This window comes from Vitis vinifera, chromosome 8, assembly GCF_030704535.1.
Source record: "Vitis vinifera cultivar Pinot Noir 40024 chromosome 8, ASM3070453v1".
In the NCBI taxonomy this organism is placed as follows: Eukaryota; Viridiplantae; Streptophyta; class Magnoliopsida; order Vitales; family Vitaceae; genus Vitis; species Vitis vinifera.
The window spans coordinates 4483394-4555482 of NC_081812.1; the positions used below are offsets into that span (position 1 = coordinate 4483394).

Consider the following 72089-nt stretch of genomic DNA (forward strand, 5'->3'; position numbering starts at 1 on the left):
AAAGCCCAAGGATGAAAATCCATGGTGGTGAAATAATTGAAATAAATGCTTATAGATGAAAATCTATGATGGTGGAAAACTGATCAAAGCCCATAGATGGTTAATCTATGGTGGTGAATCTGAAATAAATGCTCATAGATGAAAATTTATGATGGTGAAAAACTGATCAAAGCCCATAGATGTCTGATCTATGGTGGTGAAAAACCGAAACAAATGGGGATGCCCTAAATAAGGTGATAGTAAGGGGATGCCCTAAACAATGACAGTAGGGGGATGCCCTAAACAAACTGAAAATAGGGGGATGCCCTAAACGAAGATGACCGTAGGAGGATGCCCTAAACGAAATGATAGTAGGGGGATGCCCTAAACGAAATGACAATAGGGGGATGCCCTAAACAAACTGAAAATAGGGGGATGCCCTAAACGAAGATGACCGTAGGGGGATGCCCTAAACGAAATGACAGTAGGGGGATGCCCTAAACGAAATGACAATAGGGGGATGCCCTAAACAAACTGAAAATAGGGGGATGCCCTAAACAAAATGACAATAGAGGGATGCCCTTAAACAAACTGAAAATAGGGGGATGCCCTAAACAAACTGAAAATAGGGGGAATGCCCTAAACGAAATGAGAGTAGGGGAATGCCCTAAACGAACTGAAAATAAGGGGATGCCCTAAACGAAATGACAGTAGGGGGGAGCCCTAAACGAAATGAAAATAGGGGGATGCCCTACAAAATGACAATAGGGGGATGCCCTAAACAAACTGAAAATAGGAAGATGCCCTAAACGAAATGACAGTAGGGGGATGCCCTAAACGAAATGACAATAGGGGGATGCCTTAAACAAACTGAAAATAGGGGGATGCCCTAAACGAAATGACAGTAGGGGAATGCCCTAAACGAAATAAAAATAGGGGGATGCCCTAGGTTATCACCCGTAAAGATCGACAAATGGGTCTGACAGCCATGAAATCAGCACGAGACACGGTAAACCCAAAAAGAGGGGGTATGCCCTAGTAGAAAAGCACTAAGGGGGTATGCCCCAATATGGCAACTCACAAAGACCAAGAAGTAGATCGAATAATGAGAAAAGATCTGCAAAACATCAATGAACTCAAGGATGGGGGTATGCCCTAGTATGACAACTCACAAAGATCAATAAATAGATCAAGCAAATAGAAAGTCCTCAAAAGGGTCTGATGAACTCAATGATGGGAGTAAGCCCCGGTGTAAGATAGTAACCAACATAAGACATAGAATGTCACCAAACAAGATACTCTGGGATATGCTCAATGATGATGCAATGAAAAACACATACAGAGCCTCAATGAACACATGCTAAAACAAGACCAAACATCACTAAAATTATGCTGACAAAACAAAACCAAAATAATGGATCAAACAAATGTTGACCAAGACTCTAAGTCTGAAATGTAAGCAAATCAAGACACAACGTGTCAACTATCAATATGAGTACATTATCATAAAAGCATCAACAATCTGATAGGTCCTACCATCATGAGAGATGTTGAACCTAATGTTCAAAGGCATGTGAAAACTCAACCAGAAAGCTCAAGACTAGCCTACATCTTCCTCTGATCAAGAGAAAATGATAAGGTCACATAAGACGATGAAATATGTGGGCTCAAAATATGTAAGGCTCTGATAAGATGGGTGCAGGTATAACGGTGTCCAATATAGGATGGATGGGTGTATAACAAAGATAAGTGAATGTCCAAATCAAACTAGGTACGCTGAGAAGACTGAGCCCATGGTGTCAATGACTCCATGATCCATCAAAAGCAGCAATCATAAACAGAAGGTGGAGTCTCGATGTCAAAATCAAGAAGGTGGGTATACCCCAATGTGAATACGTCATCTCGAAATGGATAAGCCCTCAGTACAAGATAAACTCTGGGAAGTATGCGTTTGGCATAAACTGTCATCTCACAAAATCATCATCATGAGTGGGCTATGCCCCAATGTAAGCATCTCCAAATCAAACATCCATAAGAAGAGTACAACCAATCATACATCATCTGATCAAAATGAATCTCTGCTCCTCAAAGTCATCGTGGTAATGTGAAGAGAGTATCTGACCTCCTCTAAAGAAAGAGCATGTCCCAATGTGAACTGGTATCTCTAAGATCAACCACCAATGAAAGGGTTATGCCCCATTATAGGGCAAACCCTGAAATGACTAAACTCCGTTGTATGCTCTCATAAGTGTCTGTGTCCTAATCCAATCATCTGAAAAATATGTCAACAATGATGAGAAGGCTACACTCCTGTAATCATACCAAAGAAATCATCCGGTTATATCTCGTACTCCAATGTGAAATGAACCTAGTCGCCTCCAAGGAACATCTATGCCTAAAAACCATCATCGACCAAAAGGGGTATGTCCCTGTGTAAAGTACACCAGATGAAATGCGCCAATCATGTCTCATGCTCCAATGTGAAAAAGAACATATGATATTCTCCGAGGAATGGACATGGCTCAAAAATTCGTCATCGACTGAGAAGAGTATGCCTCGACATAATGGTCATCTGATAATAAAACTATTTGAGATGGATATGCCCCAGTGTAGGGTCATACCATAACTCCTGGTCCATCACAAACAGAATGCTCCCGAATCAATCCCAAATATTGCTCACATAAGAGCTATCAAACACAATGTGTGATGTCATGGCCTCAGGGTGGTCTTAAGACTCAGGACGTAACGAAGGCTAGGGTGATAGGGTGATAGAAATGAAAGGAAACTAGGCCTAAATACCCAATGATAAAAACCCATGCCGTCATGTATAAAATGCAACATATATAGTGAATCTCATGAGCCATGGACCTGAGGATGCCTAACGTGAATATGATGTCGATAAGGAGACAAATGAAGCAAAACGAACTGATAATGATATGTGTAATGATGACGCGAAGTGAGTATTGAACCCGAGATGGGTTGCTGTAAGGAGAGAATAAGATGTGAAGTGAATGAGGTGAAACACAAGCGACGATAGAAATGACAGCGAAACAATGAATATATGAAGAAAGGTGGTGATCGACTAAGATCAAACATGAAGTGAAGTCACATCAATAATGAATGTGATGATGGAAAGGACAATGACTCAGAGTCCTTAGGAGAAGGTCAATCATCCCTCTCACAAAATAGATATGACAAAGTAATACAAATAATCATGGGATCTTAGAGAGCTCACATACGAACTTCCAATAACGAACATACTCGATAAAAATGACCCCCAGACATCAATATACAAACTCAATGATCGAGAACACTATGCACATACACACATGTGCTAATAATAATAATTTTTTTTTTTTTACATATATACAAATACGCGTGCCCTGAACCATGAACAAATGAACCCCAAAGATGATATCAATAACAAATGGTCACACTTCCAAGTGTTAAGGTAACAAACAAACTCTCTCTGACGAGATGACCTCCTCAAACTAAGGATCTCTAAACCAGTGTCCGCAAGATAGATGGTGGAAATGATGTGACTATCCTCCATGTGATGAACTGAGGAGGATCACCACTCAAGGTGAAGAGAAAATGAAACAAACAAATAGTAGATAGGATAAGGAAGAGGAGATGAATAACACAACCAACGAGATGAGATGAAAATGCAGAGGTGTAGTGATAGGAAAAGATAATGAGAAAAACGTGCCCCTAGGTCCAAGGCTCATGAAACTCCCAAACAATGCATGCATACATTAAAGGGCCCCTATCTCGGTGTGAAAATGTGAGCAAGACGATAAGAAAGAAAGGCTATAATGCACATGCGAGGCTCAATGGGCTAGCAACGGACTATGATATCAATAAAGGTAATAAGGTATGAGCTGACCGAAATGAAGGTCACCCATCCTGCGACCACGGTCTCAAACATCATGCTATCAAGCCCTCAAATGATCAATACTAGAGATCGATGTCCATATGATATAACCATGTCAACCCTTTAGAATCATGCATCAAACCGTACTCCGAATGCTCCATAATAATCTCAACGATGATCCTCTCAAAGCAAAATGAATGGTGACCTCATCAGGCGCGACTACCCATCACAAGCCAACTCTCATCATACAAGATCAATCTCTATACTCACGGCAAAATAAGCGACAGTCTCATCAAGCGATTGACCAATCCTCGCATCGTAAGCCACCGAAGATCATAAGCTAACCCTCGTCATGCGAGATCAACCCTGGGCTCAAACTCCTCACACTCTACCTGGTCGGATCAGGAAGGGGATGTGAAAAGCTAGAAAAGCCGATGACGAAAAGGTCATATAATGGTCTCAAAGGCGATGTTATGCAACAATGGATGGATGTAGGTCAAGACAAAAGTCAAGGTGTGGGAAGTGAGCAAGGTACTGCTCTGATCATAAGAAGATGTGTCACAGTCTCAAACTCCCTAGGTCAAATCTCTGATCCTAGGCTAATAGGATCAATATCCCCCATGACCAGTCAAGCCTCAAGTAAACAATGTGCAAGTGAAAAGATGCCTCAAGTAAAAAAATACAACACATCATATCACAAAACACAAAGATATGTCCATAAAGGAAAATGCATCCAATGGGATAATCTAATGAGTACATCATGCAAAAGAAGGATAATAAAGACAATACTCAAGAATCGAGTTATAGTCTCTAAAAGTCAAAACAAAACAAGACTAAACAAACAAAAAAAAAAACAACGACTGGTCCTATCATCACATCTCTGGCCACAGAGGGAACAAAATCTGAGCACCACTGTACCAAGGCAAGCCAATCATGATTCAATCGCCCATGTCAATAAGATCAGGGACTTCTGGTGAAGGAGCGTCTGCATGCATGGCCTGAGCTGAGGTAGGAATAGGAAACATATCGGACTGAGGATGTCCAAACATTCCAGAATCAACAATGTCCTGTATGACATGTCGTAGAGCAGTGCAACGATCAGTGTGATGTCCTGCTGACTGATGGTACGTACAATATAAATCAAGTCGAAACTGTGAAGGCATAGGATCCGGAAGTGCCCTAGGAGCTAGAGGAGCCAAAAATCCCATGGCTTGGAACATCTCAAAAACTCTGCTCAGGGGTGTGCTCAAATCTGAAAAGTGCCTCCGACATCGTCGACGAGGGTGAAGTCGCTCCTGAGGAACTGTAATAACTGGAGGGCCCCGAAGCCGGGATGGAGGTCGTGTCGACGTAGCCAATGAAATGGATGAGGAATGCTGTTGGAGCACTGAATGTGGGTGAGGTCGTGGATGTGAGGTACCCAAAGTAACAGATGTCGATGAAGTCAAATGTAGCAATGAAGGCATCGCTACTCCTGGAGCTCCTCTCGATGACGATGGATACTCTGACAAAATAAGCTCAATCCTCTCAACCCTCTATGTCAAATCCATCATCATCTCATAAAGAGTAGTAAGAGTAATGGGTACGATCTCGTCCGACATGGTGAACCTCAACTGAAGAAGTCTAATCTCAATGTGCTATGAAAATATCATAACCATCATGCCATCAATCTCTGCTCGGGGACCAGTCACGACACTAAAACTGTCCGAGACTCTAAAACAAACACATGCAAGCAACACACGATGCTACTCAACATAACAACACATAAAGTGCATGGTACGAAACAATGATAATAATAAAAAGAAAACAGAACACATACCCAAGAAAGCAACAATATCACTAAGTGAAATGAGAGTACATCATGCAAAATACTAAGACAATAAGGTCTACTCTCGAAACATAGGGTACGAACTCGACTCACTAACTATAAAACAAGACTCAAATATAAAATAAAAGAGAACAAAAACTCAAACGACCAACAAACAATGTAGTCCCAAAATATACCAACAAGGTCTGTAATATCAAAGTGTCTGGTGAATATCAGTGCCCTGGGTGTCCCAAGCGTGATGGTATAAGCCCGAAGGAGGAGGAACTGCATGTGTGGACTAGGCTGGAAAGGAATCAGCAGTCATATCTGGACCAAGATCAGTATTTGTGGTCGATACAGAAAAGCTAACCATACCACTGTCAATAAGATCATGTATGGTATGACGTAGAAAAACACAATAGTCAGTACGGTGGCTTGTCATCTGGTGAAATGCACAGAACTCGTGAGCACGAAAATGTGGAGGTAAGGTACTCAGGGGTGGCCTAGGGGCCAACGGTGCTAAGAAGCCAGTAGCTATGAGTCGCTCAAAAGCTCTGTCCAAAGGCATCCCCAAATCGGAATAAGTTCTCTGACGTCGCCAATGGGGATGAGATTGCTCATGTCGTGGGATACTAGTCTGTGGACGCTGAAACTGAAATGAAGGTCGCACCGTGACAGTATGAGGATGCACAGAAGGGTACTGCTGAATTGAATGAGGATGATGATGCTGTAAAGGTAGGAAATCACTCCTGGGTATCTGCAATGATCTCGCATAGGGATGATAACCAGGTCGTCAATGCTGAAAATCCGTAGAACATACGTCTCCATAGCTCTTAGATGATCCAACAACTCATTTCCCCTCAATGAGTAATATCTTACCATAATCCTCTAGATATGCCATCATCTACATCGAGCAAAGCCTGAACCAATGATCTAAAATCCTGGAATGGGACTCCTGTCAGATGTCGAGCAAACCTAGGATGCAAACTCCTCAAAAACATGCTCATATGATATCTCTCGGTAGGTCGCTCAATCATCTCTACGGTCTTCTCCCTCCAACAGGAGATAAAAGAAGAAATAGGCTCATCGGATCCCTGTCTAAGAAACTCGAGCTCTCTACGTGTAACGCTCGTATCACCACTGAAGGAATACTGTCTCAGAAACTCCTGTGCTAAGTCCTCCCAAGTTCTCCAACAAGATGTCTCTAATGAAGCGTACCATCTCTACTTCATGCCGCTTAATGACAATGGGAACAAAGTGAGCAACTGTGCCTCATCTAGACCAAGAGCCTTCATAACTGTGCTATAAAGTCTGAGATGAATACGAGGACATCCAACACCCGTATATCTCTCTATATCAGGCATCCTGAAACCGACTGGAAAAATGGCCACTGACACATCGTCAGGGTCATCCCATGAAATCATCTCATCAGGATCTCTCATCTGTCTAATCCTCTGCTCGAATCTGTCCATACGAGAATGAGGATCCTCAATAATGGTAACTGGTGTGACAATGGGTGGAATGACAGCAGCCTAATCAAGTGAAGTCTGTGTAGCTGGCATCTAAACAACTAGAACAGGTGGTGTCACTATATCAGATGGCGTGTCCTCGAGCACTACATGCCTACTCTGCTGGGTATCCATTCTCTAACTCAAACTGGTCAATGCCTCCTAAATCGAAACCACAGAAGCGATAAGCTAACCAATCGAAACTGACTATGAATCTGTCTATAGCAGCTCAGAGATACGAATCAACCTCTATCCCACTCAACCTAGGGCAATGAACCAAGACTGGGACTACAAACAGACCCCTACAAAAGAACCCAATCAAAACGACTCAAACAAGACTCATGCAACGACACGGGATGCAACAAACAATGACCAACGCATGATACAATACAACCCAATACATGACAGGGTGCAATACACAATCATATGGTGACAATCAGAAATCTGGATGTACGATAGAAACTCTAGAGTCATAGGAGTGTCCAACACGAGATGACCACAAATATGACTAAATAATTTCTATCGATGATCCAAAAAATGATCGAGGTGCGAAGAAAATGAATGGGGTGTGAAGAACAACACTATCACGAGATTGATACTCAATCTATAACAAAACATCCTTGATTCGACCTTCAACTCAAAGCTTTATAATGGAAAAAGAATGATAAGGTGATCCAGGCGAATCTCTCGAAAAATGTGTGAATATGAAAATATGCATTTCACCTTTCTATAATGAAAATATGAGCATCAAGTCGAAAATCGAATCCAGGATCAAACGAAGAATGAAGTATCAGGCTCGTGATAGGTGTACAGTGTAAAAACAAGATGATCATGATCAATGAACATATCCCGAAGCATCAAGTAAATGTCAACAAAGTGAAAGGATGCGTCGAGCCAAGAAATGAGGATGAAAACCTTAGGGAGAAAACATGCTAAACTCAATCGAGTGAAAAGCATAAACTAAGGCGACAAGACGAAAGGTGATCCAACCGATACTCAAACTCATACCGATCTCCGAGCACTCTCAACTAGAGACTAAAAAGAGGGAGTGTCAAATCCGAACTATAACCACAGAGGCTCTGAAGGCTCTCAAATGCACCCACGTGTAGGGAAGGAGTCCTAATCAAAGGATCTACGGCTCAACCTACGAGGTGAAGGTGGCTCTAAATGGATATGGGTGGACTTTAAAAGATCCCTAGCAGAAGCGATCATACCCTCCGACGATATGCAACCCTCTACACACCTCCGAAGAGACGGGGCGCTTCCATGCAAGGTGGTCATCACATCCACACATGCACTACCTCGACATCCCAGGGGGTTTCTTATGGTGAAACCTCTCAAACTCTCAACACTCAATAGTCAACTAAAGTGCATAGTGAATGGTGTGGGTGCATCCCAAAACCCTAAGAATCTAGAGCAGAAGAGGAAACACACTGGTCGCATGACTATCCATGAAACCTAGCTCGGGGCTATGCAGGTCTTCAATGATTGGACTCCAATCAGCATCGATATATCGATCTCCTCCAGAATGCTCTCGTACATCGATATAGCCCGTCGCTAAACCTTACGCCTAACATCTGGCTCGGTCAGAAAGTAAGCACACAGAAGGCCTCACACTTGCAAAAGTGAGAACCGAAATGAAGGAAATGATTGAGACCAAGAGATTTGGAGGTAAGGGGATAAAAGTGCGACCCACATGGACAAGCGACATGCAATCAAGCAAAAAAAAAGGCAAGTCATGCAACATACAATCAGACAGAGCACAGGATATATCACTCATGTCCACACACAAACCATGATAGTCAAAATGAATAGTGATGCAGACATCATGCTCAAAGACAATCAAGAGAATATATAATCCAAAGAATCGACATGTCAAGTCAAATAATATATAACAATGAATCCATATATGCAAGGCGATCAAAACAATCATGGTAAATATCAGAATGACTATGCTAAGCAAGGCAAGATGATCAATCAATATAATCAGCATGTCAGTGTACTCAACAATCATGGAAATGAAGCACAGAAAAAAAAAAAAAAATCCTCAATCAAGATAATCAATCTCATAATCAGCATGTCAAATATCTCATACAAATATATCAATGAAGCATGAAGAAACTGGCTATATTAGAATCCTCAATCAAAATAATCAACCAACATGATCAACATGTCAATGTCCCAAGTGAAAACTTGGGAACTCTCAATGTGCAATCAAGAGATGAGTACCCACTGATTGACTCACCATACGTCACATTTGCTTCACTTTAAGTTCAAGCTTGACCCTCTAAATGTCCCCAGCGGAGTCGCCATTTTGTGGACCCCGCATTTCGACTCAATGTGTTTCCCACGCGAATGGCGAGCTCGATTTTTGTTTCGAAAAATGATCTTTATTGACTAAGAAAAATGACTTGGAGTCACCACTTATTTTTGTTTTATTTTTAAAGGGTAAACAAAATAAGAAAGAAAAACCCTAAGTGTGACTCCTTGTTTTAGTTAAGATGGTTTGTGAAAAACCGGATCGGGTTCGGGGGTCAGGTTATTTATCGGAAATGTACGATAAAGACCGTAGCACCCCTCTAAGCCCCTAAAGTCAGGTCTCTACTAATAAAATGAAGCAATCATGGCAATGGACAAGTAAAACAGTGGATACCCAAAGTGATCATGCACATGTGAGAATCTAAACATGCATACAAAAAATGACCCCAACGCATGTAGATGCGTACCTGGGCAGCGATCCATAAAGCGCTATCAAGAAGTAAGGTTAGTGTGCAGTTAAGGGATAATCGCATGTATATCAGAGAGCAGGATAAATAAGATCAATCATGCATGGTAGTTAAATTAATCAATCAATCAATTATAAAGTCACTTATGTGGGGCCCCCACCAAAGCCCGTTCATTTTTGCATGAATTAATTCCATAAACTCCATTATTTGGAATTACGGGATTGAATCTATGCTTATTTTAAAACATTTTTAAAAAGCAGAAGAGTTGTGAATATTGCTTTCTAGAAAGAAAGATGACTGCAAAATTTTATTGGAAATGAGACTCTTGGATGATCTTAAAAATTCTAAGGATGAAGATAGGATGCTTTGAAATGGTTTAAAAAAAAAGAAGTTATAAAACGAGGATCCAGACATGTCTGACCGGGGAAGTTGAATCGTCCCCTCTCCCATCAGGCGTTAGGCTCTGGACGTGAGATATCCGGAGAAGGTTGAACGTTGGACGGACAGAATTCCGGATGAGAGACATTCTGAGAATGTGGAACGTTGGCCAGATAGAATTCCGGATGTGAGACATCCGGAAAGGGTGAAATGGCGACGGACAGGATTTCGGATGTGAGGTATTCGGAGAAGGGTGGAACGTCGGTCGGACAGGATTCCGAATGTGAGGCATCCGGATAAGGTGGAATGGCGACGGACAGAATTCCGGATATGGGACATCCAGGGAAGGTGAGACTTCGGCCAGACAGGATTCCGGATGTGAGGCATCCGAATAAGGTGGAATGGCGGCTAGACAGAAATTCCGGATGCGGGACATCCGGATAAGGTGGAATGGCGACGGACAGGATTTCGAATATGAGGCATCCGGAGGAGGTGGAATGTCGGCCGGACAGGAGTTCTGGATGTGGGACATCCGGATAAGGTGGGACGTTGGCCAAATAGGATTCCAGATGTGAGACATCCGGAGAAGGAGGGGACGTTGGCTAGATAGGATTCCGGATGTGAGACATCCGGAGAAAGTGGGATGCGCTTGCAAGAGAATAGAGATAAGGGTTATGTAGAGTGAAGACATGTGCATGGACATAAACACAATGGGCAGGCCACCAGCAGACGTGTCTCCACGTCTAGCCGATGAATATGCCTAGTAGCATGCAACCTTGGGTGTTTGCTAACTGCGAAAGCTTGGAGAAAACCGAAAAGGCCCGTTCTCATCATCATTGAAAACCCAGATTCTAGCCTCAAGGTTAAGAGCCTTGAAGCTTCACGGAAAGCAGCTGGGACTTTGGAGCCTTTAGTATGCACTCAGGGAGGAAAAGAAAACAAAGGGATAACAGATTGCAACAAGAAAAAGAACATGAAGACTTTAACCAGCATATCAGACTCATTTCATCATTTCATCCATGGGTCCAACATCCAGTGAGTTAAGATGGAAAAATACTCGTCAGAATAGGGCATAAAACACGGCAAACTCTTCCAATACTTAATCAGTAATCACCAAAACAGAACAACCCAACGAGCAGAAATAAAAAATAAAAAAAAACACTGAGAATCAAACCTGGACAGTCTGAAAAAAAATGGAAAAGATGCAAAAAAAAACAAGTGGTCATACCTGGAAATCTCCCTTCTCAACTCTGTGTCCTGGACTCCCCAGCAACTCTACGCTCCTCTGTTCTTAGCTTCCTCCTCCAGTTCAACCCATACTCTTTTCCTCAAAACCCTCAGAAAAACTCGTCACTTTCTCTCCCATTTTTCTTAGAAAAACTCCTCTTTTTTCTCTAAACCACTCTTCTGCACCCCTGTTCACTGGTCAGCAAGCATGGCTTGCCCAACCACCCTCTCCCTCTGTTCCTCTACAATGTTGTCCCCTCAAACGATCTCTGCAATAGCCACCTTTTTTGTCACACTCCTTCTGCAGCCACTTTTCCTTCTCTCTCATCTGTGCCCCTTGACGGCTTGCGGGACCCCCTTTCTAGAGAGTTCCTCCACGTGTCAGAGTCCTACTACAACTTCAAAAAGCGAGGTTGATTTCTTATGACCACTAAGGATGTGACACGTGGCCCGTTGGGATAATGACACCTGGCTAAAAATGTGATCTGCAAAAACAAATAGAGAAAAAGTGACCCATGCCAAAATGGGGGTCTACAATGATATATAAATTATTGTTATATATTGAATAACATAATATAATTTTTTTTTATTTATAAAGTTTAAATATTTTAATAATGAAGATTGTTAAATATAAGAGAAATTTTATTTTTTTTAAATAGAAAATATTGGAATAAGATGTAATTTTTATTTAAAACAATGAAAATAATATATATTTTATATTATTATTTTATTTATTTCATAAATTAAATATAAATATACTATAATATAACACATCTTATTAATATACTATCTCAAAATATTATGTCCTTAAATTATGTATATTTTACGATATCATATGTCATTAGAAATCATATCATATCATATTCTGTTGTATCTTGTCAACCAAATGTAATCAAAATGAATAAACTTGTTAGCAATGATCCTTGATTTGAAGTGTAGTGAAAATTTTTGAAAAACTATAATTATATGAAAAAGGGAAACAAGAAAGTTATTTTGGACCGTTTTTATCCATAAATATTTAATATTAATTGAATCGATATATGACTTTTAAATTATTTTCAAAATTATTAAACTCTTGAATGAATTCAATGCATCGAATCAATCTTAATTAAAAGTTTATTTACTTAATAATATTGATCAGTTTTGAGTTTTGAGACTTTTTTTTATTGAATAATTTCATTTAGTTTTTAAATTTCACACTATTTTTGAAAATTGGTAAATCCTATATAGCAAGTGTTGCTTGATTTAGAATATATTTTCTTAATAATTTTTTTTTTGAGAAATTAGAAGAAAATTTTAAAAAATAAATACTTGTAATTCAAAGAGATATCATATTTAAAGATTTTTTTTGTATTAATTGATAGAGAGAATGAAAGAAGAAAGAAATCATGTTATATTTTATTTGTTTCTTATGTTTCTTTTTAAAATTAACATTTTTATCTTTTTATATTTTGATTTTATTTTTAAAAATAAGTCTAAACAACTTCTATTTGTTTTCTTAATTTTTTTAATTTTTAAAAACTATTTCCATAAAATAATATTATAAATTTTTAGAACAATTTTCTATTTTTAAAAACAGAAAATGGTTGTAAATCATATTGCGTGATAGACTCTTATATTTTTTTAAATATAAAAGTATATTAATAATTTTGCATATAATTTTTTTTTTTTTTTTGGTTACATTTGATATCTAGAAATTAAAAATTGGTGAAATTCTTACCAAGTTGGTTGAAAGCTTTTACGTCAAAGTGGGTGACAACTTATAAGCAAATATGAAAGAGTAAAGGACTGATAAGTAAATATGAAAGAGTAAAGGACCCAACTTAAGGAAAATAAAATTAAAAATTAAAAAATTTAAACGTAGAGAGGGCCCTACCGGGTTCGAACCGGTGACCTCTTGATCTGCAGTCAAATGCTCTACCACTGAGCTAAGGACCCATGTTGATTGGTTGAGCAGCCAAAACTATAAAATATATAATATTTTAAGTACTTTCATAAATCTTTTAGAAATATTTTTTACTTAATTTTATAGGTGATTTCCACAGGTGGACTCCTCATCAATAGCAGTACGTGTCATCTCTTGAGGCATAGTCTCCTCACCCAGTAATTCCCCAATAGTAGCCCTTACATCGGTATCAAAATGCTCTTCATCATGAACCTCAACCTCGACTCTCATAGATAGAGTTGACTCTGGAACTACTGACATAGCGTTGGAGTCATCACTGTCAACGGTAATGATGTCCAGAGGTTGATGAGTAGTAGTACGAAAGAATTGTAGAATAGGTAGGTCATCATCTGAAAGAGGTAACTGATCAGAGAAGGGAAGAACATCTCGAGCATCCTCCGAGGGTAGAATAATAGAGCTAGCAATCTGTATGTAGGCTACTCCCATGCCCTCCTGAGTATGAACCCCATCATCTATAACAAGTTAACAACATCAATGCTCCACTTAGCAGGATCCTCAGGAGCAAAAATAATAGGAGTGGTCTGCATCGGAACTACAAGTGTGTCAATGGAATCCAAATTCACCTCAGCCTCTTTAGGTGTATCAATATCAACGTCAACTTTTATCATAGAAAAATTCACAAGAGTTGAGTTGATTACCTGAGTTAATATGGTCGAATGCAACAACACGAGTATTAGGGATACACTCAGTGGGATCTGACACCATAAGAATGGAATTTATCAGAGCTAAAACGGTCGGAGTAGACCCTGCTGCGAATGTTTTTGAAGTACTCCTTATCATTGGCAATTCAGAATATTTGAATTTGAGTGAAATTGAGTTTTGACCATTGACAAGAAGTTTTTAAAAGTTTTCGCATAATCAAATTTGTTCTTAAGAAGATATACCCAACATAATCTAATGTGATCATCATGCTAGGAACCCCGAATTACTTCGTTTCTTGGCCTTGAATCTCATAGGGTGCATGTCATCTATCCCTATACTCTCTAGATCTAAATGCAATAGAAAATAACGACTATAGAAACAATATTAAAATCTAGATCTAGAGATGTAGTTACATACCTGCAATCTAGATATTCTCAAATCAAATCCAATCTAAAGAAGATGTCATGGGTGTCGTAAGAGTCTTTCACTCAATCTCTCCCTTCATAGATCCTAACACAAAAGAAGGGTGGGTTTCACTTTCTTTCTTGAGGGTGGCTAGAGTTTCTCTTAATCTCTTTTTGGAAGATGGTGGTGAAAATGCCAAAAGCCTGAACCCTCGTTGACTTAATATTGGTTCTTAGTGAGGGAAACCAAATTGCTATCCTAAGATTAGTCCTTAATATAAGCTTGAAAAAAACAACTCCCATACTTAGGATGATTGCTTTTCACGTGTGGTAGTTTTCCATCGATCCTTTTGAATTTTGGATCACTAGAAAAAGTGGAAGGCTTACTATTTTTTGTAGCTGGATTAGTGTTAAGTGTAGAGGTATTAGATTCTATTTGAGTTAATGAAATCTCCTTGCCTATATATCATCGCATTTCTACACTTTCCTTCTCTTCAAACTTCTAAGAATACTTTATGAGTTGATGACATAATTTCACGACTAAGAATTTCATGACGAACCTTATCTAATTCATTAGGAATGTAAAGACTTTATCTTTCTCAGTAATCTTTTGAAACATTACATTGTCTTGTGCATAATGCCATTCGTAGTCATAGAACAAATCAAGTTCTTGTCAAAGAGTTTTTTAGTGTATTGTAGTACTAAATTACACTCATATTAACTTGCTTGGTATTTCAGATCTATGTGGCTCTCTTGTAGACTTGAGCCAAGTTACCAAGGTCAAAGTAGGTCTCCATAGCAACCTCTCAATCTCTCTAACAATGGGCACAAACATGTATGTCTTACTAATATTGGCTTCCATGGAGTTGATCAACCTTGACATAATCATGGCATTCTTTGCTTTCCACATCTCAATGAGAACCACTCATTCTTGTGGTCACAATGTTGCTCCAATGAGGTACTCGATTTCTCTGCACTCACAAATGAGGAGTTTGATAGATTGAAACCATTGAAGATAATATTCTCTAATAGAGTTTGAGAGGTAATTGGCTAAGAAGAGTGATCATGACAATTGATCACGAAATTCTAATGAGAGATTGGTTTTCCTTAAGCCTCCTTCAAGTTGTTACCATTGGAAGCACTTGTCATGTTGTTTTGACCATTATTCCTAGTGATTAGAAGTCAACTCTAACACCATGAAGAAATTGATGGGTTTTTACCTAGTCATATATATTCATTCATAGGGAAAAGAGGAGAAAAAAAATCCTTCAAATATACAAGTCTACAAAATCTGTAAAAATAAGGAAAGTATAAAGAAATAGAAACTACCGAACAAATCCTATCCAAATAATTGATTGTGGCTTTAATTACAAAAATTAACTTCTAACTAATTTCTAAAAAGGTTAATCCTATCTCCATTAGGGATTTGCATTCTTCAACAAAGTTCAAATGCATATTTTGAGCTACTAAAGACTATATAATCATTACATGAAGGGGGTAATAATATAAAGGTTAGCATATTATACTCTTTTTTCCTTCGTCAACATTTTATCTCATTAGGTTTTACCAACAAGATTTTAATGTGGTTGTCCTAACAATCAAACTCATTGAAAAAATATTACACTCTTTTCCCTTCATTAAAGTTTTTCTTAGTAAAGTTTTAATGAAGTAGATTAAAAGAATGACTATCATCCAAGAGTAAATGTTACGATTGTATACAATTATTTGTGAATATCATCGTTTTTTCCTATTAAACCTTCAGATATTTATGTAACCTTAACCGTTAAAAACATTTATTATAATCATTATAATTGTAACCCTATAAATGGATAAAAATTGCTCAAAATTCTTTAACTTCAATCACTTCTGAATTTCTTCCCTCAACTCTTCTATGTTTATCACTATAACAACAAACAACCATTTCCATAAAATCCATTCTAACATGGCTTTCACTTGGTACGTAAACAATCAAAATGTATGTATTTTTTTACTTATCGGTACATCTTTATTGAAAATATGTATATATGTATGTATGAAAAGAAATGAATCAACGTTTAATACTACAAGTAGACAGCAAGACCCTTTAATGTCACAAAATCCGATGGGGATGAAGCCCTGTGTAGGCAACAGAGCATATGTTTTTCTACCACCCCAAACTTCTCTCTGAAGCCATCAACCAGAAATGAAGTTGAAGCAACAGAACCCACGCTTTTTCTGCCGGTTCAACTTCTGCCCTTCATCTACACTAACATTTGCCTCAGAATTATCACTAGTTTTCAACATGGGTCTTTCCATTACCTCATTTCTGGAAAGATGCAAAGCAACCTGTTGAGTCTCACAAGGACTCAAGAGATTTTGTTCTGGTGATGCTGGTGCGATCCTGTTATGATTTACTTCCCTTGACTGAGAATTGGATCCTGTATACCTGTAAAGCACATGTAAACACAGATCATAATGGATTCAAGCGGTTCATGTTGGTGACTCTTCTCATTGAAAAGAATCTTAGCTAAAATTACACAGATTTAGCTTTGGTTTGCACTTACTAACCAAGGAATAACTATAACAAAAACTCTCAAAATTGCAAGGAAGCATGTTTCCCAGAAAAGAAAATTCTGACTAGTCTATGTAACGGAATTATTTTTCAACTCTGATTTGACTTCCAAGACTAGCACATTTTCTGTTCAGATTTTTCTAATTAGAATAGCCTTTTGTAACTAACAAAGGAGGCTGGGAACATGCAAAATCATTTGAAAACAGGAAGCTAGGGGCCTTTGATGTGGGTGGTGTATGGGTCACCCAACTTACATGTGAGCATATGGGCTTTGAACTAGAAAAAATTCATTATGAAACTACACATACAGAGATTTAATCTCAACTAGTACTGAAATTCCAACCTCTTCATATAAACACATTGATCTGTGAATAGAAATTATTTCAGAGCCTAAATTGATCACACTAGCATAGTACATTATAGTCATCAGAAAAAAAATACACTTGGCAACTAATTTCTAGCATGATCTTGGTAGATGATAGAAGTACGAAATTTCTACAATTTAATTTTGAAAGGAAAGGAATTTCACTGTGTGGTACCTGCCCATTAGTTTCATTTTTATGATGATGATCATCAAAATCATAATGAGTTAGTCATTTAGGTCCCGTTAAATTCATTATTTGCAGGCACTGGTTATTTAGATCCTTTGGTTATCCTGACTCTTAATATATATATATATATATAACCGTGGATGTCTGGGCCAGCTTACACTCACCTCGACCAATCCCACAGGGCCCTGAAGTTAACAACCGGATAAACCTCCAGTTGCTCTGAGGGGACTCGAACTGGTGACCATTGGGAGCAAACCCAAGACTGGACCAACTGAGCTACCCCTCAGAGTTATCCTAACTCTTAATAATAGTAGAGATTACCTGGAGTTCTGAGTGCCAGGACTGTTCCTAGGTTCAACCGAGGTCCTCTCCACAGTTCCGTTTTCAGATGGCTTAACACAGACCTCACCATTTGAATGAACTCTACCATCAGCTGACGATATTGTCCTCTTTAAGGCATCCTTCTCCAAATTTGAACCTTCATTAGCAAAGATAGACAAGAAATTGGATTGGGTATCATGCCCAAATCCCCGAATCACAGAAATGATCTCCTCCAATGTTCCTAGAGCTTCTTCCACCTTAGGACTGACACAAACACCCTTATCATTTACAGGACATTTCTCTGCCATTTGATCTTTTGGAGCAAGATCTATTCCATTGCAATCCTTCATTACACCTGGACTAATTGGAGGTGGATCTACTCCCTTGTTATCCCCCTTCAAGTGCCCCCCTTCTTCAGTCTCTTCTTCCTGAATCTCACAAAAAGTTTTCCCTTCTGCAACTGGGAAAGACTCTGATGGAGACTCAGCTGCAGGATCATCTCTGAGAATCCTCTGATTGATATCCTTCACATCTGCTTGAACAGTTTCAACCAGATACTCCTCTGCATGAGTGCATGCATCATCAATCTTGAGTTCTTCCAGTCCCAGAGCTTCTGTTGGTTTTGCATTTGAACACAGAGCTTCACGTATTCGAGTATATAGTGGTCCCCCCAAAGCCTCATGGAAATCTTCATTGCCTTCAGTTGCAGAAGAAACTATCTGCAATATTCCAAGGATTTGAAAATGTAAATGAAGATAATAAAGGTAACATTTAAATGAAATCCAAGGATATTATTTCTTCACCAGCGGCCAGCAGATGTATGGCATCAAATCAAGGCCATCCATTTTGGTGGCTGCCAGTTAAAATGTGCCCAAATCCCACTAATTAATTGTCTAGATGCATTTGATTGAAGAACTAATGAGTTGGATAATCTTTAGAGACCCACCAGTTTTATTGAAAAAGTTGAAATATGCTGATTCCATCATTAGCATACCAGGCAGGCAGGCAACAAAAAGAACCAAATTACAAACTAATTGCTAAAGAAACAAACTATCAAGAACAGAAGATTAACCTTTTGATAGAGCCTGAAACCACTGCCCACGAGCTGCCTTGAAATAAAGTTAATTAGTGATGGAGGAACAAAGTCCAGCTTTATATCCATATTTGCTATTGTCCTGCACATGTTGTCAGTGTTGGAAGGTGTATAATCAGGGGGGACAACACAGATTGAATAGTATGCAAACAAGATATAAAGCTTGATCCAGGGATCCCTCCTAATGGGGAGGCAGCTAATGTCTCTGGGCCACAAAACCAGTGTAGTTACCCAGGGTAAAAAATTTAATGTGATACTATCATCCAGGCCTTTATTGTTGCAGGGTTACTACTTGTAACCTGGAACATGGCTTTTAATGGTGAAATGGGACAAGCTAATGATGGAAAAGTGTCATAGACGACTTTTCTTCCTTCAAATTTTCGTGTCTGTACAGTGCTTAGAAGCCCTCTAAGCCAGCCAAAATGATGATACACGAGATTAGGGACAGAGGAAACCAACAAAGCACACCAGATTACAGGGCTAAAACTCCCCAACTTGTATATTACTCTCTTTATAAAAATACAAAGCAACTTTCAGCTAAGACTTCCACAATTCTGCTTGGTGAGTTCAATGCCTTCAGAAGGGTCTCCAGCCCTCTTTATATAGGCTAGTGGAACCACCTATCAAGGAACAATCCTACACAAACGGGTTTACAATTTCAAAAGTCTTCCATCCAACTGCTTCAGCCCTTTGAAATTGTCTTCTCCCATTCTAGTTGTTGCCATGCGTCCAAGCTCAACACATCCCACTATACACATCCGATATTGGGTTACTCCACTTGCTTGTGTGGTAGAGAGATCTGATCAGCCCGAGCCAAGTGCCCATCTCGACTTTGTCATGACTCTGCCAAGTGCTTGGCCCACGTGTTGCTAGGTGTGCAAACTTAGCCCAGATGCTCTCAAGTATGCATGACTCAAGTCATTAGGCCAGGTGTCCCTCCTTAAGACTCAGTCCACACCTCAGCCATCCAAGCACCAACCCTGCACTATATAAGACTGCTCTTTGCATCTTATATAGGGTTGTAGCAAGTGTCTCTAGGCAGATTGTGTGTACCAAGCCCTCTCTTACTCGCGCACTTAGCAGCATTCCTTTGAGCCAAGCTTGCCCTTGGCTCCCATTGCTCTCTGTTGACCCTTAGGCGTGCCAAGCATTCTCATGTGCATCACCATCTCTAGATCATGTTCTAGCTGAGGCAACCAACCAATGCTTATTTCGTGCCCACACTTGCGCCCACGGGTTGCATCACACACCATGGCTTAAATGCTCATGTGTGTGTGCTTGCTTGACAAGGGTCACTACCACCCCTTGCCCACGTTTGAGGCCCTTGCACATGCCCTTGGTTGGGCATGGCTTCCTACTTGCCCATGCATGCCAGCAATGTGAGCCATCTGCTGCCCATGAGTACCAACAGTGCCCATGAGTGCCAACAGTGTGAGCCATCTGCTGCTCATGTCACTTGCTGCCCATGCATGCCAGCAGCATGTGCTCATCTCCTAGCTAGCCAGAAGCCATATGCAAGTCCCATCTGCCTTGGTCATTCACCTTGCCGAAATCATAGGCAACTCACGGAGTCAAAGTGCCCTCCATAAGGCCTTGGTATTGCATGCACAAGGCAGAGTGCTAACAAAAAGCCAGCACCCAAAAAGATGAATGCATGCACAATAAATTTATTCAAAAAATCTCCCACAGGATCTAGCTACCCAACCACCAAAATGAATAGCAATTCAGCCAGTTCTAATCTTTGTATCCAACTTCCAACAATAAACACACAAATTAAAAGTAAATCAAAATGACTTTAAACATATCACTTGTTATAAAAATTCATTACATGTGTCAAGTTGACCAGATCATTCTTACTGACATAAATTCATTTCAGCTCTAAACATGCATCTTGTCTATGGGATGCATCCCATATCCACTCCGTAGAAATGGGTTGATATCAGTTTGAATCTGCAGCAGTATAAACCCAACTCAAATTTGAATTAATTATACCAGTATCATACCTAGGATGGATATTTCAAGTGCATCCTATGTATGACATGCTAAACTGAAAAGTTCAGTGAAACCGTGAAAATTGAGATTTCTTCATAGTTCAGTTTCTTGAAGAGTGATGAAGTTTGACTAGGTTTTATTGAAAATTTCCAGACATGGGAAGAAACTATGAGACATCCTTTTGATCTGGAATAAGTTGATATCAATATTGAACCCAAGATTCAAAGGCCTAGTGAGGAAGTATGACAGCCATGTCATGTTGATGGTGAAGCATCCAAGCTTGAGGTGAGCTATGGAGGAGAGTGAAGGTTGTCTGCAAGGTGTGAAATATGCTAATATAGACACACTAATATAGATATGTTTTCCTGGGACTCTCTAATAGCCTCCTCTCCTATCAAATGAATAAAACAGTTTCGTCATATGCCAACCTGTTCCCACCTTGAAACTATTAAACCAAAATCATTAAACAAATATCAAGTAAGATGCCAAACTCATCATTGAGGTATCTATAGGGCTTCTTGAGTCCTGGTCCTAATTGAAATAGAAACATGAGCATCAAAATGCTATGCCTAGAGGGTACTTTGGGATGATCTAAGAAACAAACACTTAGTGTCCATTTGGATACACTTCATGTTTTCTATTTTTAAAAACAGAAAATAGAGTAACTTCTATATAAATGCAAAAACTCTTAGAGGGTTACATTAAAAAGATAATGGTTTTTAAAGAATGTTTAAAAATATTAAGGTAGTAAAAAAATTTTATCATCTCAATTTAAAAAAAAAATTAAAGTAATTTTTGAGGAATCTCAATAGGGCATATTGACTTGGAGGGTAGAACTTGAAGGAGCAAGCATGCAAGAACATGAGAGAGAGGGACTGAGAGAGAATGTAAGTATCAAGGTGTTACGCTTAGAGATACCTTTAAGTACGAGTTTCTCTTGACTAGAGATTGATTAAAAGATGATTAAGGCATTGCTCAACCATATCAACAAGGTAACTAAGGTGGAAGGTGAAACTTAAGCAAGCCAATATGAGCTGCATGCACAAGAAATAGAGTATTTTGACATTATGTAAATATAGAAACCACTTACTTTAGTGGTTTGAAATGGAGAGTGAAACCTCAAAGGGGAGGTGTTTAAGCACTAATATGGTATATGCCTGAAAGGTACTTTTGAGGATGATCTAAAAAACACACTTTTGCAATTCTATACATTGATCAAGGAGAAATAAGCTTTTTACTCTCTTGATAGGTGTAGGAGGTAGAGGGTGACACCAGAGTAGCGTGCGTGAGAGAGAGAGAGAGAGACAGAGAGAATGGCTAAGTGAGTTTTGACCATTGAGGAAGCATCAAGATATTATAGCTAGAAGGTATCCTTGAGGATGCTATTAAAAAACTCATCTATTATTGTCTTAATGAGGAAATTGAGGCAGAAGGTGACACCTCTGCAAGAGAGAGAGAGAGAGAGAGGTACCAATGAAGCTAGAAAGAAAGAGGGGCCTTCATGAGCTCATCATTATCCCCATAATTCAGCATCTTTATTTTAGAGGAGAGACATGCAGGGGTGGAGGTAGTTCAATATCTTCATTTCTGGAGGAGAAATATAATTGGGTTTTCCTCTCATCTCTACCAGAAATTATTCATGTCTCATGGGCAAGGAGAAGCTTGGGCCTTAAAGGGGAGCTTCTACCCAAAGGGTGGAATTCTAGGTTAAGGTATCACCTTTTTTTTGGGATGGAAAGAGACAAAAAAGCCATGGAGATTTTTCCCTTTGTCTTTGAGGTATCCTTTTTTTAAAAAAAAAGGTAATCATAGAATTGACAAGTGCCTTTTGGTGCATATTGTATATGTCATGTGTACATTGATGTGCCCTTTCTAATGTGCTGTTAATATATTGTCTTTTATTGCCTAATTAAAAAAAACAAAAGAAAAAAAAGGTATTGACAAGTGCCAATCAAAAAATAAAGGGGGTTGCACTCCTACTACACTAGGAGTACACAGGGTGCCAAAAGGCTATAAGGAAACAAATAAATCATAGAACACCATGTAATCAAAGAAATAAAACAAAAAGAAAGCATCAACACCCAAACATCTTGTTGAGATATTAGATAGATATATAACCTTGTGCTGGTGGCTCCAAAGTGCTTGTGGGCCATAAAGCTTTTATGACACAGAATTTGATGATAAGTTCATGTATGGTAGGGTTAATTGCATTGTTGTACACCTAACAATTGCATATTTTCCAGGATTAAGTATTAAAATAAGACACCAATGCAGACAAACATGATTTGTACTTCTTTTCATATGAAATTTATGATAAAGGGTTCTTTCTGCACATGGTATTTACTCCTGTACTCCATAACATCATCATTCCTGGAGTAAAATTTTATAAGTTCCTTCCATAGTACTGGAAATTAGTAGCAGCATTACAATATTATGGGTTTATAATCAATATCATAATGGGATTATGGTATCAACAAATCCTAAACCAGAAAATGATGTCAAATATGTAATCCAGTCTGACATATTTTAACCCAGGACCATAAGAAATTTTTTTTAACCAAACTCCAATACTAGTGAGAGAGGGGTATGGGGTTGGGTTGTAAAAAGCGATAAGGAAGGATTGGGATTTTGGGAGAACTAGGCATTTCTTTTTGGTGGCTAATGGGTAGAAGGTGCTTTTTTGGAAGGATAAATGGTGTGGGGATGATTTGTTGTGCGTCTGTCTTTTCCTTTCTTATTTGCTTTAGCCATTTCCAAGAATGAGTGGGTGGAGGATGTTTGGAATTATTCAGCTGAAGGGAGGGGGGATTTGGAATCCTTGTTTCTCTAGACCTCCTAATGATTGAGAGGTAGATTGCCTGTAGAGATTTTTGGCATGTTTGCAAGGACAGAGAGTGTGTAGGGTTGTGGAAGATACTTTGTTTTGGTCAATGACAAAGAGTGGCAAACCCGCCAGGGTAGCCTAGTTGGTGAAGGCAAACATTGGGAAGTGTGGTCCCACTAAGTGGCACATGGTCCTGGGTTCGAATCTGAATTTACCCGGTGCTGGTTGTTGCAGGGCAGTCAACACCTCAAGGTTTGGGTCCCCATGGAGAGTTCTAAGGGTTTGGCCATGGAAGGTTCCTCGGTTATCCAAAAAAAAAAAAAAAAGACAAAGAGTGGCAAGTTTATTGTTAAATCCCCCTACAACATTTTGGAACTAGACAATTACGGGTCTTTTCTAATGAGTGGAATTTGGCTTTCTTGGATCCAACCTAGAGTTAGCGTTTTTGCGTGGGAGGCAGTGTGGGGTAAAGTTCTAACTTTGGATCAAGTTTAGAGACAAGGACGCTCTTTAGAAAATAGGTGTCACTTTTGCCTTGTGCATGAATAATCCATAGATCACCGGCTTCTCCATTGTGAAAAAACAAGGGTTTTATGGAAGTTGTTTTTATGCTTTTTGGCATGTCTTGGGTGCTATCTTCGTTGATTAGAAAGACTCTGTTGGGATGGCATGGTTCTTTTGTAGGCAAAAAGCACAAGAAGGTTTGGAGAGCAAGCCCTTTATGCTTGTTCTAGATGGTTTGGATGGCAAGGAACAAAGTTGCATTTGGTAACAAGGTGTTTTCTTTCCAAAAGTTGAAAAGGGATTTTGTTTGCTTTCTTTGGTCTGAGTCTAAGCTGTTTATAGATGATTGTCCCGTTTAGTAAATTTTTTTGAAATGGTTCGGCACTTGTTGAGGCTCCATTTCCTTTTATCCTGTTTGAGCCTTGGTGGCGAAAAAAGGTTTGTTCCTTGTATACCTTGGGTCGCTCTTTTGGTAGCTCTTTTTAATTCAATTTGATTCTTTATTTATCAAAAAAAACTAAAATAGCGTATAAAAGACTTAAATATTCCTAGTTGAGTCCTCATAAATCTAGTTCATATCTAATCAAAGAAATGAATGATTTAATCCTATTAATAAAATACAGCTAATGGTGCTCAGGTCATACATTAAAATCTATTTGACCTAAATGTATGCCAATGGTGAACCAGTCAATCTTTAACTACTCACTTTGAATTTTCATGTCTATAAGAAAGTGACTTATATCTTGCAAAAGTAAGAAACAGGAACTCATTGAAAAATTAGCACCGAGTCAAATAACAGGGCATTTTTGCAAAATCCAGCAACTGAATTAAATAATAGGATGTGGCCCACCTCCCTCCCCAAAACCATTACTGCAGCTTCTCTTCAATTTATGACTTCAAGAAATTCAGTCTCATATGCACCCCTTCAAAAGCTATTCAAACTGCTTCTAACTTTGGTTTTCATCTACTCCTTAAATATATTATGCTAGACCATCATAGGATTTCAGATGATTCACATTCATATATCCTACCCTCAAACTCTGATGGTTCTATGTTATTGAATATTTACTACTCAGTTTGAGAGGGATTCAACAATGAAACAAATTATATATATCCAGTCATTTAATATGGAGGTTTATTATTCAGTTCTTAAGCTTCTCCTTTCTATTGTAATTGTTCTTATTGCTTATACCCAAATGGAATAACATTTGGGTCTTATGAGGCACTGGAACAATCACCTTAATTCTTTTTGTCCCTTGGAATTCTCATTATCCAAATCCAATGAGCCTGAAATTCGTCTGACATTTTCAATAATTATAACAATTTAACTATGACAACTCACCTAAAGTAGCTTCTATCTGGGGTCACTTGTTGTACTGCAAAACCTCCAACCACATCAATCCTTACCGTATCCTTTAGTTCAGGTGTCCTGTCATCTGTCAATCCATAAGTGCTTTCATCAAAATTCTCTGAGTCGGAGATCTGAAACCAATTTTATAATCAGTTATTCATATTTAATGTTTTACTACAGAAGTAACTGAACTGACAGAAGAATAGATAGAAAATAAGTTACAATCAAGAGAAGAATCACATCCAAGTGACTACCGAGTTCAGAAGCACAATGAGCAGACCATCTTGAAAGTACTCAACCTCAAAGTAGTGTACAACAGCCTCTCTAGCTGATAGTGGCCATGAAAGCTTCATCCTTTCTTCCAAAGAGACAGAAAAATCAGCATCCATGAATGAGCATAACTAATAGGCTAAAATGACTGAAGATTTAACAAATTCAGGAGAAACCTGACTAAAGCTATCTGTTCACCAACTCGTATCTTTTGCAAACATTTAGAAGCAACAACTTTGAAAGTTGGAATGGTAAACTGGGGCCACCTGGGAAAGAACAATAAAAAAATAGAAAAAAAAAATTACTTTTGAGCACAAAAAAAAGAAGGAAAAACAAAATCTTATCCATCCCTATATTGACAGTAAAATCATGGCAGTTTATTATTGATCCTAACAACAAAAATTCAGGTCCCTTTTTATTTGAATCTCTCATTTGATAAATAGGCAGGATTGCATATGCTGCTATGCATGAGGATTTTTTTCTCAAAGCTTATACCATCCATCTTGATGGAATCACTAATCATTAGTGCAACTGAACAAACCATGTCAGCCAGCATTTTTCTTAATAAAAAAGACAGGTGTAATAGTAAAGCTATAAATACCCAGGTGGAAGGAAAAGACATCCATCTCACATGACACTTCCATCTTGTCCTCAATGAGAATAGAGGCTACCTCCAAAATCTAGCAAAAGCATTCATTTCTAAGCTTAGATGTATGTACATTGTAGCGGTTGGGCATGAGGGATTGGTAATGAAACCTAGAGAAAGTAAAGTTCCCACAGTTGAACAAACTCAAAATCTTAACAGCAGGAAATCCTTCATAAATTCAAAGAAACCTTGAACTACAACATGAAACTTTTTGAAGGATTTTGTGGGTGCCAGTAATAACAGTGAAAAGTCCAAATGAACAGTTCCAACCTAGTGATTAATATATAGGCAATTGATGACCATAGATGCATGAATTAAATTTTTTCTTGCACAGAAAATAATATTCTCAACAATTGAATGTCACATTTTTAATATTTTATAATCGGTTCATGTAGGAGAAAGTTGTATGCAGTATGTCATCAACAGCATATCTTGGTACTTATAATATATGTAACCTGAAAGCACGAACGCTTCTGGAAACAATTCTCACCATTTCTTGTAAAGGGATGCCTCCCATGACACACATAAACCTGCAATAAATATGGAACCCATCTTAAAGCTTTCCACATATAAGCATCAACTTTATTTAACAGCCTTAATTAATCTTTTGCTACATATTGTACAATGAAGCTCAAATTTTCAGTATTTTGGTGCAACTTACAAACATCTACAGCCCCATCTATATAGCCTTCAACAAGTAATGAATGAAAAGGAGTGCCTTGGGGTCCTTCTCTATACATAACACGGTACTCTTTGTTATCTTGTTTTAACTGCCAAAGGTAATAGTATAGCTTCAATTATATTAGTGACCATAAAAACAGAAAAAAAAAAAAAAGGAAGAAAGAGAGAGATACATATGTATTGGGTATATTCTTCCAAAATTTCATCAAAATTGTTTCAGCCATCAGAAGACCAGAAGTGGTGGAAATTTCAAGACAAAATCCACAACATAGTGTCAAAATCAGCATTTTTTTTCCTTTTTAATTTAAAACTATGAAAGAAAAAGACTATAAACATAGACGTTGGTATACCAAGACATCGCTTTTATCTTTTCCTCGGGTAAAGAATAAACAGCCACAATAAATAAAAGTGGTGCACCAGAAAAACAAAATGGGAAAAAAAAGACTGAGAAGATGCTTCTAGTTAGATAGCTGATAGCATACTTTCCATCCAGCATTTGGTGGCTCACTGGTTTTTGACCCCTCTTTATCAATTTTGGAAGTGCTCCTCAACATTTCAAGAAAATTTGATACTTGCTTTGTTCTTTTTTCTAACACATTATCAAAATCTCCTGCGCAACACACAATATCTAGAATTAATGCATGTTTGGCACATGGAAACAATAATTGGTAACTTATATCAACATCAGGAACAAATAAAAGCAGAAACCATAGCAATTTAAAGAAATTAACAGGAAAGATTGAGGAATAGCTGACCTTTAAAGTCATGCTCTGATGAATGCAGAAGCTGATTCTTGACAATGGCTTTAAGTGCCTCCTCATTTACCAGATCATGAGAAGCTAGAGTCTTGTCCATCCTCTCTCTGTACTGAGAGATATTTTGTTTTCCCTCCATCTATGCATTCCCAAGAAAATCACAGATACCCTCTCAAAAATTAATGCCAGAAATACACTCTGACTTTAATATAAACACCGGCTTTAGTATAAACCCCTGACATTGAGAACAACCAAATATGATTAAATAAACAACCGTTTTTAGTAATTGTCACATCACAAGGGGGATAAACAGGAAACAACCTTAAAGTTCAGTTTGTTTGGAAGACGAGAAAAAAAAAAAGAATCATAATAATTAATGAACTTTGTTTCATTTTCCAGCATCTCCACCATGAAGTGGATCATTTACCCAAATGTCCTACCATATAAAAAGAGCATTTTTAAGTTTCCTGGAAACTTGATTAGCAAACCCCATGAAAGAAACTTGATTTATAAATTTTCCGCCCATGTTATTTCATCTTCTGCAGCATATGAGACATAAAAGCTGCTAATCTTATCAACTCAACATCAATTACTCTCATCGAAAGGGTCTCAACAATTATTCCTTGCTTCTCGAGCTCGCTTAGCATATAAAAAACCAATCAAATTTCAAAATTCACCAACCCGCATATAAAGGATCGACAAAACTATGGAACTCCACCACTACATAGCTCCATGAACACTAAAATTCACATCTCTAATCACATAAACCGTAAAATCAATTGACAGCCAATTGATAAAATCAACCCAAAAATAAAGAATGAAGGAAAAAAATCCGTCCGTTCCCATATGAATCCAAAGAAAAAGCATTTATTAAAACAAATAACATCCCAGAAAACATGAAATGTATCAAAACTCAACTCACAAGAACATTTCTGCAAATCATCCAGCAGCTTATCCTTCAATCTGAACACAACCCACCATTCAAATACCAAAATCACCACCACGTAGGTTCAGATCTCAATCAAAGAACAGACACGCCCACATGGCCGCGCACACCACCAAAAAATGGGTCTCCTTGGGCATAACGCACTTCAGACAAAACGCAGCACAACCAACAAACCACACCTTTCTTGCAAAATACTAAATAAAAAACCCAACAAACTTTAACCCAGTAATGACCCCACAAAGAGAGTTGCAAAGACCAAATAGACTTGATACAGTGAAAACGATCGTCGGTGGAGGTGAGTTAAGGCGATGACAGCCACGGAGGCTTGGTGGTGAGGTTGCGTCGACTACAAGCAAGTGAAAAGTCCAAGAAGACCAGAAATCTGTATGATCAACTCCGCGGCCCAACTAGATTGAAACACCAATTCTCCACCACTCCTCTTCGAATTGATTATGGAGGGAAAAGTTCAGCATCACACCCGATGTTTTCCAAATTACCTTTCTGAAATAAATTCAGGGAAAAGTGTTTCAAAGGAATATTTTTCAAAAAATATATATATATATTGGAATGGAAATAAATTTTATTTCAGAATGGTGTGTTGTTTTTTAAATTTAATTTCATATATATATATTAAAATATTAATATTTAAATTATTTTTTATATTAATAAAAAGTTTTAAGTCAAACAAAATTTTACAAATTTATATTTTAAAAATAATATTAAATAAGAAAATGCAATATTTCATATGTCTAATTCTGAAAAACAAGTATTATTGTTTTTATATTTATATTAAACTAGATTTTTTTTTTTTTAATTACATAGGAGATCAAAATACCTTGTGAGGAAAAAAAAAATTTAAATGACATCAGCAGGATTGACTTAGAAAATGTTTTGGAACTTGTGTGAGAAATGCGAGTCTAAAAAGGTTCATTGATATAAAGTTCCTGATTTAAAAAATATTAAAGTCATTATTTTATTTAATATTTTCTTAACAAAAGAAATTATTTGAAAATATATTTTGATTAGTACAGGCGTAGGTCAAATTCAATGGCTTTTGTCCTTTTGTTGAACTTATTGTCGAGTCAAAATTTTATTTTAGTGAAGGGGGGTGGCTTCAGCCTTTGACCGCTCTTAAGGTACTACACGATCAGAGGAGCCAACTGGGGCAGGGGGCAGGGGGCAGGGGGCAGGGGGCAGTGGGGCAGTGAGGCAGCTGCCCAATGCAAATGACCTCTTACAAGCAGGGACTCCAACCCTAGTTTTGACCCAAAATGGAACATTTAAAAAAAAAACAATTCGTAAAGCACATGTGTTTTCAAAATAATGTGCAATTTAATGCACTTGTACATAAGTTGTTATATGATAAAATTATAATTTTATTTTTTAAAAACAATCAAAATTATAGACATCAACCACGGTTCTAACTTTAATTTTAAAATCGTAATTGATGACTACAACTTCAACTATTTTTAAAAGTAGTCAAAGTCGTAGTCAACAACTACGATTTTAACTTTAATTTTAAAACCGTAGTTGATGACTACGACTTTAACTTTAATTATATATATATAAAACTATGTTGTTTGATTTAAAATATTTAATTTTAATTTTTTTTAAATAAAAATATTATATTATTTTGATTTTATATTTATGAAAAATATGCGAGTGGTTTAATAAAAATATTTAACTTTAACTGATTTCATTATTTAAAAAATAGTAATATATGAAATTAAATAATTGATGTTTTTAATTTGATATAAAAATATTTTTATTTAATTTTATTAACATAATTGGCACTATAATCAATATAAATATAATTAGTTATAAATATACTATTTTATACCCTCATAATGAAGAATATAATATTATTTTATAACTTTGTGCAAAAATTAAAGCCAATTATGCATTTGTACAATATAGAATGACTTCAAGTGGGTAAATGATTGAAAAATTACTTAAATACAACAATTTATTTATTTTTTCATTTTTTTCCTTTCAAAATGGGATCAAAATGGAATGGAAAGACTTAAAATTTTAAACTTAAAATGCCAACCTAATAGAATTTGTTTTTCCACTTCTTAAAATATAGAATTTTAGATAGAAAATACTTTTGTTTTTCTAATCAATTCACTATTTAGTTTTATTGTTTTGGTAAATAGATGAAAATGTTTTTGGAATATTTTTGTAAATTCATTAAGAATAAGAAAAATGTTCCTTATTGGGTACTAACGGGAGTTTTTGGCAAAAATGATTTCTTTAAAACAAAAATTCATAAATTAATTTTATTTTCAAAATAATTTTCAAAGTAATGTGTGTCTTATTCATGTGGGTATTCACATCACAAAACCGTAATTGATAATCACGGTTTTTGAATTTTTTTTTTTTAAATAGTCAAAATAGTAGTCGATGATCATAAATTTAAATTTAAATTTAAACTTAAAACCAAGTTTTTAAGTTTAAATTTCAAATCATGCAAATTGTCAAGTTAGTAAGTAGTATTAGTTTAAGAATTATTTTGATTGGAGGTTTAGATTGTAAATTTTTTTTTAATGCATTATTTTTTCTATATCAATATAGTGTTGTTGTTGTATGTAACTAATTAGTTATAAATATAATTAGTTTAAATTTAAACCTAAAACCAATTTTTTAAATTGTCAGATTGGTATATGTAAGTGGTATATAATATCATATATATAAAAGTTCAACTTAAGTTTAAAATTTATCATATTTTCATTTAAAGATATAATAATTTGTTCATAATAAAAAAGTTAACAATATAATGCAAATGAAAATAAACACAAAAACTAAAAAACAATCCTTAATGAGTGCCACATGATGGGGTCTTCCTCTTTCGTTGTGGACGCCTACGATACAAAGACATCTTTGTTGAATCTATCTGTGCAAGCAGCCATGTCTCAATATGTATAGGTTGAGATGAAGTTGATGGAGGCAAGACTCAACATCTATGTGGACCACGGCGTTGCCTAGGTAGGCATACATTTAACTGTGTAACATGTATAAGGGTATGATGCATGGTAGTCTCTATAGGAAGAAGTGTAGGTGATGGTAAGGTGGTAGATGGTGGGGCAATCTCAAGTATAGTGATATCTGATATGGTAGTATCTAGGAAAAGTGATATAGGAGATGAAAAAATGACATTTGATGTAGTGGTAGGTGGTGCAATAACATTTGATATAATGGGCTCGAGGAGAAGAGATATAAGTGATGATGGTGAGGTGACAAGTGGTCTTTGAGAGAAGGTAGAGGTGATGGTAGATTACTAGATAGTAGGGTAGTCTTTGGTGTAATGGCATCAGGTATAGTGGCCTCTATAGGAAGAAATACAGGTGATAGTAGAGCGGTATCTGATATGACATGCTCTAAAAGAGAAGGTCTAGGTGAAGGTGATGGTAAAGGTGAAGGGGGAAGTGTGGAAGCCTCAAGTGCAAATGGGGTAGATGATGTGGATGGTGCTAACATGGTCTTAGGTGGATGCATAGATTGTTGAGGCTATCAACCAACTCGCCCACCATCTCGCCTACTACCTCTTCCTCGGCCTCGAATAGGTTGCATCCTAACTATAGTGGCTGACACAAGTGGTCTCATGGATTGGTCTGATGATGTAAGCGACCGACGGACTGAATGTATGCAATGCTCCTATCCAATAACATGCAAAATATCAATAGTAATCCGATGAATGTCACCTAATGCACTTGAAGTAAGCCCAACATATCAACTAGCAATCTTAACCATACCAATGATCTATAAAAAAAAAAGTAAAACAGAGGAAGATTATTTTTTATTAATTATAATTTAATAAACCATTTCTAAATTAAAAAATCTTACCAACAACTACGTAGCTACTACTGTACTATGATACTTCATTTGATCTCTATGGAAAGGGGGTGTGATCAAGCGTTGTGTAATACGTCGGTACCACTCCATATATGGATCATGAAACTGCATGACACCTGCCATAGGTGGTGCGTCACAATACGCTCCGCATGATTAGCCCATAAGGTAATATACTATGCATGGAATGTCCCCCAATCATACTTATGTCGTCCTCGCCTATCCATAGAATGAAGGTCTTGCTCTATGGAACAAGATGAAGGTATCCCTTGTTAGAGTCTAAACTATCACAACACTCACTCCAATCGATGCCACTCAACAATGTCAAAGTAGATAAGAGATGACATCGTCTGCCAAATCTCTTAGTCTGCTAAAGATATTGCTGGAAGATGGGCAACTAAGTCTCCCATGTAAGGCTCTCATAAAACTTGTTAAAATCAACATTTAACATTAATAATGTTAATGTTTATATGGTTAACAATAGCACATTATATCTTATATGTACCTGGTCATAGGTCTATGCATTTAATTGGTCTCGATAAAATGTCAACACACATTATGGGTTTTGAGCCTATGATAAAGGTACTCTCCACCTACATCCTAACGGATCAACTGGTAAACTCTCGTCTAACAATGCTTCATCCTATAATCCCTGGTCTTTATCCAATAATTCATGGTGTACCCTAATAGGACCCTCAACTGGTAAATCATCGGTTGTATCATGATTTAAATGTTGAGCTGCTGGAGGGGCTAGTGGTCGACCAAAATCAAGTTGACCCACGTGGAGTCTTTCCTAAGACCACAACTAGAAAAAATGTAACATTAAAATTTTACTTGAATTATAAACTTGAAGCAACTAGAAATTTTAATCTAATGTGAATAATTAATTATACTTGTAATAGTGTGACACATCCAATAATATCGATGGCACCATCCAAACTTGCTCAACACAACTCCCTATATAAGTGTGCTAATATTACACTGCCTCACCTATACATAGATGTCTGAGTTAACTCTTTAAGTAGTGGGAGAAAACACATATGGATGTGGGTACCCTTCTTGTCTGTAAATAATGATGAACCTATGAGTGCTAATATGAAAGCTTGTGCATACCACTCTAATGTGGCATCATCTGACGAAACACAACGTACTCTTGGTGTGCACTAATAGAGTACAAATTTGCAGCATGTTGTAAATATGCTTTTGAATTAAAAACTTGGCCAACCATGAACTCTCCACATGAGTTTCCAATATTAGTGTTCCCCCATGGGGTCCAGTCACTTGAAACGACATTACCAATGTTTTCTACATTTTCAAATTGCAAAGATGGTGCTGAGTGATGCTGAATAGGGAAAAACTCCATTAGGTCCTTAGGATTCGGGTTATTGAAATTTCACAACCTTCCCCATCCACAGAAACATATCTACCTTCTTCACTTTCCATTGCTTCATGAAGAGCTAAGAAAGATGAAACAACATTAACATTATTGTTTTCCTCATCCATGAATTCGAATACCCCATGGCCATCATGTTGAACATCTTCTGCTATTTCACTTTGATCATCACCTTCTTGGGATTCACATTCTTCTTCATCTTCATCTGCTTTACACTCATAAGTCATTGCAACTGGGGCACTACTAGGTCCACAACCATACTCAAATTCCTCAACATTATCATTTTCTCATGGTAATAAATGTGTGAAGTTACCCAATAATTGTCCTCTCACTCGTGGTTGTACTAGCACTTGTTCAATATAGAATTCAATTTCGTCCATTCCAAATGTGTTAACCAATTTTAATATTTGGGATAAACTATTATCATCCCATATTGGACAAGGGTGAAATCTATTTTCCTTTTTTAAAGGATACCTATAGTTAAAGACTAATTGAAATTTTTTTTTTTTTTTTTTTTGTCAATTCTAGTTCTCAAGTATATCATAGATAACAAGTGTTCATATGTTGAACTAACAGACACATCCAAAGGCACAATTACAACTTGATCCCCAACATACTTTACATCTGTTTCTGTCCTCTAACATTTTTCCTTTACAAAAGCAAATCACATGAACAATAGATTCAGATATGATTTACCTACAAAAAATACAATATCAACCAAATGGTTTAATAATCAATGAAAATAATAGCAAGTCTTTGTGTTTTGAACTTAACATACTTGTTTATTAAAATAATTACAAAAACACACATACAAGAATGTTCAAGAGAAATTGCATATACTATTTTAACATGTGGATACACAATTATATAATAAAACACCTTCTTACACATTAGGGGGAAAAATATAAATCACTCCATAATAATACATTTTTTATTTAAATAGTTATCTATGATACAAATATATTCATAGATAAATGTTTGATAAAATTTTTATTTAAAACTTAGATAGTGGGTTATAAATCAATAAATGTTTAGTTAAACCTAAAAGGCTAAACAATTACAAGAATCTCAAAATAAAATAAAAAATGATCCACCAATAATTTTTTTTTTTTGGATAAAATATCATATATTAAAAATAAAATTAAATGTTATCAACCATTAAATAAGATATAATTTAAATAATTATGTTGTTATTCAAAAATCACTTGATATTTTATTAAACCTAAAAGTCAAAAAAAAAAAAAATCTCAAAATCAAATAAAAGATAACTCACCACAAAAAATATATTAATAAAATATCAAATACTCAATTATAGAAAAAAAAATCATATATATATATATATAAACATTATTTGCATATTAAAAATGAAAAAAATAAACATTTTATAAATCTATTTAATATTAATTTTAATTATAGAAAAAAATCATTTATAAATTAATTTTATTTTTAATTTATAAATCTATTGAATATTAATTTTGATTTTAATAAAATTGATGCCAATAGGATGACCCTTCTCAAATCAGCCACCAATTATCAAAGGTAGACTTGTAACCTTATTGGTATACTTGAGGTGAAATTGTGCTTTCCTTTTACCTAGTTGAAACAACTCAGTAATTTCTTTTGTTCTTGTTGTGGATTCAACCAGTTGGTACAAGGTAATTCTAGGATCATGTGTGTGGCCTTGCAACAAATCCAGACACAAACTCAAGTGACCCTTGTAACTACTCGACTATCTTGTCTTCTCATAGTTTTGCTCATTATTTTATTTTAGCTTCAATTTTTTTGTTTATTTGACCATGCATCCGTGATTTTTTCTAGAATTTATAGGACATCAAAGGCAAAGTTAACTTGGGTGTTACTAAAAAATCTTTGTCTATGGATCCATCAATTTATGGGTTAGCAATTTTGCAATCAAAATTATGACTAGGTGGTGCATGTAACATTGCCTCACCCTACATAAGAACCAAGAAATATTTTTATATGGACATATTTTTTGTGTAACTATGAACAGAATAATGACTAATGTTATTTCCTCTTTTGCAAAGACCATATGGGTCCATAGTGGAATAACATAGAATAAATTGGGCGCCTTCTATTTTTGGTTGAGACAAATGGCAACAACTAAAAGTAAATATAAGAGGAAGGTTAATTGCCTTGATCTAAAGCTTGAAAATCTTGTATGACAGTTTCAAGATTGTTTATGGCTTTTTCTTAGGAGGTTTTCTAGTCACTTATATGTGTTTAATGGCCTTAATATAGTCTCATAGTTGCTTTTATGTTCTAAATCTTGTCAGTACTAGGTTTTATGTATTTAATACATTCTCATAGTTGCTTTTATCTTCTAAATCTTGCCAATTTTCATATGTCTCACCCATGAACATTGCTAGCTTATTAAGAACCTAACAAATAATTAAAGATAAGGTCTCCAACTTATGGTTACAGCAAATCAAATCCCAAGAATAGCCAAGTAGAGTCTAAATCAAGTAGAGATGAAGTATTGAAAATTTTAAAACTATTTAGTTTGAGACTCTTTAAAGGATGCAAATAATGCCTTAAATCTCTGGACCAGAATTTACCCATGATGACTTTGTTTTAATCCTCATAACTTTTCTCTTTCTAGCTTTATTTCCCACCACTGGATCATATTCATGAATTTTAAGGTTAACCAAATAACATGGAATTTGAAACCCACCCAGTAAGTAAAAGATCAGAATACTCAGGACTACTAGTGCAACCCATCAGTTCTATTTTATTATAGAGGAATGGGTCCATGAAGTGACTCACATTGTAGAGAAAATTATGGGGCCTGTTTGGTTGCTGTTTTTAAAAACTGTTCTGGAAAACAGTTTTTGAGAACAATTTTTAAGAACAGTTTTTGGTGTTTTTAGAAAAAAAATTGTGTTTGGGAACTGAATTTTGAAAAACAGTTTTTGTTCTCAAAAACAAAAAAAACATGTTTGGCTTAGTTAATAAAAAAACATGTTTGAAAGATGTTTTTTTTTTCTTTTTCAATTAATAAAATATTTTCTTCAAGTAACTTTATATTATAAATTTATAAATATTTTTAAATACACATTTCATTTAAATTTTAAAAATTATTTAATTTTAAATTTTTTATATAAGTTGATAAATTATTAAAAATAAAATAAAATATGATGTATGTATTTCACATGGGTCTTTTGTCCATCCTACTTTTACAATTATAAATTAAATTTATAAGCAATATTTAATCATTAGAAATTAAAACAAACATCACATAACACTAATGAGAACTAGTTAAGTTAACAAATATATATAAATTCTAACAGAACACTAAAGTGTTGACAAATATTTAAAATTAAAAATAAGACAAGTCATGGATTGACATTAATATAATTTGCCCACATCACTTCAGCAATTTGATCTCTACAAGCTGCCATAGCTGCTGCACTCTCATATGATAAATCAATTGAATGGTTTCTGCTACTTGTGCTCTCTTCTTCACCTTCGATTGAAAGGTCTTCTACCTCATATTCTCTAAACAATTGATCATTTTGAGTTGATAGACGAATCCAATTATGAAGGGTACAACATGCAACAACAATTGATGGTTGCCTACTTGGCGCTTATAACAAGGCATCATCCTTAATATTGGAAATTGGGTCTTTAAAACACCAAAACATCTTTCAATAATATTCCGAAGAAATGAATGTCTATAATTAAAAAGTTCTTTATACCTGATAGGTTGATTACGTCTACCCCGATATTCTTGTAAATGATACCGCTCACCTCGATATGGTGGCAAAAATCTAGATATACAAGGATAACCAGAATCAACTACATAATATTTTCCTTCACTTGGCCAAGGAAAATTGACTTCTGGTCTAGTCAATGCATCTAAAAAGACACGTGCATCGTTTGCTATTCCTTCCCAACCAGCATAAACAAATGTAAACATCATGTCAAAATTACATGCACACATAACATTTTGTGTTATAACTGTTTTTCTACCTCTAAAACTGGTTTGTCTATCAGCTGGGACCCATGCACTAATATGAGTGCCATCAATTGCACCAATACAGTCCTACAACAACAAACATTTATTATTATTAAGGAAATAAATTAAATAATCGTCATGAAATTCACATTTATAAATATTTTTTTATAAACTCTTACCTTAAACCATGGAAAATATTTAGGATTACTAGCAACATATGAAGACACCTCATTGGTCATATTGTTAGGACATATGAGAATTTTGCCAAGTCGACATAATGCACGTCTAACTTCTTTAAAGTGTCGAGCGACAGTCTCTGTGGAGTGTTGAAAACGGTATGCTACAACCCTCATTCTCACATTATGTCCTACGATTAGTAAGAACATAGCCACTGCCTCTTCAACTGTGACAAATCGTGTATCCTGTAAGTTTTCATGTCTCTTAAGATGATCACAAAGGTTCATAAATGTTTCTTTATCCATCCGAAATAGTTCATAGCATGTCTGAGGATGACCTTCTATCATATCTCTTACAAATTGTGCACCACTTAACATTGATGTCCTTTGAGGTGTCTTGCATAAAAATATTTCCTCATACTCATTCATAATGTGAGCAATAAAAATTTCATCTAAATCATCACCCTCTTCAGAAGATGAAGTTGACTCATATAGTTCACCACTGCTTGTGTTATTATCATCCATTGGTTACTACATAAAACAAATGAACTCACAATATAAAATAACACGAAATGAATATTAAAGTAGTTATAATATAAGTTTCATAACCATAAATAACATCCATACAATGACAAACTAAAGAGCATGGTAAAAGATTCTAACCAAAAGATAAATAGTACATATTACAATGTCATCATAATAGTTATGCATCCAAACATTCACATTTAAAGTCTATCAAGCCATGCCATTTTCCTCTCATCAGGCATATTCATAAATATCTCTCTCCAATCCGGCACTGTGAATTTCTCAACAGCTTTTAAATATTTGTCATTATCTAACAGTTCAATGGTTTGTAAGGCTGCCATGCACCTTGTTATGCTAAAATCAGTGGTACCTCCACTAGTAGCTTCACTACTAGTTCCACTCTTATATCTGTCCACTCTAGCCAATAATGCCTCAGTTCTAGCTCGAGATGTTTCTGTTCTAGCCTTTGATGCCTCAACCCAAGCTTTCAAAGCATCTCCCATTTGACTTAATCTGGATTCTTTCTTACCTTTACGCTCTAATAGAGAATCAGTTACACGCTTTCCAGAACGGGTGGTCACTCCTCCTGCCATTTCTGGTTGTGGAGGATCATCAGGGATCTCAGTATCTACATCCACATGCACTCCACCATGTTCCAAATTGTCATCCATCTCATCTTCATCATCAGTGTTTGGTGGATCTTGGGTGGAAGAGTAGTGGAGGGCATTGGTTGCTGTTGATGGATTAAAGATCAATCCCAACAAGTTGTAGTTTGGGCATCCCTTTGAGTGGAATCTTTTTGCATTTGGGTGTGCCTAATAGAAGGAAAAAAAAAAATTCACTCTTAGTGTTTACCAAATATTTAAATTAAAAAGTAATTAGTTTAAAAGTTATTTTTACCCGAATGTAATTTTGCCAGGTTTCCTCTAGAGCATGCACTGTGTTAGTTTCAGCATCTCAACCAAATCCAGTATGCTTTAAAAGATCAGAGAACTCACGGCGCATTGCACGTAGTCTATTAAACTTTTGTTTAAGCTGCTTCAAGTTGAAATTTCTTTTCCCTTGACTATTGACCTCAAGTAAGATCCTTCTCCATGTGTTGGTATTAAATGTACCACTATCCATGTTACCTTTATTAACTTCATTTACCATGATGTCAATAAAGATTTTCTCTATATTACCTCTCCATGTTCCTGCATCCTCAACATCTGTTATCTTAGTTGTCATCTGTACAATCCCATCACAAATAAGAACTCTATGAGAAGACAACTTTTAAAACCACCAATAGAACTTAAGGCTATGTTTAAATGAGAATTAAGATTGTTGACGTATAGTGTAGTGTATAAAAATATGAAAGAAAAATAAATAAAAATAAAAATAGATTTGATATTAATTAGATTTTAAAGACTTTTTTTTTAGTTTTTATAAAATTTGAAACAAAAATTGGGGGAAAAAAAAATGAAAGAAAAGTAAGTTTGATTAATTTTATATTTGATTAATTTTAAAATTAAAATATTTTTTTATATATTTTAAAAATAAATCAAACATGATAAAATCATTTTTATTATTTTTTATTGATTTAATATTTAATTTTATTAAAAATTATAGTATATTCTATTAAGATGAGATAAAAAATTTAAAAAGAATTAATTTAATATTTATAACTAATCTAAATAAAATAAATAAGACATCAAAATAATTTAATATTTTAAAAAGTTTGATTTCAATAATTTTGATTTCAATAATGTTAAAAAATTAATTTTTTAATGTTTGATTTACTACAAAAATATACAATTAAAATTAATTAAAATTTATATATTTTAAATTATATAATCATATGAAAAAATAAAAATAAGTTTGAAGTAGTATATAGAAAATAATTTAATAATTTTGATTTTATTTTTTACTTTATTATAATTTTTTAATTATTTTTGCTTTCATGAAATCGGAAAGTGGGAAGAAGGGAAGAAGTAGCTTTGCTTGGGCACCATAGCATTTCTAAATCAGACAAGTATACAAACAAGCAACAAAAAAATAGGAAAAATGGATTATGAAGGATGTTTGGTGAGGTGTGGGAATTTGGAATTTATAAAGGGTAGGTTCAAAGTTCAAACACGTGGAGGGTACTGTTGCTTCACGCTGCATTCAACCCCCAACTCTTAAGGTCTGTTTGTTTAGTGCAGCATCCAAACAGGCCCAAAGAGTAGAGGTTAACCGGGCTTTGGAGTCTGGATGAGAGAGAGGAAGAGCAGATCAATAGAGAGAAAAGGTTCTTGGTGATTCAACACCTCATCCTCTTTTGATTCTCTTTATTTTTTCCATTTTCCTTGAGGTATTTCACCTGTCAAGACTCAAGCTTGGATTTTCCCGTTTGATTTCCATGTCTTTAAGTAAGGTTTTTGTTTTTTTTTTTAATAGAACAACTCAACAAAAATCAAAACGGGAAAAAATCAGGAATTTTTGGGCTTATTTTCATTCTCGTTCCCCACTTTTCTCAGCATCCAAACAGGAAAATATAAATGAAAAAAAAAAAACTAAAAGGTGATAAAAAAAAGCTCAGATCTCATTCTATTTTCATTCTCATTTCCTACTTTTCTCAGCATCCAAACAGGAAAATATAAACGGGAAAAAAAGAAACTAACAGCAGGTGATAAAAAAAAAAATTCGAATAACATAACTGATATCTTTTTATCAGATCTAACATTTCCCTCAACAAATATTGCCAAAAAAAACCTATTTTATTAGATCTATAAAAAATAACTTCAACATCTGTGGAAATTACCTTTGTTTCTTGCTGGAGATGTCGCGACTGTGCTGGAGAAGAGGCGACGCGACTGTGCTGGAGAGAGATGAGAACGGGAAGAAAAAAAAAAACACGGAGAACAGATGTGTTTTTTGTTCTTTAATTTTGTTCTATAAACAGTACAAAAACGGGGAAAACAACATTTTGTTGTTCTCTAAATAGTGCCATTTTGAGAACACGGGGAACAACAAAAACAAAAATGACTCTCTCAACCAAACAAGTTTTTGGTGTTTTTTGTTTTCAAGAACAGAAAACAGTTCTTGAAAACACTAAACAAACAGGCCCCTGATCTTTTTTTTTTTAGAGTTCTACCATACCTAAATGATAGGTCAACATGCACGCTTTAACATTACTTTCCTCTATTTTCTAGGCAACCAAACATTCCCAAAATTTGGAGAATGATGTAGAAACTAAAAACAACCTCACACCTTCAATCTCCTAGCTTAAGATAAAGTCATATTCATTGACACTTGAAAAGTGGAGTACTTTAATTTTTTCTGTTCCTATAGCAAAAATTAGCTCTCGTCCCCTTCATTTTTGGAGTTTGTAACTATGGTCTCCTCCATTTTTTTAGTTCTTAACAGTGGTCTCCTCCATTTTTGGAGTTCTTAACAGTGGTCCTCTCCATTTTTGGTATCTTTAACAAAAATAATTCATGGTGCCCCCATTCCATATTCATTTTCTTTACCAAAACAAAACCTTTTTCTTTCTGCCAAGCTCACAATGAAAATAAAATAAAAAACCAAACACATCTTTACCAAGCTCAAGATGAAAATAAAGTTAGAAACCAAACATATCTACAACAACAAACTAAAATACGTGAAAACCAAATAGATTTACAAAAAAAAAATTCAAAATTTATATAAATTGAAAAACTCATAAATCTTACTTGACCAATGACGGAACAAGATGAAAATTTGAAAAATATTGAATTTGAGCCAAGGATGAACCAAAGACAACCAGATGCAATGGGAGAGAACAGAAATGACGAATAAGAAGGCAAAACCCTAAAGGTAAGAAACCTAATCAAAAAAAGAAAGGAACTGAAAAAGATTCAAAACTATAGTTACCAACTATGGTTTTGATTGATTGAAAAAAAATTCAAAACCGTAATTGGTGACTATGGTTTCTTGACCTAGACTCCTCCGTGGCATAGACGCACTAGATTGGGCATTATTTTGGAAATCGATTTACTTTTTTTTTTTTTTTAAATATCCTATTTTGGGTCAAAACCATGGAGGAAAATATCGTGTATCGAAGGGTTTCGACACGATATATCATGGAGAAATATCGGTCCGGCGATATTTTGGTATTTATCGTGAGAAATCGCCGATTTCTCGCGATATATCGGTGATTTGGCGATAAATAGGCTATTTCTCGCGATATATCGCGTGGTCAACGCGGGTCAGACCCGCTACAGTGCCTGTCAACGTGCTACAGTGCCTCCATTTTCTTGGAGTTGAGAGGATTTGAACCCCAAACCATACCACCTGGGCTAAGTTGCCCTTTGATATATAATATGCAACAACTATATATATACTTAAATTCATTATATAAAGAAAATATAAGAATATTTTAAATAGCAAATTAATTATAATTATTTTATAATTAAATGCAAAGTCTTTTAATTAATTACCAAAAATATAAAAATTATATAATTTTCTTCATAATGTTTTTAATATCATTAATAATTAATTAAATATTAAAAAATTATATATATATATATATATATATATATATATATATATATATATATATATATATATATATATCATTATTTATTTTATATTGTTTAATTAGTATGTTTGCAATATGGATGATTTAATGTTATTTTTACATTCAATTGTAATTAATTTTTATATTTTTATTGAATTAACTTAGGTTAATTTGATTATTTGATTATTTAATTATAAATTGATATGTTTATTTTAGATGATTATTTGTGATTTATTTTCACATTTAGAATTAAATTAAACTAGTTAACTTAGCTAAATTATTTAATTAATTTAATTAACATGCTAAATTATTTAATTAATTTAATTAACATGAAATAATATATTTTGAATATGAAATATGTTTATTTAATGAATTTAATGTGTACAAATTATTGATATTTAATGAAATGAAATATTTTATGTGACTGAGAACAATTACAAAATTAACATTTCTTATAGATCGACATGATGTAATTACATCTATTATCGCAAATTATATTATATATATATATATATATATATATATATATATATATCAAATTTTTCAATAAAACAACTTTAAAATGTCAATTATACTTCTAATTATATTATTATGAGGTTTTTCTTGCATTTCCATGAGTTTTTAACAATTTTAAGTCTACCGATATTTTTTTCCAGAATATCCGCCGATATATCTCCGATATATCCGTAAAATCGAAGTACCGATATATCCGTGATTACCGATATTTTCTTCCATGGTCAAAACTCCTCCAACCTGCGATAGTCTCGATCCCTAAACCAGTTAGACAACTAGACTGTTGGGCTAAGGTCCAAATTTACCTTTAGTTAACAAAGTTTGCACATGTGGTAAATATGTTAAAAAAAAAAAAAACCTTTACCACACTTCATGTTTAAAACACCATTTCTAGGTGGGAAATGGAAAGATAAATCAGAAGCGTAGGAGAGTGGAAAGAAAGACGAGGAAAAAAATGTAAATTTTATTTTAATTATATATTTCATAAATTTTATTGAAATATTTTATAAATAAATCTTAAATTTATGATTTGGTAATTTTTTATAATATATTATTATTAATAATTACTAGTATTTAGTATTAAATTTATTATTGAAAATAAATGAAATTCGTTGTTGAAATTTCATGTTAATATCATATCCTTTAGTATATATAATTTTTTTACTATGTTATGATGAAGAATATTTTGGAATATATTTTTTTTGGAATTTTTATTGAGATTTTCAATTTTTTTTTTTATGGAATGAAATATATTTTTGTTGAAATATGAATTGACATTTTACATTTTTTATTTATATTAGATTAATACTATAAGAGTTTGTTTGTGGAATGAAATATATTTTTATTAGAATTTGTTTTGGCATTTATCTTTGTATTTATACTAATATTACGTTCTTAGTTTATATAATTTTGTATAATATAATAATAAATATGTAAAAATAAAATTGCATTTAAAGAACACATTGTGTGAAAAGCTTATTATTAAATATATTGTTGTTGGAATGTTATTAATATATTGCTAAAATTTGTTGGTGAAATTCATTAGTCAATGTTTATTTAAATGTTGAATGGTTATGAAAATAAATAATACATTAACAAGTTTTTATTTTTTATTTTTTTAATGTTATTATTTTTTAAGCTTAACAATATCATTAATTATATATAAATCAAATACTGAAACTACTATAGAGAAATATTTTAAAAGAAAATCAAAATTCGAATTGTCAAGCCCTTCAAAAGGAAATAATAAAGATTTGAAACAAAGTTTAATTGAAATCTACTTAGAGGATCGTTTTGTATAGAATCATGAATATCTCCATTCCTATCACAAGTAGACATGGCAACGAGGTGGGTTTGGGACAAGTCACTCCCATCTCAACCCCGCCCCATTTATTCAAAATAATTCTCATCCCTATCTCATTAAAAAAATTAAAAGGGGCGGGGTGAGTATGGGAAATTCTCATACTCGCCCTACCCTGCTTCGTTTAATTTTTTTTTTTTAATTTTTTGAATTTTTTTAAAATTATTTTTATTTTATAATTACATTAAAATAAATATATTTTATAAATAATTAAAATATTATATTTTTATAACTTATTTTATTAAATACTATTTTATTATTATTATTATTATTATTATTATTAATTTATGTACTAAAATTTGGAAAATATAAATTAAATTAAATTAATTTTATATATAATCAAGACGGTGCGAGTTGGGACAAGGCAATACTTGAAATTGCCCTATATTCGTCCGGGTTTTAAAAAAATATCAAACCCATCTCAAACTCATTTGTTTTAATTTCAAATTCATCCCATTAGGGGCAAGGTCGGGCAGGTACCAAAAAAACTTACTCCATTGCCATCCCTAATCACAAGCTTAGGTTAGATGCATGAAATTTCTCCCAAGCCTCTAGATCCTAAGCAAAGGAAGCAAAAAGTAACATTTTTAACAATAAAAGGATCTAGATGTGTGCAATAGAAAACATTACCATTGATTTGGATATTCTCAAATCAATTCCTTTTGATGAAGATGTGAATTGAAGTAGTTAGAAACCTTATAAACCTATGATATTTTGTCTGGTGACTCACTTAATCTAGCTTAAAAAGGGTCTTAATTGATTAATTAACCCAACAAGATTGTCCAATTAATCAATTAGCCCAATTTAGATATATTTTTACCAACCTCTATGCAACTTTGCATAATTACCAAAACCCTACTGCACATAAGCAAACCTAGAGCTTATCAACCCTCATAAACCATGTCATCAAGCTATATGAGCTTGAACGGGGACCATTGGACCCATATGATAGTATTGGCTCTCTTAGAATCTAATTTTGAAGTTGATTCAACATCCCATTATAGAGAATCAACTACACTCCAATGCCTATGTAAATAACAAAGAAACGAAGCTTGAGTCCATGACCTACTACCATTACATTTAGACTCTTTATGAACTAGTGCTCGTAATCTAATAAGGTAGTGTTATCACCTATCAAGATTATCTTTTCAATCCTTGAGTTACAAAATCCTTTTTATTATGATCAATTTACATGCTCTAACTTCAAGGAGCATATGTTAAATTTTACTAAGTGCAATGCTATAGTGATAGTCTTTTAAATTACATGTCCTTTGAATCACCTAAGGGGACACACTCTCTCAATACCATTAGATATCTGTAGAGAATCTTGAGTCTCTTTATTTCCTATTCCCGGATTAGGTTAGATGAATGCAAATCTTCCTAGGCTTTTTTAAATCCTATCCATAGAGAAAAACATGCATTTTAAAACACTACTAGGATTCAAATTTTAAGATCAATGTGCTCACCTTAGATTTTAGGAACAACCAAATCTATTTTGTTTGGAGAAGATGAAGCCTAAAGTATCCGAAGGTTTCATACACCCAAGATTTTCCACCCGATAACTCTAACTTGATATTGGCACTCCAAATATGAGTGTTTGTGGAGGCAATGACTTTTTTTTTTTTTCTTTCTTTGACATATGGAAAATGACTCTCTTGAAAACCCAAGCTCCTAAAGGGGTATTTATAGGATTCCTTAACTAGGCTTAAGCGACTTAAGTCCATTAAGGGCTTAGGTCACTTAATTTAACCCAAAATGGGTCTCAATTGATTAATTAACCTCTCAGGGTCTTTTAATTAATCAATTATCCTAATCTAGAGACTATTGAGATTAAGCCCCTAAAAACAAGATATAATGTAACAAAGTTAGACTTAACTATCTTTTTGCTATCCTTTTCGTGGATTGATATTGATTTGAGCATTCAACCCACATATCTTACATTGTACATGACTTGAGCGCGTTAGAAATTGCATAGAAGATACAAGTCATGGGTTCCTTGTACGTAGATAAATTTGTCCACAATTAATCATGGGTTTAGACAATCTAATAGAAAATGTAGTGCATACCTCCTAATTAGATGGATGACTTGTCTTAATTGTCGAGATGAATTTCTCATGTTAAGTGCACTAGTGTATGTGACACACACTAGACATGTCCTACGGTGGATCATGATGCAAAGCTATCAATTGTCATGATTCATCAAGCAATTATATTGCATAAACTTTCAACCTTGAGAAGATATTGAGTCTGTGTCAAAATCAATAGGAGGCTTTGACCTATGGGTGAGATCCTAAAGTGATCATATATACCTATAGATTGGGTCACTATTGATAGAGGTTGTTGGCAACAAGTATTCTCAATAAAGGTACCATGATATCTTATATCATCTCTCCTCTAAAAAGATGAAGCTTGTTTTTCTTATTATGTCGCATCTCTAACCATTTAAGACTTCACCTTTTCCTCTTAAGGCTCTACATTTCTTCTCTCAAGACTTCAATTTTTTCCCTCAAGACTTCCAATGTTTGTCTTCTAATCTCCAAAAAAATTCCTATGCATGTCTTTTCATCCTAATGGTAGTCATGTATATCACCTTTCATTCCTTCTCCAATCTCTAATGTTGTCTTTATTTCTTTATAACATCTTCAACTATTTTTTTTCTCAATTAATGGTAGTTGCACCCTCTCTTTCCAAAGTCTCAATGCTTAAAGAAATGTTCTTATTGTCATGAATCTCCTAATCCTCAAAAACTCAATCCATGAATCATAATCCAATATGACAGTCGTGTCTTAGAGAGTCTTACTTTTCCTAAAAATCTATGTGTGAAATCTCTCATCTCAAAATCTAATGACGTCTTCCTATATAGAGTTCCTTTATGGCAACCTTTTCTTTATTAAACTCTTAACCTCTTCTTATTTGTTCACCAAAAGAATCTTATCTTTCTTAAAATCTCCATCCGTGAATAAACTCTTCATTTTTATTTAAGGCAATTGTGTGTCTTCCTATGAGAGTTTTCCTTCCTCAATCGCCAATGATGTCAATCTAAAGAAAGTCCACATTCTCCCCAAAGTTTCCAATGTCGTGCATCGCAAAGAATCCTTCTTTTCCTAAAATCCCCTCATGTCATGATGCTCTATCTTCCCCAAATCAAATTACTTTCCTTATCATCCTCTTCGTACGAATGTGCATACCTTAAAAGAGTCTATAAAATCTCATAGTTTCCAAATTTGTCCTTCTATGGTCTTGTGTCTCCTTCCAAGAGTCCACTAAAATTTCAAATTTTCCAAAATTTTCTGTCTATGGTTGTGCATTCTCTCAAGACTCCTAAATACTTTTCTGGCTTTCCCAAATAAGCCCTCATGCATATGTCATGTAAGGTGACATGAAATACTATCTTAAAGTGCACATAAATGGAATGAATTAAGAATGCATCTAGTTAAACTATCCTAAAGTGGACCTAAATGGAATGAACTAAAAATGCATCTAGATGAACTATCTTAAAATACAATTAAATTGAAGTATAACTAAGAATTTTCCTAAAATGTACCTAAATGAAATGCCCTAAGAATGCATATAGATGAATTATCCTAAAATGCAATTAAGTGAGTTAGACTAAGTGAAATAAACTTAAAATCAAACTAAGTGAACTAAACCAAGGTTTGAAATGTCATGCTATATCGGAAAAATATCGTTGATGTTTCAGGTATCAGACAACACTGACATGATATCACCACAAATATTTTGTTCACCCGAAATTTTGAGTTTTTTTGGTCAATAGATCAACAATATACTAAAATCACATTGATTTTTCGATTTTATCGACGATATTTTTGGTGACACATCACATTGTTTTCAATATTGGATTTAATGCTAAAAATAGTTATCCCCGTACACATGGCCCATTGTTGGCAATTAGCCCACCTAGACCACCTTCACATGCCAATAGAAGAGGTAACACCTATTAAATAGACAATATTTTTCTTTTCCACTTCCAATGTGGGATTGTTGTTAACATTTACACTAAAAAATATTACTTCAGCAAGACCACAAATGTAGAGCCCGAACTCAGGTCCTTGAATAGACCAAGGATAGCCCATATCATTGAGCCACCATGTCATATGGTTTTAATAAATGTTTTTAGAAACCGGACTTGTCATTGAATCAGAAAAGTTACCAGTTCACAATTCATTGGTTGGATTGACGGTTGAACCACAATCAAACCATTAACATCATAAATATATATTTTATATATAAATAAAATTATAAAAAAAATAAATTCTATCTAATTTTTTATAGTATCTGTTTTGTTTGTTGAGGTTTTTTCCCAATTTTTTTTTTTACCAATAGAAGTCATCATATATCATATCTCTAACACAATATAAGATGTTATACATTTATAATGTTAATTAACCCAATATTTATCAAACCATTGCTACCCTACATCCCTATATGAGCAATAAACCAACAATGACCAAATTATCAAAGAATTGTTAACACGTTATCCATAATACAAATGTTAAACACAATACTTAAATAGTTGCTCAAAATATAACATGTCAACATTTGAGTATTCATGAAGAATTTTTCATATTAATAAATATAAAATCCATGTCTTCATTCATTTTGAAAATTGGGATATGGAGATTCAAAATGAGCATTTGGAAAACCAAAGTTCTCCAAACCAACTCCTTTTAGAGCCACACTACCACCATCCTTGCCATTTACACAAATATTGAATATGTATCAATAATAAATCATTTTTGAAGAAAAAAAATAGTAATTATTGAACTTTTATAAATTTACATATTCTACTAACCAATGTGAGCAGTTGAACTTGAACTTTCGACTTCATTTATTGGAATTGATCATTCTTCATATAAAAGATTTTCTAATTCTTCAACATCTAACTCTCCTGGCTCATCCTCATTAACTATCCTAAAATCGGTCTTATCAATGCACGCATTATCAATGGGGTTATAGGTCATTTTCTTGTTGTATAACCTAAAAAAGAAAAACATGTAATTATTCATAAATGTCAATGAAAAATTTTAATTCAAAACAACTAAGAAAGTATATATACTGATTTTTTTAGCCATAAATTGTAATGAACGTATACAAGATCCTTAAGTCTTTGATGTTCCAATCTATTCCTTTTTTTATATGTATACGTTCAAGCACACTCCAATTCCTCTCACATCTGGAAGACTATGAAGTTTGACTCAATATTTGAATGGTCAACTTTTGCAAATGTGTTGCACTATATCCAAGTAGCCTCTACCATTCATCTACTTACCATTTTCATATTAAAAAATAAGGGAAAAAACCATTAGCAAATTTAAAAATATAATAATCTATATTTTAAACTTAAAGCACACTAGTAAATATTAAATAGTAAGTAGGTAACTAATGAAAAAGAGCAAACACACTAATAAACTATCTTTTACCAGGTTGAAGTACTTCATGTGAAAAATAAGCAAAGCCTCTTCCAAAACTTTCCAATCAATCATGAAACAACTTCAATTCATTCATCGTTTAATTCTTGTCTTTCATAATTTTCTGATCAAGAACATCCATGGCACCTCTGATAACTTCTAGCCTATTACAAAAGTTTTCTCGATCATATTGGAAATATGGATTTAACCAATAAGTTGCTAAATGAATGTTTTTCTTTAGTTGTTCATCCCAACATTGCTTTACAATTGAGGTTTTTATAATCTTTTGTTGTGGTTAAATAATTTCTTAATGCCCAAACAAGCCTTATACATGCCTTCATACACATATCCCATCAAAGGCTTCTCATCACAATCAACAACACGCAATAAGAGCACAAGTGGAGCCATAAGATTCATAACTATCAAACAATCATGCAAAATTTGTTATCCAAAATGATAAAAACTACAACTCTACTTTTATTATCCCTTGAATATCTAGAGTCCACAAAAAACTTGCCAGTCATGTTTATGATCATGAAGACTCTTCAATGTAATGAATACAATAGCAAAGCAAGTTGCACCAGGTCGGAGAATCTCTATCCATCTTTCTTTTTTTCTCAATCAACTTAACAAGACAACATGATTATACACAAAAATTATCACATATGATGCATGTCTTACAAATTCAACAACATGGTTCATCTCACCAATATCCTTAAAGATCAAATTAAGACAATGAGCTACACAAGGTGACCAATTGATGTATTTATACTCTAAGAAATCAATCTCCCTACGACCACATAATTTGTTGCATTATCAATCACTACATGAACTACATTGGTGGACCAACCCATTCAATTACCTCATCAAATAGCTTAAACAATTAGTTGCATCTTTCACAATATTTGAAGCATCAACAAATTTCATAAACGGTATTCCTTGAGAACAATAAACAAGGAAGTTGATGAGTGTTCTTTGTTTGTTATCTGTCCAATTATCACCCATTATTGTACACCGAACTTTTACCCAAATTTCACTATAAAAGCTCACAAGTAACTAAATCTCCTTATTGGCATCCTTTAAAAGATTAACGTGCAATTAATGGTAAGTTAGACCCTTATATCCAAGACCAATTGCAGATATAACATCCAACATTGGCTTGAAGTAGAAGGAATTCACAGAATTAGTAGGAATACATGCATCATAAAAAAAATAGAAAAAAATCTTCCAACGACCATATCTGCTCTCCAAACAATTTTTTTCTTAGCTAATACACTCATAATAGAAATACTTATTCATTATTGATTTTTTTTTTCTTTTTCTACTACCAGTTGTCATAGGATTTTTCATTTCTTGAACCTCTTCTTCACATTTTGACATATTCCTTTCAAATTGTGACGCACTAGGACTATACAGATGTTCATATCGATAAGCTTCTTGGGTTGCATTCTTGGATTTCACAAACTCCTACAAGGAATTTTCCATTCGAAATCTAACATTAGGAGGAACTGATTTATATGGTTCAGTAGCCTTTTTCACTTCAGCAAGGTATTGTTTCATTATATGGATTTCCTACCTTTTGTAACTTTTTATAATACAAACAAACGAGAACTTTCCTTTTATTTGCATATCTTTCTTCAAAAACATGCTCCATGTAGGGTCGATTTTGCCTCTACTTGTTTGTGAATTAAAAGTTGAATCATGATTCCAAGATGCTATTAAGTTTGATTCCATTTTGATTTTCTATCAATTTGTAAACAAAAATAACAATTTTAATCACCATTCATCAATGAAAAAATATGTCATCAACGAACACATTAATTTAAAGAAACAAATAATCAACAATTTAAAAAATCAAAGAATTAAAGAATTTGAAATTTATTACAAAAATTTCTTTCAAAGTCGAAATTTTTTAATTTATTTAAATTATTTAAAAACGGAAACACAATGTTTGATTCATTAATTGTCTCCAAAAATTTATTTTAATTTCTAATGTTTTTAATGATTTTATTAATTTATTTAAATTCAAATTAGAAAATTTAAAAAATCAATATAAAATTAAAATATGCAATAAAATTATAAAATATTAAATATTAAAAATAAATAAGGAAAAGTTATGGTTTGGGCCGTTAATATCATAATATTATGAAATTGTAAACCCAAGTTTGCCAATTTCAAGTTTACAATGTTAAACCCAAAAATATTTTCGATTTTATACACTTTGGGTTGAGTTGTTTTTTAATGCCCAACATGCCCTCCTTCTTCTACCGGGTTAGTTTCCACACGTACAAAAAAATAAACAAATAAATAACAAAAAAAAAAAAAAAACCGTAATAGTAGGGGTTTCGTCCACTTTATGTTTCTATCTAAACCCTTTATTTCTCTCTTACTAAACCCTAGATTGATTCATCTCAGTTCCCATGGCTTATCAAAGCAAAGAAAGAGATGACGACAACGTTCCCTCTTCGATGAAGACTTCAAAGCCCTAAGAAGGGCTTGTATTCTCATCGACACAAATCTTAAAGAACTTGCCAGTTCTTTCGTCGTCATTGCCACCTCCGGCTTTGCTTCAAATCCGAATCTAAAGGTATCGATGATCTTGCTTTGCTTTGCAACATTCAAAGTGGTTCTCGATTCTGTCTGAGGATGTGTCGACCACTCTCACCTTGAAACCACTTAATTTTTTGGCCCCGATGGTGTTAGACAAGGAGAATGACGACTTCAAGGAACTCCACACAATCTAGAAGGGGTTCTTGGCATACCATAATGGTGAGTTCTTGGCGACATTATCTGTGTTTTTTGTTTGTTTGATTGATTGATTGAGTTGAGCAATGCTATAGTGATTGCTTTCTTGGTGTTGTTGGAATGGGTTGAGCAATGCTCTTAATCACTTATGGGTTCTATATCTTGGTTTTGTTGGATTGAATTGAGAAATGGTAGTTATCATTGAATAGGGTTGTGCCTTGAAGTATATATAAAAATAAATTATTAATTTTAATTTTTTTTTTTTCATAATTTTCCTTCATTTTTTTTTTCATTTTACTTTTCCTTTCTATTTTCTTTCCTTCAAATTTTCGGAAAATCAAATATAGCCTAAGTACTTTCTACTTGCCTTATTAGATAAGCATATGATTATTGCTACTTTGCCTTATATGGAAATAAGCTCTATATTTTGTTTTCAAATTATGATTGTTTTTTTTTCTCTTTTCCCTTCTTTTGTGGTTTTTTTTTTTTTTTTTCATTTTTTAACTAGCATGACTTTTTTGGGTCTGCAGTTGGATATTGAGTTTCTAGCCATCAAACAAAGCCCATTTGGGTATTTAATGGGTGTTGAGAAGCATATTGGATTATTGATCTACTTTCTATCTATCTATTATATTTCAATATTTTTTGGTAGTTAGCTTTAGTAATCGCTTTATAATGTAGGACTATTGTAAAAATTGTCAAAGGATAATGTGATAGTGTTCTACTATTTGTCATGTTGGTTCATTACCCTGGATGAATTGAAGACTAGAAGTTAGTAGCCCTTGGCAGAAATGGTTGACACATTGTTTTACCCTTTACCATGGACCATGGACCATGAACCTACAATTTATTTGAGTAGACTAGGAAAAATGCGATTGTCTAAATCAACATGAATTTTATTTCAAATACTATTTGTAATTTTGCAGGTTTTTAGAGATGTTTTATGATAAGGTTTATTTTGTTCAAAGTTCTCTCTCCTTTCCAAATACTCTGCTTCATTTTTTTAACATTGAATATAGAAGTAGTTTAAGAATTATCAACAATTTAAGGGTAATCATACGTGGGTAAAATTGTTACAAATTCTATATTACCTTAGAAAAAAATCACATTCAGGAAGTTATTTAGAGAGAGGAAAGGATTTCTTCTGATGAAATGTTACCCATCAACTATCCCAATATGGTATTTAACTTAATTGAATCTGATGCATTCATGGTGTTCAACAAAGCTAATTCCATTTTCAATGTTACAAAAGAGAAAATTCTAGCTGAAGTATCTTACAAGACATTCATTATACCATATTGTCCTTTCTTTACTTTTGTTGCAACATTGCAATAGCTCTTGACTTGATTCTCTATGCTGATGAGTTCTTCATTTCTCAATACCATCTTTGATAGTTGGGATCCAAGCTTAATAAATTCTCCTTTTGACTTTCAAGTGAGAAAACATTATGGCATATGTCTCTATCGATTGATTCATATCATCAGTAGCACAAAGTTTGTCTCTAGTTGGATGGAGAATAAAAAAAAGCATGTCATGCCTAATAATTTCTTAAAAGAGAATGGTGTGTTGTGTCTTATTGGGGCATAATGAGAAGGTATATATATCCATGCTTTAAGGATAGAAAAACACACACCAAGAATGGACCATTCACCAGGAAATCATTAAAGGCTCTATTGCTAGTGATATGATCTCATACATATTAGATATGAACACCAAGTTAAGAAAAAAGACAGTGTATTTAACAATAGAATTGTCATCTATTAACTAGCTAGAACAACATGCTCTTATAGATATCTTAGCTAGGTAGAAACACTTTGTTGAAGAGGTTGAAATTAATTTGCGCCTAATTATTTGGCAAATATTTGTAAAATTAAGGGTAAAAATGCTAGCTACCATTTAGGGGCTCTTTCAATTAAAAATAAAAATAAAAAAACTAAAAAAAAATTAATTATTGTATGAAAATGATCAAATAATCTCAAAAATTATATAGTTGTGGTTTTCTTCTTTGACTTGTAGATCTGACTCCATTCTTTTACCAGCAACAAATATATACCTAAACTTATTCCATTGTTTCATGACATGTATGCTACACATAGATAGTAGCTAGTATGTTTTACTTTTTGCAACAAAAAAATAAAAATCCATTTTTCTTGTTACAGGGGAATAAATTTCATTGTCCATTTTCATTATCCTACTTTCAATAGTGAAGAAACCTCGTTTCTATAAGTTGAAATAAAATTATATTCTTCTATTTAAAGTTAATGATCTTCATACATTGCTTGATTCTTATATAACATGTCTCAGAAAATCTCAAATTAATATAAAGATAATGAAAACAAAAGATTCTATAGGAGGCAAAAAGTGAGCTAAATGGTTAACAAGAATATACTTCTTTCTAAACATATAGAAACTCCAAACATCTAAGAGCTAAATAGGATTCAAAATTTACATGGGTTCGAAACAGAATTTAGTAAAAACAGAATACTTGAGTTAAGAGGATCCCATCTTAAAGTACTCATAATTATCTATTAATTCTAGATCAGGTTCATTGCCTGAGCCTCCATTTTCTTGATCAACCACACAAAATCCATTTATTTATTTTTTATATAAAATACAAGAAAAGAAAATCCAATCATTTATTCTTGAAGGATAAAAAATCATATATTCAAAACTTCAATTCAAAACTCTTTTCAGTGTATTCCAAAATATTTGATCAAAACTCACTCCATCAATCATAGCCTTCCGTTTTCAACACCTTCCTTTGCAATCTAGATTAACAACACAAAATGCTCTTAAATCAACCATGGTTTAGGATACTAGAAATACCAAAAACAACGGATATAATGGCATGGGGTTGGATTCATTCTTCAAGGACACCCCTAAGTTTGGAATCATTCACTCGATAACACATTTGAACACTAATGAATTGATAAATAAGTAAGAATACAAGATCATCATTATACAATAAATGGTTGAGTGGAGGGATAACAACTTGCACTTAATAATAGACAGGATAAATCAAACATCAAAGATGCAAGCATTGAAGCACATCAAAGATGAGCTAATTAATACGAATTGGACAGAAGATGATCCAAAACATTACTTCATCATCAAATATCCTCTTTGGTGCTCTGATTTCATTTGATCCTATTATTATTATTATTATTTCTAATAATATTACCTTTAATATAATGTATAAATTAGTGATATACATGTAAGCATTTTTATATGCATATAGGAATAAACAGGAACATAACTCAACTGAAGAAAGCCTTATATCATAAATCAAGTAGTTAGTTGCATTAAAAAAGAAATAAAAATAAATAAAATTCCCCATCACTGCAGAGTATAATATTTTTTCTTTTCCAATTGACAAAGACAAAATATATTAAAAAAAGTAACTAACAAAAGAGTAGGGTACAACCCAAGTACACAAGAAGTATGCAAAAAGAGCCAAAAGGCAATAAGAACAACATAGTGTATAATATAATATCATAACTATAATTATACAACAAAATTAAACTACAGTCAGAACAGATCATACTATATCCTCAACTGATCAATTAGTTATTGGATCAACTAGACTAGAATAGTTTTTATAGGACCTCAGGCGCTACCAACTCTCCTAAAAACAATTGTTGTTAGGAAATGCGTATCCCTTAACTTTATAGTGTGCCCACCTAAGTGCCCACTACGAACACAAAGGGAGTTGATGGATGTGGTCAACCCTCCGATCTGCCAACAATCTCCCCCACAACGACACCCTTGGGGTTCGAACTCATGACCTCAACTTTGATACCACTTGTAGGACCTCAGGCGCTACCAACAATTCTAAAATCAATTGCTATTAGGAAATGTGCATACCCTAACCTTATAGTGCATTTACCTAAGTGCCTACGGCGAACATAATGGGAGTTGATGGATGCGGCCAACCCTATGATTTGCCAACAATCTCCTCCCCAGCGACACCCTTAGGGTTTGAATTCGTGACCTCGGCTTTGATACCACTTGTAGGACCTCAGGCGCTACCAATTCTCCTAAAAGAAATTTTTGTTAGGAAAAACGCATACCCTAGCCTTATAGTGCATTCACCCAAATGGCCCATGGCGAACACAAAAGGAGTTTATGGATGCGACCAACACTCCGATCTACTAGCAGTTTTCAAATTGGATTCACAATGATTTTAGCCATTTTTAGATCTAACTAGAAGCAATTGGTACACTAGGATGGATGATGGAAATAGTAATGCAACAAATCCACAACATGCCTACAACATAGATGATATATCTAACCTTTTTACAGATAGGATTTGGGATTTAATTGATGAAATGTGAAATGCATAAGGGTGAAAAAGAGTTGCTAGTGTCTATGAATACAACACCACCCATATACTTTGTTGCAACCCTTGAGGCAACTTTTAGGCAAATTTGAACATTTACAAGAATTTAGATCAGCTATAATATAAATGTCCATTTTAAACAATAGAACTACAAAACTAATTTATATATATATAAAGACAATATAACAAAAGTACTCAAGATATATAAAGGATGTAACAACCAAAAGTAGAGAAACCAAGAAACATACATCATAATTTTATTTGTAAACTAGTAATAAAATTGCATCATTATGTTGTGTTTAAAAGTAAGCTAAACATCCTGTAGTAAAAATTATGACTACAAAACCCAAGTCAGTTCCACAATGCATAATCAGAAGCAGTTGTGAATATAAACAAACTTGGATAACTATTACTACAATTTAAGGGAGTCTTTACTTGTGTTCTACGGAAGATGATGACCAAACCAATTATGTTAATTGCCCATCCCCCCTTGTAATCTACCTTGAAGAAGCATATTAATCATGATTCGCAGTAGTCATAACCATCATATCTCACTATAGCCAAAGTAGTAAGGGAATGTCAAAGCTTACATACCCTTCACACCCAGTAAATAAAACTTGTTTGTTCTATTGAGCATCTCGTAACAACTCCATATCATTCAACATGGTTGATGTTGACCATCCATAATATAGAGGATTTGGGTAATACCCTACTTGCCCACAGTAGAAAAAAAATAAAGGTACACCTACATAATGGAGTTAATGAAATATTGTCATGTAACAAATGACGACCATCTAATATTCATTTGAAAAGCTAACCTGCTTTAGTTTCTTTGAGGTTAACTACTATTCGACAAAAACAACTAATATGTAAAGGTCATGAATGAGTATATCTTTAACTACACAAGAACAATCATGGAAAAGATTTTAAAAGAAAATAAATAGTCAAATACATAAGTATTTCTAAATAAAATGGAAAAAACCCTCATAATTACATTTATGTTTTTTTCCCTTTCAAAACATTATAGGACAATATTAGTGAAATATGACAACCAAATCTGAGTCTTGGCAACAAATCTAGGAACTACTGTCTAAAATACTTGCAAATGCTTAACTAGCTCACCAAACTTTAAATATTTGTATAAACATTAACTTCTAGTGATTACACCAAAATTTATTGCATCAGGAGGCCACAAAGCCATATATATCAACAACTAGGTAAGTGTCCTTACTTCTAGGTGGGCATTTTTTAAGGGAAGAAGAACCTAAGGTGTGTATAGCTATGCCCCACTTGCCTTTGCTTTCTTAATGTATTAGTTATGTATTTTCAATATCACTTTCACTTGTTTTGATATGAACATTTCTAGAAATAATGTCTTCTAGACACTATTTTAAACATGTGACACACAAGCAATCCCATTTCTTAGTGCCAACCCCCATAAAAACTAATATTTGATATGAAATGGATGTGACTAACTTGTACTCTATATCACAAAACACTTATATTCACCAAAAATATTGTGTAGTCTATTACTCCATTTCAATGCTTCAAGCATTTCACATACCATGAATGTACACAACAAGATACCCAAATATTCCTTAGGAAGATATTGTTCCAAAACTAAGTGTGGTTAACTGAGTCACATTGTTCCAACAGAAGACATACAGATGCATAACAAGAAAACCTAAGCAACACAACTAGAGCCAACCTACAATAAACCATGGGTTGGTAACAAGATTAAACATCTCGTGGCAACTTATAAATAATTACTTGTTTTCCTTTACACCCTATTTGGTTGCTAAGAACAAATAAGAAAATGAAAAGAACTAAATAAATACAAATTTTAATGAAACCTCGACCTAACTGAACCAAATGGAGCTATGTTAGGCTCGGTTTGAGGAGAAGTTCTAGACAAAAAACCAAAACATTTCATTTTCTTAAAATTTTCGCAGCAACCAAGTAAATTCATGGATATATATATATATATATTGTGAATTCAATTAAATAGAAAGTAACGAAAGCACTAAGCATACAAAAAATGGAATGAATTGCTTTTAGTCTTATAAGAATTCCCAAATTAACTTCTTTATGTTCTTTATAAAACCGTAACAATGGTCTGACAAGAGGAATTACAAAAGATAAGTGAATTAATGGAAATCAAGTTTTTTTTTCCTCGGAAAAAAAAAAGAAAGAAATAATAGGAATGCGGGAGAGTGGACCTGTGAAAATGCCATGAGAAGCACAAAAGTTCTAAAAATTGGAATTGATTATTGGGTACTCACATTCAAGAGATTTCAATAAACCCATTTATCTCAGCTCCATTTTAGAGAAGTCGCTCATGTTTTACCCTAAGAGTTCTCTTCTAAAAGATAAAACTACATCATTTCCATTTTCTGGCTATTTTTTCTAATTTTTGTCTCCATTTCTCCTTTGTCAATCCCATATTCCCAAAAAAAAAAGAACAAACAATAATCCTCACTAATTGCCAAGAAAAAAAAGATCAAACGTTGATTTTATACAGAAAAAAAAAGACAAATCAATATTGGTTAAAGGGTAAAATTAATGTTCCACTTTTCCGTTTACTTCTCTTAGTTGCCACTCTCCCAACAACCAAATAGAAATCCCAAAACCCATAACACGAAATGTTAAAAAAAAAAAAAAATGACCAAGAAACAATAGAAAGAATATCATCAACAATTAAGTAAAAACCATTCCAAATCCATAACGAAACAAGCCGAAAAAGTTTAGAAAAATTATGGGAAAATTTAAGGAACTAGAAAGGGGAAAACAACCTAGAAAATGAAAGGGATTACCTAAAGGCAATAGAAAAAATGAAAAGGATCTCAACCTTAGTAATAGAAAAAACAAAACAAATAGGAAAAACGAAATCATTTTAAGAAAATTTTTACTATTATTTTCTAGGTAACCAAACAAAGAACCCAAGAAAGAGAACATTTACTTTGGGTTTCGGGTTTTTCAGATGGTGAGGTGGGAATCATCGTTAGTGCCAATGGAAACTAGAGCAAAGAGAATAAAGGTTACTTCTTATTTTTGATAGGGTAACAAGATTTTTTTAGCAATTAGGGTTTTTCAGATTTTCATTTTTTTTATATAAGTATTTTGGTTTTTTAGGTATTCTAACTTGGAGGCTGAGCTAGCCGAATGGGAAAGGCAATTTGGGTATGAAATCACACCTCAACCTAGAGTGCATAAAATTACAAATATTTTAAGCATCAGCTAGCTTTTCTTGATTTATGCAAAGTCGGGCTTTAAAGAGCCAAATAGTTTCAAAATTTGTAGCCCATAATATAACTTTCCTAATCAATAAATTGCAAGATTCCAAGTTTTCAAACTTTGCAACTCATGGTGGGAGATTTGGAATCCAATGGTGTTCTCGTCGGCATGTAAAGGCAACAACTGCTTTGACGTGGTGCTGTTGGAGGGGTGTATAAGATGGAGAGAGAGCAAGGACGACGACGAGGATTGCTAGGAAGTAGAAGAGGGAAGGGGGTGGGGGGTTAAAAGAGGGCTTAGATACAAAGCAAAACAATGTCGTTTCAATGCCAAATGCATTGAAACAACGTCATTTTGATGGCTTAATATATATATATATATATATATATATATATATATATATATATATATATATTTGTGAACCGTTCAATTTCGTTCAGTTCGGGGGAGATTGGTTGATTTCATAGGTTTGAGGTAGGTCTAAACCATAGACGATTCAAATCACCAAATCAAACCGAATCGAAATAGTGATTTGTTGACGGTTGGATTGAGCGATCCAGTCCGATTTTTAAAACCATGGTTTTAATATGCGTATGAAATTATATATATATTATAAGTAATGTATTTTAAGTTGATTTTAAAATGAAACTTAATAAATTAATTTATATTATATTATAAATTAATTAAAATAAAATTAGTATAAATAAGTTAATTTGAATTATCTTATTATGTATTTTATATTTTTATATACTACTTAAATACAAATAAAATTATGAACATTTTTAAATAAAAAATACTTATTTAAATATCATCCATTATTTTTGTCCTTTAATGTATTCAAACTAAATTTATTATCATTTTAATATCAATGTATTTTCAAATTCATTTATTATTGCATAATATTGCAAATTTATTAATGTGTTTTCAAATTCATATATTATTGCATAAATATCACTTTCTTCAATAAGTATAATTGTTTTTCTAATAATTTTTTTGGGGGTTTTCCAATATTTCCATAAGTTTTGATCAATTTTTATTCTATTAATTTTTTTTGTCATAATATCCACTGATATTTCCTGATACATTCCAATATATCTATAAAATTCAAGTACCGATATATTCGTATTCACTGATATATTCATTCTTAAGCTAAACTAAGAATACAACTAAGTGAATTTGTGGGCCCCACATTTTTGCTCGATGTGTTCCAACCTGACTGGCTTTTTGTTTATTTGGTGAAAATATGATTTTTAGAAAAGACTTGGAGTCGCCACTTATTTTTTATTTAGTTTTTTTTTTAGGGAAAACAAAATAAGAAAGAAAACCCTAAATGTGACTCCTTATTTGGAAAAGACGGTCTATGAAAAACCAAAATTGGGTTCGAGGATCAAGTTACTTATTGGGAAGGTACGGTAAAAATTGTAGCACTCCTCTAAGCCCCTAAAAATGAGTCTCTACTAAATAAGATGAAACATACATGACAATTAATTAGAAGATCAATGGATACCAAATGATCATAGTTAAAAAACAAGTCATGATAATGAAATAATAAACAAAATGAGGGTGAGAGCGTACCTTAGTAGCAGGTAATAAAGCGTTGTCATGAAAACAAGGTTAGTATATAATAACAAGTGTAAAAAAATCTCACACAAAACCAAAGCAAAATCAGACAAAATCAATCACATAGTTTACTTGAATTATTTTTGAAAGAAATGTTATGAATGTTGGACCCCCACCAAAACCCAATTTATTTTTGCATGAATTAATCCCACAAATTCTATCATTTTGGAATTATGAAAAATACCTTCATGCTTATTAAAAATCAAAGAAATCAAAAAATTATTTTAAGAATCAAAGAAAAATTTGCGAAAGTGTTTACCTGAAACGAAAGGTAGTGAGTTTATTTAAAAAAAAAAAAAAAAGGATTTTCAGTGACTTAAAACTTTAAATGAATGATGAAAAGTGGTAAAATTAAAAAAATATTTGAAAACTGGAGAGGAATTAAAATTATTTGAAAGAAAACTAGAGTTTTGAAAATTGTGTGAAAATTGAAGTTTTGAAAATTGGAATTTTGAAGAATTATTCGAGGATGGAATTTTGGAAAATTAATTTTAAAAGTTGGAATTTTGAAAAATTAAATTTGGAAATTGGAATCTTGGAAAATTATTTTGAGAAATGAATTTCAGAAAATAAATTTTAAAAATTGGAATCTTGGAAAATTATTTCGAGAATGAAATTTCAAAAAATTAACTTTAAAAATTGGAATCTTGGAAAATTATTTTGAGAATGGAATTTCGGAAAATTATTTTGAGAATGGAATTTCGGAAAATTAAATTTAAAAATTAGAATTTTGGAAAATTAAATTTAAAAATTGGAATCTTGGAAAATTATTTCGAGAATGGAATTTTCGAAAATTAATTTTAAAAATTGAAAATTTGAAAAATTATTTCGAGAATTAAAGTTTTGTAAACTAAATTTAAAATTAAATTTTAGAAAATTATTTCAAAAATGGATGCTTTGAAAGTTAAATTTGAAAATTGGGATTTTGACAAATTATTTGAGAATGGAAGTTGTTTAAGTGGAGGAAATAATGAGAATAATGGGTTTGGTGGCTGCATATGCATGAGAGAGAATGGGAAGATGGAATTGTGGGTATGAAAATGGTGCATCTAAAAGTGGCCATGCATGGTCATGCCTGAGTTGTGAACTGCATATGGGTTGTGTGTGGTGGTTGTAGAGGTCGTGGGTGAGCTATGGGCTGTATGTGGTGGCCATGAGGTGCATGTGGATTGCATATGGCCTGTGTGTGATGGTGTGGAAGTCGTGAGTGAGTTGTGGGGTGCATGGTGGTGGCCATGGGCTGCATGTGGTGAGTTGTGGGTGAGCTATGAGGATGTGCGGGCTGCATGTGGTGGCCATGAGGTGCATGTGGATTGCATATGGCCTGTGTGTGATGGTGTGGAAGTCGTGAGTGAGTTGTGGGGTGCATGGTGGTGGCCATGGGCTGCATGTGGTGAGTTGTGGGTGAGCTATGAGGATGTGTGGGCTGCATGTGGTGGCCATGGTGGTCGTGTGTGAGTTGTAAGGGAAGTGCGGGTTGTATGTGGTGGGCATGGTGGCCATGGGGTGCATGTGGACTATATATGGTGGCTTTGAGTTGCCTATGGAAGACATGGATGTGTGAGGGGAATGCGGGCTGCATGAGAGCTGGAGGATGGCCATATGGTGGCCATGGGTGATCAGTGGGTTGCATGTGAGGGAGGTGCAGTGGTTGTGGAGGCGATGGGCTGCATGTGGTGAGTTATGGGTGAGTTGTGAGGATATGCGAGCTGCATGGTGGTGGTGGGAAGGTGGCTACAATTGCACTTATGTCTTTGGGCACCCAATCACCTTGGTACTTCAGGCATTAAGCACCCTTGCCTTTCTTCCTCTTAATCTTCCTCGTGTAGAACTCCAGCTTCTTGTCTTCCAAAATGTATTCATCGGCTCCGCCACGTTGACCTATGGATGATATCGACCGAGTCTATGAGTTTGTGTGCAAGGTTAAAGAGACCTTCCCAACTCTGATTCGACGATATGTTCCTGATATCACTACCATTCCCCTTCACCAAGGAATGGTGTGGCTACCAACCTGGAAAGCTCTTCCAAGTTACCCTGTTCTATCGGATCTCTGGATGAGATATGGAAGACACAAGTATAGAAAGACTCGTTTTTCCTTCCCAACTATGTCTTTGGAGATGACCGGGTTCTGATTTCTGGTAGAATTCGAGAGGTAATCTATGGTGCCAGGGTACTGGAACAACCGAATCCGGTATCCATTTGACCATTTCAACAAGATCTTTTCCGGCTACAATCTCGAGTATTTCTAACATAGGATCGGCCCTCGATTACCGAAGTGGTGTACCTCCATAGGTCCCCCGGTAACGGGTCGGCTTGCTCAAGTAGTTGAAGGGGGAGGCAAGAGAAGGTCCCATAGGGAACTATATCAATCAAAGGCTGCTACATCCGGTCCATGACTGGGTAGCTAAGGTCTTACGGAGGATACCTATGGATGGTACTTTCGATCAGACCGCACCGTTAGATAGATTAGTTGGCAGCTTACAGCCCTCACTAACACTACAACAAACATTTTTTTTTTTGTTGGAAAATCTTCCTACCAAATGTTACATTGGTGTTTAAAGGGAAGATAAGAAAAAAAAACACTTTAAAGATATAAGTAAACTCCTAGTAGTAGCTAAACTTATGACCTACTTTTGCAACATGTACTTGTCAAAGGAAAATGTTTTTACCCACTCTTTTCCCTTATTACACTCATATTAAAAGAATATGAACTAAATTCATATAGGAAATAAGATAATCTCTTCATCTTTCCTCCCATCACTTCTAGTAATTAGCCTAACATCCTTCTTAGTTTTCAAACATGTATGGGAAATTTATATCAAAATTAGATTCAATTTATGATCATTGCTAGAAGAAAATTTGAAAAATGATCATAAGATGAAAAAGAAAAAAAAAAGATCCAAAAGTGAAGAAAACTGTATATTTTCATGTGAGTTGTCTTTATAAAAGAAATTCAAAACCTGTCTTTTTATTTATTTATTTATTATTATTATTTTTATCTCTCCATTTTTTTTTAGTAAACACTTCTCCTCCTTTTCAACGTTTATTGATTCCTTAATTTCCGAGCATGCATGTCCTTTTTTCTTGTATGTCTTAGATGATAATGACAATGTTGGAATGAGATGATGGGATTGGGTGGTAGGCAAACTACTAATCATTGTGAGTGATGGAAGCTTATGATTGACTAAGAAAAGTGTAGAACTCTCATTTTGCCCTTGACCCATATAGGTTACGATCTTAGTAAATTATCATAATTCATTGACTTGTAATCTCTGATTCTTCTTTGGGAGCTTCTTGGAGAACAATCATGCAATCTTAATGTGATCACATAAAATTTTGAGTTTGTAGTTTAGGATTCTTTGATTGTTTGAACTTATCATTAACCATAAATTGAAACAAAAATAATAATCCTTATTTTAAAATATAAGGTAAAAAACGTTATTTCTCTTAATAATAAACATGCCAAAATATTTATTTACTTATTTATTTATTTTCTTTAATAATTCATGACCCAATAATAAATAAATAAAATAAATTAATATTGAAATTCAAATTTATTACGGCTATCAAGTTGATGTTTTAAAATAATCTAAAAATAAGTCATTTTTTAACAATACATAAGCTAAAATAATCTTCTTTCTAATATTTCTTGAACCATAAATCAAAATTAAAATTCAAGTTTATTACAATTATCAAATCCATACTTCAAATGTAAAATAAAAATAAATTGTTTCTCTTAATAATAAATGCATTGAAATAATATTCTTCCTAATATTCCATTTTACTATCAACTAAACGAAAATTCAAGTTTTTTTTTTTATATTTTTTTATGACTACTGAATTCATGCTTCATGGATATAAGGATATTTGCTTATAATTGATAACAAATACATTATTTATAGACTTTAGTAATAAGTTCCATTCCTTTTTGACGTAATTTTTATACACTCTAATAACCAATTTTAACATATTCCCTAACAAGCACCAAACATCTCATAACCAGACACCAACCCATGCACTTATTCTTCTAGCTCATGCCAACCCATGATCCTATTACATAGAGCACTCATTAGATGTCCTATGTAGCCTTTTTACAACTCCATTCTTAGTTGCCTAAAGTGTACATTAGCCCATGCATGAGAATTTTGACGAAAAATAGGATATTAAAAAAAAATTCCATAAAGTAAACTTGCTTCCAAAATATTGCCCAATCTCATGTGCCTGTGTCAAGTAGGCCTCCACATTATAAAACTGTAGTTGATGAATACGGTTTTATTTTTAAAAAACGATTAAAATTGTAGTCACCAACTATGATTTTAATTTTAAGTTTAAAATCGTAGTTGGGGACTACGACTTTGACCATTTTTAAAAGAATTCAAAACTGTAGTCACCAACTACAGTTTCAAGTTTAAAGTCAAAGTCATAGTTAGTGACTATGGTTTTGAATTCTTTTAAAAATGGTCAAAGTTGAGTCATTAACTACGACTTTAACTTTAATTTTTCATATATGTATAAAATTATTTTGTTTCATTTGAAATATTTAACTTTAATTTTTTAAATAAAAATATTATATTATTTTGATTTTATAATTAAATAAAAATATGTGAGTGGTTAATAAACTTATCTCATTATTTAAAATAATAATAATATATGAGATTAAATAATTGATATTTTTAATTTGATATAAAAATATTTTTGTTTAATTTTATTAAAACAATTAGTATTATATTTAATATAAATATAATTAGTTAATTATATTTAAATATAAATACAAAATTATATTTATTTAAAACAAATAAATTAAGAAAAGCCTATTTAGAAAAAAAAAACAAATAATATAAAATATTATATTAATTAATTATTTTTTATATACTAAAATGTAATTGGTATATGATATCACATGTATATAAGTTTCTAACTACCATAAAAGGCATACATCATGACTCATCGAATTACTTACAGCTAATGGAGATGTCAGATAATTTAGCAAGGAGGGGCAAGGTAAAATATTGGTTTATTATGATAAATATAGATAATTTTTCATATTTTAGAAATGGGTCCTCAACATCCTTCTATTTAATTAAATAAAAAAAATAGTATCATTTAATAAAATAAGTAATTATTTGCTTTAACTATAAATGAAAAGAAGATTTTATAATCTATCAAATTAAATCACAAAAAAAAAAAAAAAAACTAAATGGTTTAAGATTTTATTAAAAGTTTATCAAAAAATTTAAATAATACTATAGAAAAAGTCTTAAAATATAGTAAGAAATATGACTAAAACATTTTTAATAATTTTTAGAAATACATTGCTATAAAAATAATTAAATATAAATCACTTGATAATAATAAAAATTTTATTTAAAAAGTTATCTATGATATAAATATATTCATAGATAAATGTTGAATAAAACTTTTATTTAAAACTTAGTCTGTTACAAATCAATAAATGTTTAGTTAGTTAAACCTAAAAGGCTAAATAATTAAAAAAATCTCAAAATTAAATAAAAAATAATCCAATAATAAAAAAAAATCGATAAAATATCAAATATTTAAATTAAATTATATTTTATCAACCATTAAATAATATATAATTTAAATAATTATGTTGTTATTCATAAATCACTTGATATTTGATTAAATCTAAAAGTCAATTTTTTTTAAAAAATCTCAAAATAAAATAAAAGATAACTCACCACTAAAAATTATTTAATAAAAATATCAAATACAAAATTATAAAAAAAAAATCATTTTTATTGGAATATTATATATATATATACATTAATTTGAATAAATTTAATTTTATAAACATTAAATAAATTTAAAAATGAAAGCAAATAAATATTTTATAAATCTGTTTAATATTAATTTTTTATTTTACATTTTTTAATTTTAGAGTGGACAAACTTGCATTTTTTTTTTACATTTTTTACTTTCCAAAATTCTTAAAAAAATAAAACAAAATTTTTTATTTTTAAAATTTGACGGGGGCATGTGCCTCCATTAAGCCTACGGGGACATAGGGTGAAAAAGATGATTCCATGAACGGTTGGCTATGTTTGTCCTAACAAATAATTCTTTTTTTTTTTTAAATTTAAAAAACACATTTAACGAACTTTTAATGAAAATAATTTTTAAAAAAATTGTTAAGATATTCCCACACTTTCAAATGCACTTTGAGATCCAATCTCACCATTAAATATTAAGCAAGAGGGGAACTCATGCACATAAAACCAACCCTTAGTGAGAAAAATCCTTTTTTGTAGCTAGGAATAACATGTTCCAATAGGTTTGCTCCCTGCAATTCCATATATTGATCTCACAAAGGCTCTCTATTTCTTCAGCTCATTAGATGCATTAATGAATGAAGAGTAGATGGAGAAGAGGTATATGTTCCATCCATGACCAGGGCATCTGCATGCCCCACAGAAGTCGAATGGACTAGTAAATTTACATGCAACTTTAAAATAGTTAAACAATGTTTGTTTTAAGGAAGAAATAATTAGTCATCTCATTAACTAAACGGTAAGACAAGACATTAATCCATATATCAAGCAATTAAGAAATAAGTAGTGGACCTTAATATAACAGTAAGACTAGGAGACAACACATGATTATTGAAGCATTACCTTATAGTGTACAATATACAAGGTTAGTTAGACAAAAGAACTACAAACAATAGAATTTATCTTTCTATACGCAATAGGGTCTTTTTCAAATTCATTATGTTTTTTCATTACTTCTAATCTGAACCTTTGTCTATGCAATCATAGACTGGAGTAGAAATAACATGAAAAATGTACATAAAAGTAGAAAGCAACAACTATAATTCCCACAAAGCTTATAGAGATGGGTCGTCTAGTAACCTCAATTAGCAAAAAACAGGGAATTCTTTTGAAAGTGTCGTGATAGATGATGAATATATCCAAAAATCTATAGGATATTCTAGGTGTAAATCAAATGGCTCACCAACAACTATGTGGATTTTCATAAACTAAATCCAGTCACAAATTTTGATGTAAAATCTTCCAAATGGGATGTAAAATCTTCCTAAAATATCTTGGATATTTGATGAATTTTTTGCCTTTATTTCTCAAGAAAATTCCATTATGATTTTTTTTCTCAAAAAACCTATTACAAGATTAACAACCCTTAATTTGATCGGTTAATTCAACAAAAAACCCCTTAAAGTTTTTTTTTTTTTCTAGTTCATATATATATATATATATATATTGTGGTCCCAATTTCTTAACAACAACTAGTGTGGTCCTTTCATTTTTGGGATCTTTAACAAAAAAATCCATGGTGGCTCATTCCTTCCATACCCGCTTTCTTTAATGAAAACAAAACCATTTTTGTTTCTTCCAAGCTCAAGATGAAAATAAAATAAAAAGACAAACAAATTTACAATAAGAAACTAAAATAGACTTAAGCTAAATAGATTTACAAGAAGAAAATAAAATTTACTTAAACCCAAAAACTCATAAATCTTACCTACACCAGTGACGAAGAAATAAGATGAAATTTTGGACAAATAGAACCTAAGCCAAGGATGAACTAGAGGAAACAGGAAAGATGAACCAGAGGCAAAAACCCTAAAAAGTAAGAAATTCAATTGCAAAGGTAAAGTAACTTAAAGGTATTTGAAGTCGTAGTTGGTGACTACGGTTTTGATCGATAAAAAAAAAATTAAAAATCACTCACCAACTACGGTTTTATGATGTGAAATCCTACGTGGCTCAGACAGAGTAGATTGGGCATTAGTTTAAATTTTGATATACTTTATGGATTGTTTTTTAAAAGTTTTATTTTTTGTCAAAACTCGATGCATTAGCCATACCATTCCCCTGCTACAACCTTTGTTTTTTGGCTGCCCAAGACACCTAAACTCAGCCCCCATTAGCTGCCCTATCCCTATGCTGTAGCCATACCTTTTGGCTACTCAAGACATCTCAACAAAGCCTCTATCAGTCATTATTCTCTGTCACAACCATACTCACACCAAAACCCATACCTCCTTATCAAAACTTCTTGTAACTCCACAAAACCCATTAAACCAGTCCAACTTAGGATACACCCACATAAATGCCTACCACTTTTCTTATACATCACTTTTTCGGCCTCCCGTCCTCTCATTCTCACCCTTTGTGTCCTCTCTCGCCTTGACATCTCACATCTTCCCTACATTTTCAAAACCCTATGTCTGGAGTACGACGAGAAGGTCCTTTCCTCAATCGGTAATGAGGTATTAAAGGTCGTCTTTGCCCAATTCAACGTGGATCAACTTTCTCACAGACCGACCAGATGTGTCAGCTCTCGTCCGCGACAAATTGATTCACCATGACAAGGACTTCAATATTGTTTTGGATGAGGTCGCTATTACGTATTGAGTTACAGGGTGGAGTTCTCCAAGGTTGTGGAGTAGAAGTAGGTGGCACAGTAGGAGACAGAGTGCTGCAAGTTTGAAGTGGCCAGAGCGGGTTTCTCCATGCTTCTCTTTGTGATGGTCTAACTGTTGGTTTTGATGGCCGAAATTGGACCTTTCAGACGTTGACGATGTGTTGTAGAGTCTGGACATGGCAGTCAATTTTATCATTGATTTTCCTACATCGCTTAGTTGTTCTTCAATATTACAGGCCATGCGTGTTATGCTCGTTGCATCTATTTTATTTTATTTTGTTTATTTATTTGTTTTTTTGTATCATTATTATTATTATTCTTATTTTGGTTTTTATTCTTTTTGTGTTTTGGAGCTTGTATTTAAAATTTTTGAGACAATAAGAGGCAGGAAAGTTAGTTTCATTGAAGACCTGTTTGGCCGGAGAAATGGGGTAACTGTTTTAAGTGTCATAAGGATGGCATTGGGTTGAATGAGTGAGGTCATGTGAGAAATGATCACCAACCTATTTCTAAAGGTTTCCAAAGGCAATATAAAAGCAGGGAAACCGTCTCTGTTAAGGGGTTAGAGCGATCTCTTTTGGTTGAGAGATTTTTCGTCTTTGTTGAGAAAAAAGATAGAGAAAGAGGGAAAAGAAAAGGCTAGGGTTGATAGAATCAACGAGAAGAGTGTTTCGGTAGTGATCATAGAGCAATAGAGCTTCCAACTGTTCGATTTTGTACGCTTTGTCTTCCTTTCAAGTTCCATTTTCTTTAATTATTTTATGTGTTTGTGAAAATCTAGACTGATTCTCTGGCTTTTTTTTGGATCAAATTATTTTAGAACTAGTGATTATATTTCGTTTTCCTATTGTTGATATGTGTATCTTAGAATTTTGGAATGGATTTCTACGGTCTCTGCATTTTATACCTTGATTTAGATCATTTTCTTTAAAAACCCTAGGTCATTATTTGTGGAAATTCCTTGTTGATTTATAGCGGATTTGTTTGAAGGTTTTTATTTTATTATTATTAT

At 33.7% G+C, this 72089-nt stretch overlaps 1 protein-coding gene and 1 non-coding gene across 3 annotated transcripts; both read right to left on the reverse strand.

Moving 5' to 3' along the window:
• Positions 1-13365: 13365 nt before the first annotated feature.
• Positions 13366-13437, reverse strand: TRNAC-GCA (transfer RNA cysteine (anticodon GCA)). Its single transcript has one exon. It is a non-coding gene; the product is annotated as a tRNA-Cys (tRNA).
• A 2994-nt stretch (positions 13438-16431) lies between these two features.
• LOC100261548 (uncharacterized) lies at positions 16432-29500 on the reverse strand. 2 transcript variants are annotated; one of them, XM_010654941.3, is made up of 11 exons: positions 28973-29500; positions 28051-28285; positions 27778-27905; positions 27276-27384; positions 27105-27144; positions 26145-26234; positions 25953-26052; positions 25690-25829; positions 19007-19109; positions 17935-18653; positions 16432-16936 (listed from the first exon to the last, which is right to left on the reverse strand). In XM_010654941.3, exons 2-11 carry the CDS (start codon positions 28187-28189, stop codon positions 16684-16686), a joined length of 1821 nt encoding a protein of 606 aa, XP_010653243.1. In that variant the 5' UTR covers positions 28190-28285; positions 28973-29500; the 3' UTR covers positions 16432-16683. The 2 variants fall into 2 exon arrangements, with proteins under 2 accessions (XP_010653243.1, XP_019077331.1); XM_019221786.2 differs by lacking the exons at positions 27276-27384; positions 28051-28285; positions 28973-29500 and having other exon boundaries at positions 27778-27889.
• Between the last annotated feature and the right edge of the window lie 42589 nt (positions 29501-72089).

Coding starts and splice junctions, on each gene's coding strand:
- LOC100261548 (XM_010654941.3), bottom strand. CDS start 28,189: ATGGAGGGAAAACAAAATATCTCTCAGTACAGAGAGAGGATGGACAAG. Junction 27,906..28,050: donor ATCAGAGCATGACTTTAAAG/GTCAGCTATTCC, acceptor TGTGTTGCGCAG/GAGATTTTGATAATGTGTTA. Junction 26,053..26,144: donor GAACAGATAGCTTTAGTCAG/GTTTCTCCTGAA, acceptor TTTGGAAGAAAG/GATGAAGCTTTCATGGCCAC.